Here is a 72,089-nt window from a genome sequence, read left to right on the forward strand (position 1 = left end):
TCGTTGTAAGATCAAAGTAAGATTATTCAAGCATGAATCAAATAAGTCACCAAAAACACTAAAGTCATCCATAAACACTTCAATGATCTTTTCCACAAATTCTGAGAAAATACTTACCATACACCTTTGGAATGTGGCTGGTGCGTTGCATAACCCAAATGGCATGCGTCGATAAGCAAAGGTACCAAAGGGACATGTGAAGGTAGTCTTTTCTTGGTCATCGGGAGCTATCACAATCTGATTATAACCTGAATAGCCATCAAGAAAACAATAATACGAATGACCGGCTAACCTTTCCAGCATTTGATCAATAAAGGGCAGGGGGAAGTGATATTTTCTTGTCGTAGTGTTGAGCTTCCGAGAGTCAATACAAACTCTCCATTCGGTTTGGATTCCGGTGGGCACAAGCTCATTATCTTCATTTTTTACCACAGTGACTCCGGACTTCTTAGGAACAACTTGGATCGGCAAGACCCAATGGCTATCAGAAATTGGGTAAATCACTCCACAATATAGTAGCTTGATGATTTCCTTCTTCACAACGTCCATCATGGGTGGATTGAGTCGGCGTTGTGCTTCTCTAGATGGTTTGGCTCCTTCTTCCAAGAGTATTCGTTGCATGCAAGTGGTAGGGCTAATTCCCTTGATATCAGCCAATGTCCACCCAATGATAGTTTTGTATTCCCGAAGCACCCTCACCAACTTGTCATCCTCTTGTGTAGTGAGTGAAGAAGAGATGATGACGGGCAGCATCTCTTGTTCTCCCAAAAACACATATTTCAAATGGCTAGGCAATGGTTTAAGCTCTAGAGAATGTGGCTAGATTACAGAAGGAAACAACTTGTTAGTCGAAGTGGGAATTGAAATTAGGTTAGGAGACTTACCAATATGCCTTGGATTTGACTCTAGGGCAGCAACCATCTCCACCAATTCTTCTTGAATAAGCATGGTAAGATGTTCCTTGTTGTTGTCATGTGTATGCCTAAGTGCTAACCCTTCGTTTTTTAGTCCAATGCTTTGCGTGAGAGTCTTTTCAAGTGCATCCTCACTCAAATCACCAAGGAATTCCTGCGCCAAAGAGTCAATCACATCAATAGAGAAACAAGAGTGACCATCATAAGGATATCTCATATCATCAGAAATATTGAAATAAATAACTTCCCCATCAAATTCCATGGTCAATGTTCCCTTGAATACATCTATCTTTGTACTGGCAGTCTTCATGAATGGTCAGCCAAGTAGGATTGATAATTGAGGGGAATGGTTCGAGTCTTCCATTTCAAGCACATAGAAGTCTGCCGGAATGACTAGGTGATTCACCTGCACTTAAACATTCTTCAAAACACCTTTTGGATACGCATTAGATCTATCAGCCAGTTGAATGATCACTCCATCATTTTTAATTCTCCCAAGTTCATAGATGCATATATTGAATAAGGCATGACATTTATTGATGCACCTAGATCTAACATGGTAGATTCAAAGCAAGTATTTCCTATAACACAAGGAATTGTGAAACTTCCAGGATCTTTGCACTTAGGAGGTAATTTTCGTTGCAACACGGCTGAGACATTCTCACTTACCCTTACCACCTCTTTGTTCGAAGCCCTCTTCTTTGTAGTGCACAGCTCCTTCAGGAACTTAGCATACTTGGGGACTTGTTTAATTGCATCTAGAAGTGGAATGTTGACTTGCACCTTTCTAAATGTGTCAAGGATGTCTTTGTCACTCTCATCCTTCATTGATTGCATAAACCTGTGAGGAAAGGGTGCATTGGGTGGAATGGAATTAGAAGTCATGGAATTTGAACCCAACTTACCTTTGGTGGTTGAATTAGGGTGCGTAGGTGGCTGCGGCAAAGATTGCTCAATCCTTGGCGAGGGCAGACCTTGTTCCTTCTCCTCAGATCGCATCTTTTCAACCTCCTTTTGATTGGATTTAGATAGGTTGGGATCAGATCTAACTTGTTTTCCACTTCACAAGGTGATGGCTTTAGCAAATTCGAAGCCTCCCTTTGGATTCACATCTGCCAAACTAGGTAACTTACCTTGTTCTCTACTAAATTGCCCCATGAATTCAGCCATTTGTCCCATTTGTCTTTTTAATTCAGTCACCTCTTGAGCTTGATTTTGCACTTCCTTGGCGTAATTGTGCATATCTTTGGCTTGATTTTCCTGACCTTTCGCCAACGTAGTTAGTAACTGAATAACTTAAGCATTATTAAAAGATGAACCTGAGTTATTTTAGACAGGTTGTGTTTGGGGTTGTGTGGGTGCATACGGCCTTTGGTAGAATCCCGGAGGTTGCTGTCTGAATGCACTTTGTTGTTGGGTTTGTTGGGGCTCCCTCCATTTGAAATTTGGATGATCTTTCCAACCTGGATTGTATGTATTCGAGAATGGATCATTCCTTGGTTGGTTTTGACTCCCAAAACCCACGGCGTTGGCAGATTCCCACCCTCCGTTTTCAATCAATTGAGGGCACTTATCCGTGAGTTGTCCATTCATTGAGCACACGCCACAAGCAACTACACTTTGTTCTTTTGGTTTTTCAACCACCTGTGAAAGAAAAGTAGTAAGATTAGCCATTTGATTTTGAAGTTCAGAAATAACACTTACCTCATTAACTTGTTGTTGCCATGGGTTGTCTCTTTGACCAATGCCTTCATATTGTTGAGCATTCAATGCTCGATTAGTAATTAAGGTCTTGGCAGCCATGGGTGTTTTGTCCACCAAAGCTCCTCCCGCTAAGGAATCTAACATTTGGAGTTCAATTGGTAGAAGCCTTTTGTAGAAATACTGAAGAAGAAGTTCCTTCTTCATTTGGTGCTATGGACATGAAGCAACAAGGGTTTTAAAATGCTCATAATAAGTGGGAAAGGATTCACCTTGGTTTTGCTGAATGCCACTAATCCATTTGCATAGTAGAATGACTCGAGAAGTTGGGAAAAACTTCTCCAAAAATGCCCGTTTTATACTCTCCCATGATGTGACAGTTCCGGGGGCTAGTTCATACAACCAATCTTTAGCCTTTTCCAAGAGAGAAAAGGGAAAAGCCTTCATTTTCATAATGCTCCCATCAACATTCACAGGGGTCATGCTCAAACAAACAACCTCAAACTCCTTCAAATGTTTATTAGGATCTTCCATGGACAACCCATGGAACTTAGGAATATGGTGCAATAAACTGGACTTTAATTCGAACTCGTCAGTCTTGTTTTGGGCCGCCCTTGGATATTGAATGCATAAAGGCAGAGCATTGTCCAATCCCGAAGCGGAAAGCTCCTTGATTGTTCGATTGTCTACTGCCATATCTTGGACCTGTTCAAAAGTCCTTGCCGTGGCTTCCTCTAACTCTTCTACTTTGTCTTCTTCAGGATTTGGTGTAGGTTGAGATGGTTGGGGTTCTTGTTGATTCCTTGCTCGTCTTAAAGTTCGTTCAAAATCGTCGTCAAAGTCAAGGATGTGCTTATGAACAGGTTGAGAACTTCGAGTCATAAACCACCTAAAACAAGAAAACAAGTAAAGTTAGCAACTAGGAACAAAAACACATGAAAATAAACAAAAAGAAATAGCAAAGGATTAGCAAAATTGCTAATCCCTGGCAACTGCGTCAAAAACTTGATGCGAAAATTCTCTTAATACACAAATTTAACCCTCTTTTGACAATTGTAGTATAAGAATAAGTAAGGATCATTCTGGACCGGAGATTAGGAGGGCTTGCTAATAACCTCTAAACTGACTCAAAAACATAAAACTAAACTTAAAAACACTTAACAAGACTCACAAGACTCAAAGCAAACTTAAAATACTCAAAACAGCTTAAAACAACTAAATAAACTTAACCTAGACACTAGGAATGACTTTGGACGAAAATTGACTTTTACTTGAATCAAAATACTTAAAAACACAAACTAAAACAGATTTGAAACACTTTGAAACAAGAAACTAAAAGGGGGGTTTTGATTTGGATGAAGTTGAAACAAGCAAACAAGTATGAAAAACTAGATAGATTGTAAAATGAATTTGAGAAATAAGATGATGGATGGGATAGCTAGAGGCTTTTTCTCCACACATGACATGTATGCTAATAACTCAATTTCCAGTTACTACTTCATTGAATTATGAACGACAATGCCCCAAATTAACTGTGACATCACTAGTTAACCCTCAGATTTTCCTTGTTTTATTGGATTGGATGACATCATTCGACAACCCAAAACATTCTTCAAAAGTTCCCTACATGACACCATAATAAAGATACAATCAAAGATCATTACGTTTAATGAAAATCATAAGCATTGACAAAGCACTTGCAACTATGACATCATGTCACTCATGCTAGAATTAAACTTAACGCGATTGTTTATAAGCGACCTCCACTACTTATGAATATAAGTTTGTAACGATTATGTGAAACTTTCTTATATTCTAGCATCGGATTTATGCATGGCAATTAAGTGTCGACCCTTAATCAACAAATACAAATAAGTTATCAATCAAATAGTTAAGCCAATTGCATTCACGATTCAAGAGTTCATAACTGGAATTTATCAAATCATATTACACACATAGTCATGGCTTTGAAATCACCCCTAGCTAAGAGGGGTTTAGCCACTCATGTTAACAACAAAATGAAAGATAATGAATTTAAACATAGTAAACAAAAGAAAGAAAACACCTAAACGCTCCAACGATCCAAGTTGGACAGCAAGCATGTCAAGCACTTTCATTCCCTTCTTTTGCTACGGCACAAGGTGTTGGTGAGTGTTTGAAGGTTTGTTTGTATGGAGGAATGGATGTGAAGATGAATGGATGTGTTTGGATGAAGGTTGTGTTGAAATGGTGGTGAATGCTCTAACAAAAACTAAACTCTATGGCTGCCACACACACTTCCTTTTATAGAGGAAGTGCACGGCAAAGAGGGGAAATTGGTGGTGTGTGCAATGATTCAAGGGTAAAAATGAAGTAATGATGCAAAGCATGGGGGTAAAATGGAGTGGTGTGTCATCAATGAGTGCATGGAGTGGTGTTGAAATGATTTAAAGGTGAAAGTGAAGTGATGATGCAAAGCATGAGGGATAAAATGGAGTGGTGTTGCAGCTATGAATGCAAGTAGGGAACATGAATGATTGTGAACATGGTAGAGAAAGGAAAGGGAGGTGGAATGGTGCAGAAATGAGTCAAAGGTGCAGTAAGAGTCATGCACGGCATAGGAGTCCAAATGTGGTGGATGGTGCATCAATGAATGCATGTAGTGGAGGTAAAAGTTGTATGAATCTGATGGGTGAAGGGGACAAGGAGTGTGCAGCAATTGAGTGCAATGATTCAATGTATTGGTACATGAAATCAGAAATAATGAAGGAGAGAAGGGTGGTGCACGGCAAGGAGGGTAATGAGTGTAATGGTGCATGAAATGAGTGCAAGAAATCTGGTGCATGAAGGGGACATGGGTGATTATGCATGGCATGGGTGGAAAGGTGAGCAAGTGGTGAATCAATGAGTGCAAGGAGTCGAGGTTAAAGTGATGAATTGATGCATGAAATCTAAAATGATGGAGGGAACAAGGAATGGTGTAGCAATTGAGCGCAAGGAGTGGACAAGAATATTGTGCACATGGTAGACAAAGGAAAGGTGAAAGGTTGCTGCAACAATGGATGGAGTGCACGGCAAATGAGCTGTCCATGTGCCTTCAAACTTGATTTTCTGCACTCTTTGCCTTGTGTTCCAGCTCACTTCCACATGTACTAATTGTTAGACAACTTTCACACACATGTTTTTCATCATTTCATCTTGCAAACACCAACTTTTGGCCACTTTACACCTCTTCACACATGCACCTGCTGCTAGACACTTTCACACACATGCTATGCATCATTTTAGCTTGCAATTTTGTTTGTAGTTGCTGGAAATGTGAATACAACTTGTAAAACAATCCAACAAATGGCATCTTTCACTTCTTTTCCTTTCAAATTGTTCCCTAAGTGTAAGTATCTGCACACTTCCACACTTCAACTTCATTATTCAGATTTTTGCATATGTTGAAACCCTTTTTAAAACACCAAAAAGGTCCATCCAACTTGCTCCATATGCATGCAATCCATTGCAGCCTAAAATTGCTCAAAAATGCACCAAAATGCACTTTCTTGCCAACTTTATTATTACGACCTACAAACACACGAAAATAACTTAAAATACATAATTAACTAAGAAATAACAACATAAATGCACAAGAACAAGCTAACTAAGTCGCATAAATATGCTCCTATCATTTACGTGATTGTAGTACTAGAGCGTACATCTTTGTTACACCCAATCATGTTCATGTCAGAATATCTCTACATGATGAGCACTTAATATGATATGTTTGCTTACGCGAGATTATGTGATTATGGACGTCATGTGCTTACTTACAAAATATTGTGCCATATTGAATTCTTGAGGTTTTGCAGGCTACAATATGTATTTTCTTACTATACGTAGCATGTATATTTTGGAAACTATACCTGTTTTATGGCGAGGGGTTATAATGCTTTCAAAAAGATTTTTGTAAAACTTTATTTTTAGGCCCACTCACCCTTGTTTTTTGCCCCTCTAGGTTTTAATAGCTAAGCTTTTGTGTCAGCGAGGATTATTGTCATATCTTGGTATAAGTGGTTACCTTCGACGGTATAATTCTCATCCTACTTTATTGTGCTTTACTTATGCTCTGTCATCACGTGTGAAATTGGTTCATTCCCGCTCATAACCGTACTCTTATATTTAGGTACTTTTAGGTTGAAATTGATTCACATTTTCCACATCACTACACTTTATGGCTTCGTCACCCTTAAGGTGTTGGCCAACACAGCTCGATTCGAAGTCCAGGTGGACATTTTGGGTCAGGGTGTGTCACAATGACAGTGATCTGATGAGCCAATACCTCCACCTTGATCAACTTTATCTCTTCTTTCGAGGGTAGCCCACTTTTCTCCTGACGAAGAGGACTAAGCAACCAACGCCATTCACAGTACTCATCTGGGATACCTAAAGTAATGTACACTTTCTTCATATCTAGGGAAGTCTTGGGAGTCGAGCCAAATTCTGAATCCACATAAACAAAGGTGGATATGTAGTAAATCAGAGAACAACTCACCAAAACCACAAAGCAGTCTACTTACTAGTGATGAAAATCGTCAGAACATGTAACTCAAAGGAAGAATCAGACTCCCACTCTCCACTTATCTCCAAAGTCTCCTTAGCTCAGTCATAATATCCCTTACTCAAATGATTGAATAGACTATGGTGGGATCAAAGTTACCCAACCTCATGATCTCTCTATCTCATCTCTCGCACGGGCCAAGCCCAATGGCCTACGAGCCCAGCCAAGGAAAGAGGCCCGAGCCTCCTTTCCTCTCCCCTACATGTGGCCGAGCCCAGTGACCCAAGTTCAGCACCCCAACGCTCCAACCAACTTGGCTTAAGTCGAGCCGCACTTGGCCTAGCTAGTTGCCTCTGCATCAAGCCAACAGCAGCAACCCCACGACTTCAATACTGCCGTGACTTTCCCAGCCACTTTTTGCCACATCCTTGACCTATGTCGAGCCAAATTTCAAGCCCTAAGGCTCCCAAAACTTAAGAAGACAAGGAAAGTTAATTTTTTCATACCTTGGTGCAGCGTGAAGATAAGGAAAGCAACGAAATATGATCCTTTATACGAGCAAGTGAAGAAGATTGCTAGGGGAAGGGGAAAAATTATCCCTTATAAATGGCTAGAATTAAGGCACAAACTAATTTGGATAAGATAAGATAGGATAAGGCTAGATTAGGAAAGGATAAGATAAGATAAAGTTAGTTTGGATAAGATAAGGTTGGATAAGGTTTTGGATAATGTTCCTTCTTTTGAGCTGATTTCTTATCTTCTTTGTCTTGGATTTATTTCTTCAACTCTTTAGCACATTCCTTGACATCTTTGGTCTTCAAATTCGTCCATCCATCTGAAGGAAATTTTGTGAAAAACATGTTCATTTAAGCAACATCTATTGCATGCAATTAACATTTAAAGGCGAAATCATGGTTGTATGCAATCAAAAACAAAGCATTAGCCATGAAATTCAAAGCCTAGTAGAAAGGTGAACCAAGACTCAACTCAAGAACAAAGTGAGTTGAGATATTTTATACCTTTGTTGATTCCTCTTTGAATAAGCAAAGGCTAATCACCCAAGGAGAGGGCCTTCATTCCTTGCTTCTTAGTTCCATCGATTTCTTGGAAGAGAATGGTAGAAAGGATTCTCCAAGTTCCCAAAATTGTGAACCTCTAATTTTTCCACACCAAGGAGGGACTTGAAGAAGAGATGAGTGACCTTGGAGGATGAGAGATTGCTAGCTAATCTCCTCCAAGGGGGCCGGCCTCTTAAAGAGAAAGGGAGAGACATTGTATTCTCATCTTTTCTCTAAAAGAAAACCCTCAGGATGAAATGGCTATAAAGTTGCCTTTATACCACCTCACAATGGAGTGGCAAACTTGCAATTAAAGCAAGTTCACTACCCTCCTCTATTTGGCCGGTCTTAAGGGTTTATTGGGCTTTCAAGCCCTTTGTTTATTCAAGTTGTCATACAAGTTGAGTTAATGGGCTTGACATTCAAATCCCATTGGGCCTTACGGCCCAAAACTAACCCGAGGTCTTTAACGAACTTTATTCGTTTGATTAATTAACATATTAATTAATCCTTGCCATAAATAATTAAACCATTTAATTATCCTTACTCATCTCCGTTGTTTCTTCAATCTCTACCTTACACGGTGAACGATCCATTAGGTTCCTTTTAGAGAGGCAATGGGCGATTAGAACTCTTTCAAATCGATTGTGAATTGAAACTTACTTTCAATTCTCCCTTTAGTGATTATACACATTTAGGGCTTCCACAAACCATGAGTGACACCTAGCAGTATGTCATGGTTACCCAAGCTAATCAGAAGAGGTGAAGAACCTATTCAGTTTAGGATTACAATGCAATACGGTCTTTCTCTAATACAATACTCTTGACCACATTGTTTGGTTTGATAGTTTAATCATGTCTACTATCCAATGTGATTCATTTACTTATATGATTACCTTGAATGTGATTTGGAACGATTTCCTAAATCTCATTCATACTCTGGCCAGAGATTCTTAATCATATCATATAGTATTCTCCCTCAAACGGTTTGAAGGTTAGAGATCCCTTGTTGCGCATTCACTTGCCTCCATGGCTAAGTGACTTAACCCCAACTATGCCCTGGACACCCTCTGACAGAGTGACTTTGACATAGTCAAAGATCAAGGACCTAACCACAAGACAACTATGATGCCTCAGGTCAAATGACTACTTTGCATTATCCCAACCATGAGTTCTCATATGACATGAGTATGAGAACTCCTCGTTGATCGTGTTTAGTGGACTCATTCTCTATTAAGCACCTACATGCTTGTCTTGGTGTCAATCACACCAATGACTCGACACCAATCACTCTCCCTGAGAGAAGACACAGCACGTACTGATCCTAACGGACTGTCAATGCCCAATTGGCAATCCTATGATCAGGAACGTTTAGGATATGTATAAGAAAGAGAATGGTCTCATGAATCTAACTTCTTTAAATTACATTCTCCTAATTACATATTCCTTGGACTTATCATTTAAGCATATAACATTTATATGAGACGGCTTAAAACAATAATATTTGCCCTTGATATTAAACTAGATTAGTTTAACATGTGAAATGTCCGTAAAGTATCATCATATGATTGGTTTTAGGGCACATTTCCAACACCATCTCGCTCCACTCATAAGATATCCATTTGATGCCCAAAATTGCTTCAAAATGCTCCAAATTGCACTTTCTTGCCAACTTTGTCATTTGGACCTACAAACACACAAAAATAGCTTAAAACACTATAATAAGTATAAACTAACTATGAAAATGCAAGAAAACAAGCTAACTAAGTCATATAAATATGCTCTTATCACTCCCTTCAACGAACGATCCCTTTCGAATATCTAGAAGTCCCTAGTATCCGTGAAATAGAGCCTGAGGTGGTCACTGTCATCGACTACATACAGGATGAAAAACTACTAGAGGACCGTAACCTGACCAAAAAGTTAATCCAAAAGGCATTAAGATATACAATCATCAATGGAAAACTCTATAGACGCTCATATTCCGGACCTCTTACCTTGCGCGTCACGCCAGAGGTCGGCCTACAAATTTTAAATGATATTCACTCCAATGTTTGTGGTAATCATGTCGAAGGAAGGTCGTTCACCTAGAAAGGGATAACTGCAGGCTACATGTGCAATAAATGTCAAAAGTACGCTTCTATAAACCATCAAAACGCAAAAGAACTCAACAATCCTACAAGTTCATTACTTTTTAGGCAATGGGGTATTCATTCAGTAGGACCCCTTAAGAAAGCCCCATGGAACAAGCAGTATTTGATAGTGGCGATAAATTACTTCTCAAAATGGATACAAGAAAAGCCCTTAACTCTTCAAGTTTCATTTAGAAGAAACATCAGCTACTGATTTGGAATTCCCCACATGATATTGATACACAGCGGTCTACAGTTCACCAGCTCTGAAGTCACAGACTGGTACAAAGAGCTCGGGATCCATCACCTCACTTTCATTCCGACATACCCACAAGGTAATAGACAAGCAGAAGTCTCGAACAAAACCATTTTGCAATGTTTGCAGAAGATACTAGAAGAATAGAAAAGCAAGTGGCCAAAAGAACTACCTAGAGTCCTATAGGCGTATCGCACGACAATCCAGAGAGCCATCGGGGAAATGCCATCCTCCATTGCCAACGGAATAGGCACCGTCATCCCAGGCCAAGTCACGACTATGCCGAATTTCGATACTGAATAACGGACAACCCTAGAAAATGCGGGGATCCTGAAAACTAATCTCGACTTTGCGAAGAGCGTCGAGAATGCGCTTAAGTCCAACTAGAGGCCTATCAACATCAAATTCGATCATGTTACAACAAAGGCGTCAGGCCTAAAAGTCTGCAAGATAGGGATTTAGTCCTTGGAGAAGTTTTCAATAATACCAAGATCTTAGGAGAAGGCAAATTGGGGGAAAACTGGGAAGGACTGTACAAGATTACTAAAGTAGGATGCAACGGAACCCATCACTTAGAGCACATGGATGCAACCCCGATCACCAAGAAATGGAACATCGCCAAGCTCATAAAATATTTTCCATAAACGCTTCATTCAAACTATATGCGGTTTGATTCCCTTCCCAGGATATGTAGGCAGTCCGCTCTAGACACAATCACAACGCCGCCGTCTGCGTAAACCAAGTAAAAGGAGAACTCATCTCCTTACACCCTACCATAGGCTTATTGTCAAAAGTGATCCCTAGTGTAATTCTTACTTCATATCATCTTTTTGCTTAGAACTACACAAGTTTCTCCATCTCGGAGATACGTAGGCAATCCTTTTTGAAGCCATTTGTAGTTCACATTAGTACTTCAAAGCATTCACAGTAGTTATATGCAATAATCAATTTATAAATGTTTATGGAATTTTCAATCATATATATATATATATATATATAATATACAATAGAAAGGAAAATACTTATTCACCTGGAGTTTACGCTACAACTCCCTAGCACACACATAGAGGCGTCACGAATGATCGGCGCCTAGAACAATTATCAAATCACATCTTAGAATTCTTATCGATAAAATACATAATTTACATAAAACACATCCTTAGTTGACTCACTCCGGAAGATCTGCATTCCGAATTTCCGATCCATTACTTCCCAAGATTCACATTATCTTCCTAGAACTACATCCTAATGTTTCATTATGATCCAACGGTCGGATCTCCGCCAATTGCCAAAACCAAGTGGCGGTCAACATTTTATTTTACAAACTTACAAATCCAATTCGGGGAGATCCGTATGTCGGATTCCCGATCCATAAGTTTCTATGGTCCTCAAATATTATGTACTATAACGTATTAAAATTTGGTGATGATCCAACGGTCGGATCATCAATTCACATAATGTTCAAGTAGCAGTCTTTATCAAAATTATGTTCAAACAATGAGATTTCATCAATCGAACTTTACCAATGGAATTGGGGTGTCAAAATGAGCTTAGAAAGGTCAGGGGTGACTCGGCTCACGCGCCGCCGCATGCGACGGTCAGCCGTCCTGATTCGCCGAAAAATTCAACTATCTCCAAAAATTCTCAAATTTCACAGAAATGAAGATCTCAATGAGAGGAACAACTTTCATACCTGCCACGAAGTCCAAAAGTGGCGGGTACCTAAAGCTTCCCGGTGTTGATTCGTCGTCTACGGTGGTCTAACGGGGTCAAGGTTGGTTGGGTTTTGCTCCTGGGATGATGAGCTACAAAGCCCAAGTGGTGGCATCGGCCATCGCTTTGCCAATTTGTCAGAAAATTGAAAAAGGTAGTCGGAGTACTATTGATTTTCGTCGATATTCGTAACTATACCGTTATAATCCGTACTCATAAATGACTTTCACCTATGTGCTCGTACCAACGAGTACTACTTAAATACGCCAAAAGAATAAGTCATACACTCCTCTAGACGATGGTCAATAGAAATAAAAATCCTTGCCTCTAGGCATTTTCGTCAATTCCCTTGATTAAAATAAATAAAAATGAAATTTTAGGGACGGGTTGTCACATAAATAATGTCGCATAAATGCTAAAAACATCGTATAAAGCTTTTGGTGACGGTAATGAAAACATGGCGCCATATTTGCCACCAAATACAAATTATTCTATTTAATTTTATAAACTAGAAATTGTTGCGGTCATTTAATATAGTAATGTGATTGTGTAAATTCTAAAGTATTTGGGATATCTTTAGTAGATTCTACCATATCTCTAGGGTTAGATATTATCCTATTAGAGTTGTAATCCTATTAGGGTAAGGAATTAACATTTCCTACTATTAGAAATAAAGGCACAATGGGGTGGAATAACACACCTTACTACTAAATCTCTCTTATCTCTCTGTGCCGCTAGCCCCCTCTCCCTATTCCTTATATAATTGTTCAAGAAAATTGGTCACATGTCTACTTACTCTCCACATGCAACGCTGTGTTGGAGATATGCCCTGGAAGTCATGTTGGAAGTATGCCCACAAAGCCACTCATTTGATGTAATAGCTTTTGGAATACTTATTGTATTAAACTTTTATATGTTTAATGAAGGGCAAAGCTTATTGTTAATCACTATTTATTGTATCTTGTGTTTAAGCAATAAGGGAATCCAAGGAATGTATTTGATCTAAGAGATAAGTGATTTAAGTAAGTTAGATTAACGAGACATTTCTCTTATGTTCATTCCTAAAACGTTCCTAGCCATAGGATTGCCAATTGGGTATTGACAATCCGCTAAGGTTAGTATGTGTTATGTCGACTCAAGCGCGAGTATGACAAGTCTCAAGTCATTTAGTGTTGGACACTAAGGCAAACACATAGGTGCTCGAAAGAGTGATCGAGTACACTGAACAACGATCAAAAGAGAGTTCGAACATACATGTCATGTAAGAACTCGAGAGTTGCAATATGCAAAATAGTCCTTTGACCTGAGGCATCATAGATGTCTAATGGTTAGGTCCTTGATCTTTGATCATGTTAAAGGCTTTCCATTGGAATGTCCACGACATTGTTGGGTTCAAGCTATCTAGTCGTGTAGGCATATGAATGCACAACAAGGGATCTTTAACCTTCCATGGTGGAAAGAGAATACTCTAAGATATGATTCGAAAGTCTTTGGCCAAAGCGTATGAATATGACTTAGGAAGTTTGTTCCAAATCATATTCAATTGAATCATATAGATAAGTATCACATTGGATAGTAGACATGAAACAAACTATCACTTAAACAATGTGATTAAGAGTATTGTATTAGAGAAGGACCGTATTGCATTGTAGTTGTAATTGGATAGGTTCTCCAACCACTTCTACTTAGCTAGGGTAACCATGATATGCTGCTAGGTGTCACTCATGGTTTGTGGAAGCCCTAAAGATTAGCAAACACTAATTTTAAGGGAGAATTGAAATGTGGTTTCAATTCGCAATCGATCGTTAAGAGTAACAATCGCCCACTACCTTGCTAAATGGAACCTAATGGATCGTACACCGAATAAGGATGTTGGTGAAGAAATTAAATGAAATGGATAAGCAATTAAATGGTTTAATTGAAGAATAAAGTAATTTTGATGATTTTAGTTTTTTAAACTACTAAAAAAAAGTTATTTTGATGGTTTTAGTTTTTTAAACTACTAAAAAAAAACTTACTATAAAATACAATTGTCGTACTGTATATTAAATATGTATTATCGTATTATTATTATTATATATAAACTTAAAAAATTAATTTTTATTTATTTTTTTATTTTTTTAGTATACTATAGGCAAATAGTGAGATTAAAAAATTATATAACACATTAAAAATAAAAGTATCAAGTAACTTAAAAACCAAACACATTAAAAAATTATAATTAATTTACAAGTGCAAAAAATGTGAAATAATATGCAAAGGTTCATGATTGCATCCTCTATCCTTTGAGATGGGTAAATCGTCATTTGAATTTTTTAAACCATACAAACCCTCATGAATAGTATTTTAAAGGAGTTCAAAAAAAAAAATATTCATAATCATTAGTGTACAAGGCTAAAACATGTAAAAGCATATATAAACGCACAAGGTTCCTCAACCTTGAAACGCAACCCGCTTCATTTTGCATATCGTTGAACATTTGGTACTTTATAGTTAATATTTTTTTCATTGGGCTCTTATTTGGAGTATGTGATACTTGGAAGACAAATATTTTTTATATGTTTTGAAGTAACATTTATCCGACAATGTGGTATGCATATACTAATTTAGTGCTATGTTTTCTATTATTTTTTTTAGGTCAAATTATGTTTTTCATTTTCATAATAAGTCGAGTCATACTACCTGATAATATTAACAGGTCAATTTCGAGTCAGGTCATATTATCCGGTTACTCTAACGAGTGTTACACAATACGACCCGTTAAGATATCGAGTATGTCACGTAAATGACACGAATGCAAGTTCTACCCATAACGAACGTCATAACATTCTGCTGCCTTATCAGTTTGGTAATTTCCGAAAACTGAATATACAACTTATGGACGTGATATCTCTATGGGGATCTAAATAAGGAAATCTACCTGAAAGTTCCCGAATGACTTCCATTGATTGGTTCAAATAGTTCTAGACCTCAGAGCACTCTCTCAATTAGATTGAGGAGATCACTCTACGAATTGAAACAATTTGAACAAATGTGGTATAACCGTCTAAGTGAATATTGACAAGTCAAGGTTACGTAAACAATGATTCAGGCCCATGCGTGTTCATCAAGAAGTCACATTTCGAATTTGAGATCGTTGCAGTTTATGTCGATGACATGAACCTCATTGAAACTCCTGAAGAACTTGAGGAAACTATCACTCACTTGAAGTCGGAATTTCAGATGAAGGATCTTGGAAGTACTCGATATTGCCTTGTCTTGGAGAACAAGTACTGCTCGGATAGAATCCTAGTATATCAATTGAACTACACCCAGAAGGTGCTACGATGTTTTAATGAGGATAAAGTAAAGCCTTCGAGTAGTCCTATGATCGTTCGAGGTCTAGATGCTAAACGAGATCCATTCCATCCCAAGGAAGACAAGAAAGAGATTTTGGAGCTTGAAGTTTCATACCTATGTGCAATTGGTGCTTTATTATACTTGGCTCAATGCATTAGACCCAACGTCTCCTTCCTTGGGAATCTTTTGGCAAGATACAGTAATGCCCCTACACGCAGACACTGAAATGGTGTTAAAGATATTTTCCGCTACCTTAAGGGTACAACTGATTTAGGCTTGTTCTACACCCACAAATCCTCCAGAGGAGCCGCAGCTGCCCTGGGTCCTCGGGTTGATTCTCACCTTATTGGTTAGTCATATATAGGTTATCTGTCTGACCCACAGGGCACATTCTCAAACAGGTTATGTCTTTACCGTTGGAGACACCACAATTTCTTGAAGGTCTACCAAGCAATCACTTGTTGAGAGCAATTGTGGAACATATTCGAAGCACTAGTCGTCTTTCTCCTTAGTATATAGGTTTTTTACCTACCTTAAGTTTTACCATAGTGAGGCTTTGTGAGTTTTGCTACCAGTGCATACTTTATTTAATATGAGACTCGCATTCGCCTGTTGTGCCAACGATTTCATCAAGTAATCTACTTCATCCACTGAAGACCTAATGTGATGTTTTTACTTGAGTATTTACACACTCAAGGGGGAGTGTTGCAGTCGTATTTAATATAGGAATGTGATTGTGTAAATCCTAATGGATTTGGAATATCTGTAGTAGATTATATCATAGCTCTACGGTTAAATATTATCCCATTAGAGTTGTAATCATATTAGGATAAGGAATTAACCTTTCCTACTACTATAAATAAAGGCACAATAGGGTAGAATAGCACACCTCACAATTAAATCTCTCCACTCTGTGTCGCCGGCCCTCTCCATATTCCCTTGATAATTGTTAAGTAAAATAGGCCTATAACATAAACAACTTATTATTAAAAATGATTAATCAATAAATTATGTAAATATATCATATACAAGTAACAACAACAGTACAAAACTATGAAAGCAACACTACACTTTTACTTGACGTTAGCTGAATGGTCGTACACATTATACACCAACGGCATCATATAGTCTTTATCCATTCATGATGCCTTAATGTTTATGCTAGGAAGTTGTAGCGCAGACTCCAGGTGAGTGGGCTTTTGGTTTTCTATATATACGTATATATGCTTTACATTTTCCCAGAAACTGCTTTAAACAAGCATGTTCTTTTAAATGCCATGTCATGCTTGCATTTCGTTTTATTATATGTATTGGTATGTATATGCATACTATTGTATGACGCTATGGAGGCCAGGTAAGTTTCAAGTGAGTATTGTATGATGTTATTGGTTGCATTGGTTATGGTTATATGTAGAGGCATGCAGAGCGCATTATCCTACACCCCATTGTTAGTGCTCCTGCCCATGGCCAGGGCACAGTCCTTCACGTGATGTTCACCTCTTGCATTGCATGCTCACCTTGGATCCAAGTTTGGTGCACAGCCCTGTCGTACAAACCACATTAGGTGGTTCCAACTCGTAGGTGACCCACGATTATTCACACGGCCTTCACATTGAGCATACTTATTTACACCCAGCCCTGTCGCACAGACCACAATAGGTGGTTCCGACTCGTGTGCAGGAATTGGTTAGTGAGTTATAGGTTCAACCGTACAGGTCACGTTAGGTGACTCTGGCTGGCATATCATTTTACATTGATTTATTTCACCTGGCTTACTTATTTCATTGTTGAGATACTTGACATGGCATATACTTGGTTTTCTATATACATATGTATTATTATTTTCTATGAAATTATACGGGTTTTACGGCGAGGGGTTATAACGTTTTCAAAACATTTTTATTAAAAACTTTATTTTCAAGCCCACTCACCCTTATTTTTGCCCCCTTCCAGGTTTTAGCTGTTGAAAGTTCGTATCGACGAGAATTGTTGGCAAATCTCAGTAAATGTGGCTACCTTGGGGGGTATGATCCTTATCCACACTACTGTACTTTACTTATGCTCTGATGTCGCATGTGAAATGGGTTCATCCCCGCTCACAACGCACTCTTGTCTTTAGGTACTTTTAGGTTTAAAGTTATTCACATTTTCCACATCATTGTACTCTATGGCTTCATCACCTTCCAGGTGTCGGCCAACACATCTCAATTCGGAGTCCTAGTGGACCTTCTGGGTCGGGGTGTGTCAGCATATGTGTCTGCTAGACCGCTACCATACTTTTTCATGGGAATCTTTCTATAGGCTTAGTGGAATTGAGAATCATTTGAAATTTGGAATTTTGGATTACCATCCATGTTGTTTCAAGCTTCAAACAACGTGTAGATGTTTGTTTGGTCAGTTAGGCTCATGGCTCGGCCCCTTTGCATTATAGTTCGAATCTCCCTCCCATAAATTATAGTAATTTAGAATATCGCTTTGTTAGTTAAAAAAAATAGTTTCCAGAATGTTTTCAATCCAATTACTACCTTAATAACATGGCCCATATCTAAGTTGATTTGCTTTAAATTTGCATATTTTACTATAAACTTTATATAGCTTTCTAATTTTTTAGTGTCAGTGGATTAATGTGAGATACGATTTTGTTTTAGCTTCATGGAGTGCAGCATGGAGCACTAATGGTAGTGGATTCCACAAAGCAGGCAAAGGAAAGAACTACCGGTGACCAAAAGGTTCGAATATTTGGATTATTGATAAAAGTGATTCTATTAGAAAGTAATTTTGGATCTTAAATGCTAATCCGATTAAGTTTGTGACTGAAACCGTTGCTTTCATTGCCATCTTCTCCAGGTACCTAACTTCACAATTTAAAAAACTAGGGTTCATTTTTGGGTTTTTTTTTCTATCGTTAATTTAAGAATGGTGACCATCTTACGCAATGGGTGAGATTGTGTGTTAATAGAGATTGGGTATCTACAGAGCCATGAAAAATCCCCAAGTCCAGTTCTGATTTTTTGCTCTTTTCATTTTCTTTGTTCCTTGCAGATTATTAAAAATTAAATTTTATTGCATAAACCTGATTGTTGGTTGCGTTACTTAGGAGGGATTGCTTCTCGGAGTTTTTTTCTGATACAATACAATGCTTCCAGGGGCAAAAATACAATGCAATCACCATTTATAGGTAATCTCGGCCTACTTTTTAAAAAATTTAATTCTTTGAGTTTAAAATGCTTCAGTTTGCTATCATCATTTTGTTGGAATTAGGGTTAAATTAAAAAAAAAATTATTTTTTGGGTTAATTTTCACCCAGTTTCTCTGTAGCCATATGGACCATTCTCTCTCTCTGCGTTTTTTTTTTTCTTCTCTAGGTTCCATTAATAAATGGGTGATTCAATCACCATTTTAAAATATACATTTCCTATCACAGTTCATACCATTACCCCATACCAATAAGAGATAAAGCCAATTGGAGGAGTTAAGGCGTCTTAATTTAGATGATTTTATTCAATCAAAAGCCAAGGTAAAGAATTTAAGAATGATAAATTTGTTATCTTTACTTTTTGCAGTACACATACCCCCAATGCAACTCACACTACTATTCGCAGCACTGCTACAAGGTACGTATGCAAATTTGTACAGATTTATTTTATTTTATTTATTTTTGTTGTGATTTTTGTGTTTGATTGTTTTGTGATTTCATTTGATACAGCAGTCTCTGGTGTACCAATGTTTATGCGCAAGAATGTGGTGGGGAGTTGAGGCAATTGGGGCCCCATGATGAAACGTAACAGAAAATGCTCGACATTCTGAAACGATTTCACTCTAAAGAAGAAGAAATTGATGGCATGGATGATGATGATGCAGGTATATTTTAATTTTACTGTTTTTTTTTTTTTTTTCCGATGAAGTTTATGTATTTGAAGTTTAATGATGCTTTTGGTGAGTTTTCAGGAGCTGGGATTTTGTATGTGCATTGTGAGATATGTGAGAAGTTTGTTATCGATGGATTCTAGAGCTATATATGAGAAGTTTATTGTTGTAAAGTGAAATAAAAAGGAACGAAGTTACCCGAAAAATGTAGAAGCCTTGAGTGGTGAATGATTCTTGGGATGAGTCGCGGACTAAGTCACTCTCTTTAAGACGTTTCGCGGCTCTGTCCAAAGTGTGCAAGCAGTTCACAAACACCACGTCGTCCCCAGGATAAAACAGCCCAAAACCTTCTTCTAATAAGATTCTTCCTTGCACACCGGAAGAACCTTCGAACTCACACCCTCTCAATATGTTGCTTACCAAAACTATGATTCAGAAAATATATATATTTTTCGTGTGTCTCCAATGATTCCAGGAACTACTATATATACTGTTTGCACTCAAAATATACCCATTTTTACTTATTTGGGCAATTTGGGTAAAATATGGCATTTGGAGGATTAATATGCAAGAAAGCTAACTTGGAAGGATATTTAGATGCAAGTGGAAGGGTTGGACATTATAATATTGTTTCTCCAATTCGTTTGGGTGGTGGAGATGTGTATGCCTTCAAGTAGATTGGAAAAGCATTCAGACATTCTTGCAGGAGGCATGTGAAGAAGACAGCTTGCTTCTTTTTATTATTAATTTATTACAAGTGGTGGAGATATGTGGTGGAGATTCAAACTTGCTTATTCTAAACATTTCACAATACAAGCTGCCCAAGCTTCTTTCGGGCAAGTACAAAACCTCAGCAGGAGGGTTTCCTCCAGACCTCTATAAAAAGGAGCAGATGCACAAGGATTATGGACACTCAAACAAACAAACAAAAGCACAAACTCTGCTCAAACCAGATTTGCCAAAAGCCTTCTTTTATCTAGCTTATTAACTCTGCTGCTCACTTGCGGTATCGATCTCATTTGTAGCTTTTTTGTACTCATTTCCAGCCATATAAATTACAAGCAATCTGCAATTTTAGTCACTTTCCTCTGTCATTTATATTTCCAAGCAACCTTGTCATTTACATATTGTTCTATCTCTCCATATAAGTAAAGTCCTTATTTTTAAGGCAAACAAAGAACCTTAATTTGAGCAACTCCCACTCAAATGGCACAATCTCTTGATTTGAAGTCAAAAGGCGCAACCTCAATCATTCAAATCCCGTCTACTAGCGGCATCTAGTAGTGGCACGCCCGCACCCACCAATCTCGTATGTGAAGTAAATCCCCGGCTTGCCCACAAGGCGCCATGGCGGATTTAGGGAGCGAACATATACATTTAGAATAAAGAGACGTTGAAGGTTTGAGAGAATTGAAAGCAGGACAAAATCAAAACGTAAGTCAAATAAAAACGGTTTTATTGTGTATCATGTCAGAATTTTCATCTCTATTCAGAGAAGTAATGGCACCTTTCAAACTTAAAAAGCTGTAACTCCTTATCTCATTGAAAAGCCAAAATCAATTGGCTGTTATGCATAGAATAATGATAATAATACAAAACGTTATGTATATAATATTTAAAGAAAAACATATTTACTTCAACAATCCCCCACTTGTTTTTGTTTAAAACTATATATCAAGCAACATATCATAAAGCTATGCATAAGTAAAGGTGTTTCTCAACTTGAACCTATACATAGTGTTAGTGATTCAGATTATACTAGAGTAACTTATATTTTTGAACTCTATCTCTGACAACACCACACACATAACTTTATTAAGGTGAAGTTCAAAAAGCCAGCACATTACGGCCATGTGCTTGTATCCCAGTATAGTGAACGCTCTAGAAACTTGCCCAAGATTTCATAGGAAGCGGCCTCACTTCCACATTCACATAGGTAAGACTATCAAGGATATTCCTGTAGCTAGATATCCCACTTAACATAGAGTATAGACCTTACTAAGAGAAAAAATCTCAACCTAAAAACGCTTCAGGATGCCATGCTTCTTAGGGATGGACTTGGAATATTATTCAAAATTAAAATTAGCAAGACTTCACTCATATCACTTGTGACTTGTTATTACCCTTTGAACCTATTTCTTGGGATCTCCAGTCTATAGGTTGGGTTGCTATCACAAATGACTTAATTTTTTGAGGGCTTTAGTCCCATCCCTTTCGAGGTTTTCCAAACCTTTTCTCGCACTAGTCCTTTCGTCAAAGGATCAGCTAAGTTTTCTTCAGACCGTATATGATCCACTCTTACAGCTCCTTTAGAGAGGTAATCTCTTACAGTGTTATGCTTACGACGTATTTGTCGCCTTTTCCCATTATAATAACGGTTTTGCACTTTAGCTATTACCGCTGTGCTATCACAATGGATCAAAACTGCTGGAATTGGTTTCTCCCATAAAGGGGTATCTGACAGTAGATTTCTCAACCATCCTGCTTCTTCGCTTGTCGTAGCTAACGCTATTAATTCTGACTCCATCGTAGACTGAGCCAAGATAGTCTGTTTCTTTGACTTCCATGACACAGCCCCGCCACCAATATTAAAAATATATCCACTAGTGGCTTTAGAGTCATCTGAAAGGGTATTCCAATCAGCGTCGCTGTAACCTTCTAGGACAGCGGGAAACTTCTCATAATGTAATCTGAAATTCATCGTCCTTTTAAGGTATCTCATAAGCCTCTCTATAGCATGCCAATGCTCCAAACTGGGTTTACTAGTAAACCTGCATAAAACTCCTACGGCATAAGATATATCAGGCCTAGTGCAATCAGTAGCATAACGAAGGCTACCAATAATACTCGCATATTCAGATTGTTTAACACTGTCACCAGTGTTCTTGAACAATTTTACACTAGGATCATAAGGAGTACATGCTGGTTTACAATCAAAATAGTTATACTTTCTTAAAAGTTTTTCTATGTAGTGAGATTGATCTAAAGAAAACCCATGTTCGGACCTAGTTATTTTCAAACCAAGTATTACACTAGCTTCACCCAAATCTTTCATATCAAAATTAGCACATAACAAAGTTTTGACATTATTCACAACATGAAAATTCGAACCAAAAATAAGCAAATCATCCACATATAGGCATATAATAGTGCATATATTATTTTCAGACTTATAATAGATGCATTTATCACTTTCATTTATTTTAAAACCATTTGAAGTAACCAAACTATCAAATTTCGCATGCCATTGTTTAGGAGCCTGTTTCAATCCATAAAGTTACTTATCTAACTTGCAAACTTTATTTTCTTGTCCTGGAATAATAAAACCCTCTGGTTGATCCATATATATTTCTTCCTCTAATTCACCATTTAAGAAAGCTGTTTTAACATCCATTTGGTGCACAACAAGATCATGAATAGAAGCTAAAGCAAACAATACACGAATAGAAGTTATTCTAGTCACAGGTGAATAGGTATCAAAGAAATCAATATTTTCTCTTTGTCTATAGCCTTTGGCAACAAGTCGGGCTTTAAATTTTTCAACTGAACCGTCAGGTTTTAATTTTCTTTTAAGAATCCATTTGCAACCTATTGTTTTGCAACCAGGTGGAAGATCCACCAAATGCCAAGTTTGATTTGACTCCAAGGAGTCCATTTCATCATTTATAGCTTCTTGCCACATATCTACATCTAAAGAAGTTAAAGCTTCTTGAATTGTATTAGGATCTTCTTGTAAGTTATATACATGAAAATCAGGCCCAAAATCTTTAGCTATTCGAGCTCTTTTACTTTTCCTAGGTTCTAATGCAGATTGACTATGTTCTACAATAGTAGGTTCATAAGTTTTAGAAGAATTGGAACCCCCACTATTTCGAAGATTAAAAGGAAATTTATTCTCATAAAAATCAGCATCCAGTGACTCAATTATGACATGGTTTTTCAAATCATAAAATCTATATGCTTTGCTATTACATGCATAACCAATAAAAACACATTCAAATGCTCTACTAGCCAATTTTGATCTTTTTGTATCAGGTTTACGAACATAAGCTAAACAACCCCAAGTTCTGAAATACAACACATTTGGTTTCTTATTTTTCCAAATTTCATAAGGAGAAATATTTGTTTTTGAGTTAGGGATTCTATTTAACACATAACATACAGTCAACACAATTTCACCCCACCAATAAGAAGCAGCTCCAGAACTAAGCAAAGTAGCAACAGTCAATTCACAAAGAGTTCGATTTTTTCTTTCAGCTTTACCATTCATTTCAGGAGAATAAGGAGCAGTAGTTTCATGAATAATTCCATAAGACTTAAACAAATTAACAAATTCAGTAGATTCATATTCTTGTCCTCTATCGCTACGAAATCTTTTAATCTTACGATTAAATTGATTTTCAACTTCAGTCAAGAAAGTTTTGAACATGTCAATAGCTTCACTTTTATTTTTCATAAGATAAACAAAACAGTAATTGGAGCAATCATCAATAAAGGTAATAAAATAACGTTTTCCATTTCTAGTTAGCACTCTATCAAATTCGCATATATCAGAATGAATTAAATCAAGTGGTTCAGATTCTCTATTGACAGATTTATGTGAAGTTCTAGTGATTTTAGATTGACTACAATATTCACATTTTTCAAAATCATTCAATGATAAGTTAGGTAAAAAACCTAAGTTACTCATGTTCTTAACCAAGCGTTTGTTAACATGACAAAGTCTAGCATGCCAAGTATTAAAGGAAGACAACATATAAGTAGAAGTAGATATTTCATCAACATTTAATTTAAACATCCCATCAGTAGCATATCCCTTTCCCACAAAAACCCCATTTTTAGTGAGAGTATACGTATCTGCTCCAATGGTTTGAGTGAATCCTGCCTTGTTGAGAAGAAAGCCTGAGACCAGATTCTTCCTTATCGCTGGAGTGTGCATCACATCTTTTAGTACCATGGTTTTTCCAGAGGTGAATCTTAACTCCACCTCTCCAGTACCAGCAACTGATGTGAAAATTATGTTGACACACAAATTAACCCTCTTTTTATCAATTGTAGCAAAGTATGTAAGTAGGGATCGTTCTAAACCGGGGATTAGGAGGGATTGCAAAATCACTTGAAAACTGACTCAAATACGTAAAAACAAGTTTAAAACACTAAACTAGACTCAAAGAATGCAAAACTAAACTTTAAAACACCAAAACAAACCAAAAGACTCAAAACAGCCCAAAAATACTCAAAACTGCCTTAAAACCACAATCTGGGCAGTTTTGAACACTAGACACAAACTTGGACGAAAATTGGTTTTAACTTGACCTAAGACACTTAAAAATACAAACTAAAGTGATTTCTAACTACTATGACTCAACTAAGTAAAGGGGGATTGATTTTGGACGAATTTAACTTTGAAAACAGAAACTTTGAAAACAAACTTTGACAAAAACGTTTTGATGAAAACTAAGATGGTGAAAGGCTAGTTAGAAGGTTCCTTCTCCACACATGAAACATATGCATACGACTCGATTTCCAATTACTCTTTCAATAAACCTTGAATGACAATGCCCCAAATTAACTAGATTGACCAATTAATTCTCAGATTTCCCTAGATTCATTGAATTGAATGGGATACGCATTACAACCAAATTATTCTTATCAAGGACCCTAACTATGGAATACGCATGATAGAGACACATATCAAAGATCATTAAGTTCAATGGAAATCATAAGCATTGACGAGGCATTCATAACTATGGGATACGCATGTTACTCTTGCCTAGGATTTACTTAACACAATCGTGACTAGCGACTTTTACTACTTATGAATATAAGTTAATAACGATTAGGTGAAATTCCCTTATACTCTAGCATCAAATTCATGCATGCAAACTAAGTGTCGACCCTCAATCAACATACATAAACATGTTATCAATCAAATAGATAAGTAAACCACATTCACGATTCATGAAATCATAATTGGAAGAAATCAAGTCATATAAAACATATGATCATGGCTTTGAATTCCCCTCTAACTATAAAGAAATTAGTTCCTCATGTTCGCAAACAAACAAAGATAAATAAATTTAAACATTGAAACAAAGATAGAAAACACCTAGAAACGCTCCGACAATCCAACGTCTTGAATGGCATGCACGGCTCCAAGTTGTCTTCCTTCTTCTCCTTGCAAACTCACGGCACAATGAGGGATGATTGGTGAATGGTGTAGTGAAAATCTGGTAGAGGGTGGTGAGTGAAAGGGTGCGGCAATGGGTTGTATATATAGGCTGAAAATCCCATCTCCTAGGTAGCAAAGGACAATGTTTTAAAGGCCTAAATTGCATAGGATAATAACATCCAATCCTATAAGGAAAACAAGTCAAAAACCCAAAGGGATTGGGAGATAAGGTGCAGCACAAAGAGTGTGAAATGATAAGGCTTCTAGAAACCAAAATCCTAAAGGAAATAGGGTAGAAAATTCGGCACAAAGTGTGGTTTCTAGAAGGATAATGCAAGGCAGATTTTTAGGCTTCTAGAAAGGTTCTTAGGTGTCATCTTGGTAGGATAAGATAAGGTCTTCTAGAAATCCCATTTTAAGCATCCTAATCTAATTAGAAACCCTCCTAAGTGGCTGGAATGTGGATAGTTTAGGATAAGGATAAGATAGGATAGGATAAGGTTTGATTGGATAAGATAAGCTAAGATAAGGTTATGGATGAGGGTTTGGATAATACTCCTTATCTTGAGCTGATTCTTTGGCTTTAATTCTTCTTCTTCATGTAGGAAACCTTGCTTGAGTAGGAAACTTCATATATCTAGGAATCCATCTTCAATTAGGACTCCTTTAGTGATTAGGAATCCCAATTCATTTAGGAATCCTTCATTCAAGTCATTTCCTTCTTCAACTAGGAAACTTTGTATCTTCAATTCTTCAACTTTGAAACGCCTTCCTAGCTTCACCAATTCCTCAAATTCGTCCATCCCTTGTGCTTCATGTGCATGAACTCCATTTTAGCCCAATTTTGCTCCAAAATGCTCCAAATTGCATCCTTTTGCTCACTTTGTCTCTAAAACCTGAAAACACATGAAAATAGCTTAAAAGACTAACTTAACTAAGAAAACACAACATAAATGCATAAGAACTAACTAACTAAGGCGCATAAATATGCTCCTATCAGCAACATCAGTTGAGTGTGAATCACCCAACAACATCTTCTTTCCCTCAGCCACATAATAGGTCTTGAAAAGGGAACGATCAAAGAAAACATGGCGAGAAGCGCCAATGTCCACCCACCATCCCTCGGATCCATCAACTACGTTGATTTCTGATATCATTGCAATCAGTTGTTTTTCAACAAGATTTGCCTGAAAAATGGAGTTTGCCTTATAATGCATAGCAGATTGAACACGTCTTAAAATTTTTGTAAAGTGAAATAAAAAGGAACGAAGTTACCGGAAAAATGTAGAAGCCTTGAGTGGTGAATGATTCTTGGGATGAGTCGCGAACTAAGTCGCTCTCTTTAAGACGTTTCGCGGCTCTGCCCAAAGTGTGCAAGCAGTTCACAAACACCACGTCGTCCCCAGGATAAAACAGCCCAGAACCTTCTTCTAATAAGATTCTTCCTTGCACACCGGAAGAACCTTCAAACTCACACCCTCTCAATATGTTGCTTACCAAAACTATGATTCAGAAAATATATATATTTTTCGTGTGTCTCCAATGATTCCAGGAACTACTATATATGCATTTAGAATAAAGAGACGTTGAAGGTTTGAGAGAATTGAAAGCAGGACAAAATCAAAACGTAAGTCAAATAAAAACGGTTTTATTGTGTATCATGTCAGAATTTTCATCTCTATTCAGAGAAGTAATGGCACCTTTCAAACTTAAAAAGCTGTAACTCCTTATCTCATTGAAAAGCCAAAATCAATTGGCTGTTATGCATAGAATAATGATAATAATACAAAACGTTATGTATATAATATTTAAATAAAAACATATTTACTTCAACAAGTTTGTTATTGATGAATTCCTAGAGCTTTAGACTAGGAATTAGATTTACCTGTAGAGAAAGCAATAGGTGTTCACTGCAGTTTTTCTAACAAAAGAAACCAATGGAGCGTTGTTCAGCTCATTCGTTGGGGCATGTTGGCAATTAAGACAATCAAAGCCAAATTTATTTTGGTAGGTTGTGGGTTAGTTAAGAGTGTATGGAAAAGAGGAATATGTAAAATTGGACTATCACATATTCCTGTTGTAACATCTCACATCGTCCAGGGGAGTGGATCCTGTAAGCCTTATATGTATATTCTCATCTCTACCTAGCACGAGGCTTTTTGGGAGCTCCTTGGCTTTGGGTTCCATCGGAACTCCAAAGTTAAGCAAGTTCGCGCAAGAGCAATCCCAAGATGGGTGACCCACTAGAAAGTTCTACTCGTGTGAGTTCCTAGAAACAAAATCGTGAGGGTGTGGTCAGGGCCCAAAGCAGACAATATTGATCTACGGCGGAGTTGAGCCTGGGATGTGGTGGGGACCTGGGCCGGGATGTGACACATGTACTCCACAGGTTATTTCTGAACTACAATATATGAGTTATTACATATTGATTGCATACCTCACTAGATTACATTATATTTTGTATTAAATTTGTGGAGTTCATATCGTTTAATGGTGTTTGTTTGTAAACCCTGTGGAAGAAATCCCTTCATTTGAATTGACTTGCATTTTTTTCCTAACATTTAGTTTCTTTTTTTGTTTTTCTCAATACCAGACTTTTGATGAAACTTACAGTTTCTTTAATTGATTGTAGAATGTTAATTATGTTGTTTTCTTAATTTCTCACTTATAGACTTTGGTAATCTCATTGCATTTAGGTGTTGAAATTTTCAAAAAATATAAAACAAATGGATGATGAATTATGAGGCTATCGAAGAAAATGACTGTAGTTTTGAAGCAACACTATAAAACAAATGGTTAGAGTTGTTTGTTTTTATTTGATTTTTTACGGTGTTGCTAGCCATTTTAATCAAATTTAAAACGTTTTTGCTTTGGTTAGAGTATTAGTGTTAGGTGTTTTTTAAATGATTCCATTTACTTCTCTTTACATTAATTGTTTTGGATTTCTACCTTAATTGTATTACTGAAAGTTTATTACTAAATTACTTTGCAGATCGAGATTTCACAAAAACCAAGAGGATACGAAGGAGCAAAGACTTACAACATGCATAATGGCTTAAAACAGTCTAACTATTATTCTCTTTTGTTTCTCTTCCATGTTTTGTTGCATGTATTCAACCATTCTTTTGTGTTACTAATTTGTCTAGATGCACGTAAATGTCGGTACTAAGAGAACATAATGTAAAATCAAAGAGTGCTTGAAAGGATTGTGTGATTACTAATTTACTATTGCATTGGTTTATACCAACGGCTGAATAGGTCAAGACACTAACCCCTCTGCATGAATCACGTGCATGCGACATACCTTTTTTTCAATTACGGGGCTCTACATGCCGCTAAAGATGTCATACGTTAGTTGTTTTTCATTGTAATTGTCAAAATAGCTCATTGAACAAATTGAGAACAACTAATGCAAAACAACTTCAGGAACGCGTAGCACCTGTGATAAAAACAATGCCTCTCGCACGCACGTGAGTATAGAGGCCAGTACTTATAATAGAAGCACTTTTGTATTTCTCATCAAAATTGCTGATTTATCCTTACAAACAGCCCATCTAAAGATTGATAAAAAAAAACAATCGACCCATCTAAAGGGCCCATACGTACTCGTCCATCAAACCGCACGTCTTCCTTCCACTTGCTTGCCCTGCAAAACACATTGAGAGCTAGAAAATGTCGACGAGGTCAAATTTCTACAAGAACCCTTCTATTTCTTACAAGAAGGACCTCAGTCTCTCCTCCGTTCTTCAAAAACTCCATGGTAACTTCATAATATTGTTACCATTTCGTCCCAATCACATTTCGCTTTCTTTCCAATGCTGCGTTTTGTTCCCTCTAACTCAATTCTCTCTACTTCCAGCTTACAAAATGGGTGTAGCGGAGATGAGGATGTTTCGTTGGATGTGTGGGCACACGAGAAAGGATAAGATTAGGAATGAGGATATCCGAGGTAAAGTAGGAGTAGCCGAAATTGTAGGAAAGCTGAGAGAAAATCGGTTACAGTGGTTTGGACATGTGCAAAGAAGGCCTACTAACGCTCTGGTTAGAAGATGCGACTACGGGACAGAGGTTCAGGGCCGAAGGGGTAGAGGAAGACCTAGGAAAACTTTGGAAGAGACTCTAAGAAAAGACTTAGAGTACTTGGATCTAACGGAGGACATGACACAGGAACGAGCACAATGGCGTTCTAAGATTCATATAGCCGACCCCACTCAGTGACTTGGAGTTTTCAAGTCTCCAACCGAGAAGTTTTCCTCACTCGGGAAATTAAGGGAACACTACCTCAACCTACATGCTCCACTCACAAAGCTTCAACATACAAGCTTCAACAAAAGAAAAATTCAAAGAACTTAGTGAAGAAGGCTTTGGTGTATTTAAAACAATACGTTGAAATGAAGCAAAGCTTATTTATTGATATCTCAAATAAGTTACAAATGAGTCAAAATAAACAAACAAGAAGGAGCCTTCACAAAGGTTGCTTAGGAGAAGTCTCAGCAGTCGGTAGAGCCCCAGAAAGAGAAGGCACCGAAGGGTGATCATTCGGAGCCTCAGCACTGGACAGAATCCTAGAAGGGGGAAGCATCGGAGGTTGATCATTTGGAGCTTCATTACACGGTACAGCCCCCGATGACGAAGGCAATAAATGTCTTTGGAACGAACCCACAAACCTCTGATGATTAAGTAAAATCTGACCATCAGATTCCTTCATCTGGTCAAGCTTCCTCTTCATGTTTGTAGCATAGTCATGTGCGAGCCGATGCAACTGTTTATTCTCATGCTTAAGCCCTCTAATCTCCTGTCTGAGACTTATAACTTCAGCCGCCAATGATTCAACTTGGCACAGGTTCGAGCAAATAGGTGTTGGGCCATATTAGACACAGAACCTGCACACTGAACACTGAGAGCTAAATAATCCTTAACAGCCAACTCATCAGACCATTTGGAAAGTAGTCTGTTATCTTTGGGAGTGAGAAGGTTCCTGGCCACCACCACAGCGGTCATATCATTCTTCATCACGGAATCCCCAACGGTAAGAGAACCAGTAGGGGATAAGAAGGATGGGCGCCATATGTAGTATGGAAAAAGCGTGGCTGCCTCTTCAACAAGGTTCAAGTCAAAACGACGGTCAGAGGGGCCAGACATTTTCAAAGGTGTTGAAGAGAGAAGAGGTCGGACAAATCAAGATCTTAGAAGTGCAAGAAGGGAGCTTCTACTGGTGGAGATTCAAGTGTGCTTTGGAACTTAATGCCAGCCTCTATAAAAATCTGCACTCGACGAAGCTTCAGAAATCGAAGAGGCGCCTGCTCAGAAATCGAAGAGGTGTTTGCTTTCTCAAAAGCCGGGCTACTCAAAGACCACGAGGGCCGATCTCATAAATCGAAGAGGCGTTTACTTTCTCAAAAGCTGGGCTGCTTAAAGACCACGAAGGCCGATCTCAGAAATCGAAGAAGCGTTTGCTTTCTCAAAAACTGGGCTGCTCAGAGACCACGAGGGCCGATCTCAAAAATCGAAGAGGCACCTACTTTTTCAGCCTTGTCAGCACCTGTCACATGCACACTCAGCTTTAAGGAAATTACGGGCATTATGTAGAAGATTTCTGGTGAAGTATAAAGCACGGGAATCTTACTGTTCAATCATCCACTTTCCACATGCAACATCAGCTCATGGGTACCACAGATAACTTTGCCAAAGATCACTGACAAACTTTAGACATGTGAAGCTTGCAGCTCCCACTACATCGCTATGACCAAGAAGGGTAAAAGAATAGCAAAGAAACAGCACTAACAAAGTTTAAACACATAAATTTTGAAGGTCTAGCTACCATATTATTACCCACAATGGTAAAGGAACAGCACCACTGCTGGATAATTGGAAAGTCCTTGTGTGTCAACCTCTGTGCTCCGTGGCAAGGTAGACTAGCAAACATGCCCAACCTTTACTCACATTCGAGAAAACACTCCCAACAAGATTTCTTGCTCCAAAATCGAAGAGGCACCGCCCTCCGATTCTCGAGAGCTAGACTCCCAACATGATTACTTTCTTAAAAATCGAAGAGACACCGCTCTCTGAATCTCGAGACCCAGACTCCCAGCAGGATTTCTTTCTCAAAAACCGAAGAGGCACCATTATCCAAATCTCGAGAGCCAGATCCCCGACAGGATTGCTTGTTCGAAAACCGAATAGGCACCGCTTTCTCAACTTCGAGAGCCAGATCTCTTTGGATAAAGCTTGTCTGTAATCTCCACACGCAACATCAGCTTCCAGATACCACAGACCACTTTTTCAAAATGCTCTGACAGAGTTAAAACACATGAAGCTGGCAGCTCCCACTACAGTGCTATGACCAAGCAGGGTAAAGGAATAGCAATACTACTTGTTGTTAGGGAGACTTCTATATATGTCGACCTTCATCCTCAACAGACAGGTAAACCTGCAAAAATGCTCAACCCTTCCTCATATCTGAAAGGGCACTCCCAACGAAGCCTCTCGAAATACTCAGCTTTCTTTCCCCCCGATAATACCTCTACAAACAAGCTACACCAGAGCAAGAATATCTCATATCATCAGGGTTAAAAGCAAGAGTATCCCATATCATGCTTTTTCCCTGTCTTTTCCTTTGGCCTTGTTCTTACCTACAAGATAAGGAGAAAGAGAGCAATCAGTCAGCACTTGGAATCAAGCTTCCAATCAGGAACTGACTACCTGGAACCCTTTACCTGATTACCTACCTGGCATTGCTCTCGAGCACTCATCTTCAACATCTTATGCTTCTAGAGAAGATACCACATCTGTCTGAAGAACAGATAGGGCAAGTGAGAAGGATACAAGGAAGCATGTGGAGACAAGCGTAACAGAACACGTGCCGATACATCCACTACTTTGTCAACAGCAAAAGTATCCCATATCAGCAGAGTCGAACATACTCTAGATTTGATGGCCTTGTTTTGACCCTTAAATTCTTCAGTCGGCCTTATACTCTAGAGGAAACCAGAAAACCCTCCAGCCTAGTTTAAGAATAAGCATGTGGAAAGTTACTTCTCCAAAAGTAAAAGTATCTCATATCAGCTCTTCTCTTTTTCTTCTATTTATCCTTCATGCTGCCTGCAAGATAGGGAGAATGAGAACAATCAGCCGGAACTCGAAATCAAACTTCTGATCTGGGACTGATTGCTTGGAGCTCTGATTGCTTACCTTGTCTACCACCTCTTTCAGCAGATCCCCTAACTCGGTGACTTGGGGGACTCCTACTATATGGTTTGTATCGCGCTTGACCAAGCCTGAAACTACAAGTAAGCTTCAAGTGAAATTGATACATTACCTTGTGCATCTTCACTAATTAAAGATACCACCCCTGGATGGAAGAAGAGTACTTTCAGAGAAGATGCCACATCTACCTATGAGACAGATAAGGCAAGTGAAGACAATACCACACTTCGATACTTAGAAGTTTCGTGATTACTTAACGGCTTGGATCTTGTAAGTCCCCAACCGAGGAGCTTCCTTCACTTGGGAACTTAGGGGAGCACTGTTTGTACCATACTTGACCAATACCGAAACTACCGAGCACCGGTCAACGTTACACCATCAAAGACCTAGAAAAGTTTCCCTCCAACCAGGAGGCCAATCACAGAGCGACACGTGTTGACATCAGAAACCAATCATAGCGCGACACGTGCCAACATCGGAAGCCAATCACAACACGATACGTGTCAATGTCAGAACAAGGCTAGAGACTCTCTTCTATAAAAGGAGATCATTCTCTCACAATATTTCCTAATGTCATTTATACTAAATCATTCACTTGTAATCACTAAAGGAGAGCTTGAACCTATGTACTTGTGTAAACCCTTCACAATTAATGAGAACTCCTCTACTCCGTGGACGTAGCCAATCTGGGTGAACCACGTACATCTTGTGTTTGCTTTCCTGTCTCTATCCATTTACATACTTATCCACACTAATGACCAGAGCAATCTAGCAAAGATCACAAACTTAATACTTTCTGTTGTACCAAAGTCCTCACTGATTTTGTGCATCAACAATCCTTAAGTCCTTACCTTTTTGCATTGGTAATGGATGAGTTAACAGGACATATTCAAGATGATATTCCTTGGTGTATGCTTTTCGCAAACGATATAGTGTTGATAGATGAAACTCAGGAAGGGGTAAATGCGAAGCTTAACCTTGGACAGAAGTGTTGGAATCTAAAGGTATTCGCCTAAGCCGATCAAAGACAGAATATATGGAGTGCAAGTTCAGTGCAAATGGAGGCCAAAATGAGTTAGGGGTGAGGATCGGAGATCAGGAAATACCAAAGAGCGACTGTTTTCGCTACCTAGGATCTACCTTGCAAAAGAACGGAGAATTAGATGGAGACCTCAATCATAGAATACAAGCTGGATGGATGAAGTGGAAGAGTGCATCCGGCGTGTTGTGTGACCGTCGTATGCCACTGAAGCTCAAGGGAAAATTTTATAGGACGGCAATAAGGCCGGCGATGCTGTATGGCACAGTATGTTGGGCGGTGAAGCATCAACATGTACACAAAATGGGTGTAGCGGAGATGAGGATGCTTCGTTGGATGTGTGGGCACACGAGATAGGATAAGATTAAGAATGAAGATATCCGAGATAAAGTAGGAGTAGCCGAAATTGAAGGAAAGATGAGAAAAAATCGGTTACGGTGGTTTGGACATGTGCAAAGAAGGCCTACTGACGCTCCGGTTCGAAGATGTGACTACGGAACAGAGGTTCAGGGCCGAAGGGGAAGAGAAAGACCTAGGAAAACTTTGGAAGAGACCCTAAGAAAAGGCTTAGAGTACTTGGATCTAACGGAGGACATGACACAAAACCGAGTGCAATGGCGTTCTAGGATTCATATAGCCGACCCCATTTAGTGGGAAAAGGCTTTGTTGTTGTTGTTGTTGTTGATATTTATGAACAGAACAGAAGTTTGTACTTCGCAGGATTACGAGGAATTAACTTGTGATGTTTTGGTAATTGAAATTGTTGCTGTTAATTTATAGAGGTTTGGTTTGGTTTCTTGTTGTGGCAGGGAAAGCCGGGAACTTCGAATTCGTGTTTAGGTTTGGTGCAGTATGAAAGTAACTGAGCTTTTCTCTTGGGTTTGTGCTGTTTTCTAGACGTTAGCGGTGTCGGAATTTGATTAATATGCAACACTCACTTGAAATTTAAATGTTTGCTAAGTAAATTATTGTAAAGTGCTATTTTGGACCTGAAATTTTGTTTAGAGTTCAGTTTTGGTTTACTAGTTCAAGGGAGGGTAATTTCCTAACTTGTTGGAACCAAAATAACAAAAAAGGGTTAATAGGTGATCGCTGGTCAGTATTCTCCATAGGGTTGGATGTTATTGATTAAAGGTGTTCTTCATTTAAGTTGATCGGCAAAGGTTAATGGATTAAAAAGTAGATGCATATAAAAATTTTGAAACGTCGTGTTTTGACTGGTAAATTGTACTGGTTAGTTCACCGTTTGACCAATAACACACCCCGATAACATGTCTCACTTTATAGATTTTAGATACTGTTTACTGCTGAAACAACTTAACTGCTGAGGGTACTTATGTGGCGACCATGAAGCTTTGGCAACTTTTCTGTTTTCTGCTTGTCAATCCTCATTTTCTGATTGTAGTCAATGGCTTTGCTTGCTACTAGTAGGAGTTTATCAGTTTCTATGATTTTAATATTTTTCAGCCAATACATGGTAATTTGAAAACTATAGGTGATGAAAGTACGTCTTCAGAATGTGAAGAAAAGCAGGATCTTCCAAATTCTGGTCAGTTATTCTGTACAAAGAAATACGCATTTAATTCTTTCCTTGTAACTTAAGGTGGCTAACTACCAGGCATTAAATCATTTGTCCTTGTTAATGATGTTTTCTCTTGCTATGCTACCACCGGGTCACTTAAATGAGTCTGATCATGTAAAGAGCAGAATTGAACAGTGTTTCCCTCATCCAGGAGAACCTGTTTGTGTAATGTGTGGTAAATATGGAGAATATATATGCGATGAGCTATGTTTTGATGTTATGTAAGCTGCATTATCAAAAATTTTAACTTCCACTCACTTAAGTCTCCATTTCACCCCTCCATATCTCTAGACTCTGACTAGTGTTTTTTTTGCTTTGATAGACCGATGATGACATATGCAGCATCGAGTGCAAAGCTGATCTATTGCATGCTTTTAATGTTGTTAAGGTATTTAGCGTTACCAGTGTTTTGTGGTGTTTAATTAAATTATTGCTTTGATTTGTCTGAAGTAATCCCGCATATAATTTTCTTAGGAGCCATTGAGCAATCAAAGGCCAGATGTCTCATCTGGACCCATATGTACCTTGCCGATGCATGATTTTGGGGAGGACACTTGGGATTACGAACACCATCGCTGTTCCAAAAAGAGTTCCATTTTTTCTACTTATGAGTGGTATATATTTTGTCAAACATATTTTTTCCGTCTAAGTTTCTCTAGTGTAAAAAGTGACAGTAAAGTTGAGGCCATGCACCAGAGAGAGGCAACCACTGATATATTTTTCTTTGCAATTCATTTCTCTTCATAAGTGCTCTTACTCCAATATAATACAATACATTCTGATCGTATTAGCTCTTTATTCATAAGTGATTATGAACTTGTTTGTGTAGTTGGAAATGTGGAAGGCCTGGACATCTTGCGGAAGATTGTTTGGTGATGACAAGTAATGAGGTTCGCTTCTATTCTTTTTTATTATATTTAATTTTAAAGACCCTCCTTTTTGTTTCCTTAATTAGCCTTTGTAATGTAGGAAAAAGATGGGGAACATAGATGGTACAACTCGTCAAAATTTATTTATTTTTCCAGGTGACATTGGGCCACAGCAAAGCGAATTCAATACCCCCAGACCTTGCATTGTACAAAAGGTTTGGAATTTCTTTTTAAATAATTGAATCGTCCATTCAAATTAGATCTTAGGATCGGACAAATTATTCATTAACCAAAAAAAAACAAAAAAATTGCAAGATTGGCCACATGCCTTCATTGTATCATTACCCTCTGTGACAAGTAAGCATTGTAATTCCACTTTATGGAATGACATTGAGTTGACTTATGGAATGATATAAGGTCGTGTCATGGTTGAATAATTTCTACATTTCTTAACAGCTAGCATTTTCCTTTGTGAAATTTTGACTTCTTGCTTTTGAGTTAACCAGAATGTTACAGCTGCAATTTTCTAATTAGTCACTAATAAATATTAGTACATTATTTTGATTAACCTATTTTCCTGGAAAATGGCTTTTGTGAATTGTGGTTGGAGATGGTATTTGAATTTTTTTTTCTGTCGAAATTTGCAGGGCACAGTTAATAATTTCTCTACCACTATTTGGTTTGAAAAATTAGCTTCTCTACTATTCATTGGTTTCTATTTTGTTATGTTTTCCAATACAAGTTTGATGAGGCTTAGTTGAAGTCAGAAGATGAGTTATCATGCTTGGAAAAAAGAACATCTCATTATAGTTAAAAAAATAGTAAACAGTGCATCAATACTGTTGTTCATGGATGGCCTGCTGATTAATCTTGATATGTTATCAGTGAGCATATTAATTCTAGTTTAAATTTCATATGCCAGCTCCCAGATCATTGGGACTGATAGTCCGAATTTACAGTGCAAGTCATTTGAATGATCATATACACTTACATTCATCCCATCGACAATATTATTCTCATAAACTCTCTCGTCTGGTGGGTACTTACTCTGCCTCACTGTTTTCCTAAGATTTATAGAAATAAAGAGACGTTGTACCAGTATGAACCTGTGGTATAGTTCAGGTTGACAGGGTTCAAGTTTTTCTAACATCTCTTTGTTTCAGTTTATCTTAGTGCAGAAATGGACTCAGCTTTGGTTACTAAAGTCAGTAGATGCTAAATATTTAGAATCTAGCAATTCTAATAAAGCTTTTCCTTCGGCTATTTTTTAGAGTACTGCTATTCACACACCTCTTTGTACCTCCCACACACACCCCGTTACTTTGTCATTTGACCTTCTTCTATTCATTTGATCCAACGGACAAAAATTGAAAGAGGTACGTGAAAGGTAAAAATAAGTGTGTGGATCGCACAACCCTTTTTTAACCGTCTGGTCTCTCTCATGATTCATAGTTATCACAAACACTAATACAAGTGTAGGGCTCAAATGTGGAAATAACATCCTTCACTGCTCACAAAAGTAGCATTGGATATCATTTATTTACTTATTGAATTTTTCTTCCTTGTTGGGTGTGAAAAGGTAGAGCCACAATGCAACTCAAGATTGAAATCATGATTCATGATATATATATATATATTAAATGGAGACCATAAATCTTGTCACATGAAAGAACCTTTGGCTCCTATCGTTTAGTGGGTATTTCCAAGGATGCTTAATAGCTTTGATTTGATTTGTGTAGGTGAAATGCTGTAAATCGACATGCAAGGTGACTGATGTCAAGGATCCTTTGACATGCCAGTACTGTTTCGATAAAGCTTTTGATAAATTCTACGATATGTATACTGCAACTTGGTATGTAAATATATAGTATGAATAAAATTGTTACTTATTCATCTCAGAATTATGGACGACTTCTGTTCCTTTTGCTTTGTTTGAACTTGTCAATTTTTAAGTGGTGGCTGTGGGGGTTAAATCTCATATGATCTTTGAGTTGACATCTTAACCCACTCAAATCTAGTGAATGAGTTTCTATGTCAAGAAAATTAAGAGATGAAACAAAACGATCCTAGAAGATTGTGATGCGTATATTTCTTTTGTATTGTTCTGTAATAAAATTATCGACCAGTGTATGTGCACGTGTATTGCAGGAAAGGCACTGGGCTTTCGATCATATGGGGATCTATTTGCTGCGAAGATCACTTTGCTTGGTAAGCATATCAGTAGTGTTACCTTCAGCCCTGCCTCTCGGTATCAGGTTTTGTAATGGCTTTGTTAATTCTACAGGCATAGGATGAACTGCATGAATGCTAATGTGGAAGAGAGTGCATATATAATCAGTAAAAATTCCCAGAAAGGATAATGTATTCAGCTTAGCGACTTCATTTTCTGAAGGGCTACTACTTCTAAAACTTGGGCGGCAGTAATGAGAGAGTCGACATTCTAATTGGGGCGAGATTCTTCCCCACACCCATTCAGTAGTCTACTTCGGTCACAACACTATTTTCCCGCATGCCAGTATTATCTACAATAGAGAACCTTGCACTTACTGCAAGGTAAACGTCTCAACTTCAACGAGTAGCACAACTTCTTACATGCAGAACCCTACTGATATGGATGGTTGTGAGTTTTGCAATGTAAGCGCATTGTACCGGTTCTAACTGAGCAGAGACGCTGGCTGGGCATTGCAAGCATATAATGTGGTTCGTACGTTCATGTAACCATCTGATTCTTGTTTAACCTGTAAGGTATATTGTGTTATAGATTCACATTTTATTGTGCGTCACTATAAACGAAATCATCAATTACTGAATTCGTGAAGGTTCATGTTGATTCTTGATATGGTTATCTTGTCAAAGTAATTGAATGTTTTGTACCACTTTAAAGGTTGGAGTGAGGAATGGGATGTTCTCCTGTGTTTTAAGAAGAGTTTTTATCACAAATGGTCATTGAGATTGATCAAACTCATCATTTTGGTCTCTCACTTTCAAAATTAATGTTGACATTTATTATCACACATCAATTTGGTCATTCTGTTAAAATTTTGTCTACTATTCTATTAGTTTGTATGTGGGACCCACAAATCCAATGAAATGGTGACGCGTGACTTACACAAAATAAGGGTTTTTATAGCAAATGGTCATTGACATTGATCCAACTCCTCATTTTAGTCCTTGAGTTTCAAAAATCGATAAATTTGGTCCCTCCCTTTTAATACCGCATGTCAATTTAATCCTTTCATTAAAGTTTCGTTAATATTTTTTGTTCCACTAATCCAATATTATGGTGACATGTAGATAAACTATAAGAAACTATTTTTTTAAGATTTAAAACTAAAAGTAAAATAAGAAACTAAAAACCAAAAACTAAGGCACCATGACACCACTAAAGTATTTGGCCTCCTGAACTCGCTCCTCATTCTCTCTAGTTGGTTATAATTGTATTAAATTTGTATTGTATTTGTATTCGATTTTATCAAATTTAGATTGAATTTTTTCCAATTGGGGTTTTCGGATGTGAGAAAAATGTCAGCGCAGAATACTCGCCTGTTGGTTCACTCTTAAACGAAATAGTTCTTATATGGTTAATCCAATGGAGCCATATGATTGGGTTAGTGGGACCACATCACAAACAAAAAATATTGATGAATTTTTAACGGAATAACTAAATTGATGTGCAGTAGTGAAAGTCAGGGACCAAATTTATCTATTTTTGAAACTAATGGATCAAAATGAGGAGTTTGATCAATATCAAGGAACATTTGCAATAAAAGCCCTTACTTTGGGTAATCCACGTGTCACCATTTCATTCGATGTGTGGGTCCCACATAAAAACTAACAGAATAGTTGACGGAATCTTAACGGAATGACCAAATTGAAGTGGGGTAGTGAATGTCAGGGATGACATTGATTGATTTTGAAGGTAAGGGACCAAAATGATGAGTTTGATCAATCTCAGGGACCATTTGTGATAAAAACCCTTTTAAGAATAATTAGTTGTGAAATAAAGCAAATAAGCATTTGGTAAACTGTACTTTTAGAAGTGTTTGAGTATAAAAAGCAGTATAAAGGTGTTCAATAAATTTTAATGTAAAAAGTGGTGGTAATGGTAGCGGTAATGGTGTTGGTATGGTGGTGGTAGCAATAGTGGGGTGTGGTGGTTGGGGTGCAAAGGTAACAATAGTAGCTGTGGCGGATCCATGAAATATTATTCAGGGGATAGCACGCAAAACTTTTTTAACAGAATAGCATGCATATTGTCATTTCATTGAGTCTTAGTAGGTCAAAAGTCATTTGCACAGACATACTACACACTTGTTCATGCCTCATTTGCGTGAGAAACTAACATATTTCAAGGCTGCTCCCATATGAATGCTTAACAAAGGAACACACTTATCTTGAACACACTAACAAATTGATTGATATCATTGCATCTCATTCATATGTTTGTCCAAGAATGATGATGTTTTATTCTTTCTCTCAGCTTACCATTTCATTGACTTTTTGCAATTTGGATAGTTTTTTACTTGGTTCTTTTTTTATCTTCCTACAACTGTAATCACAACCAACAAACAAGCCAGGGGTAAATAATATCAGGACTAGACTATAAAAGGGCAACACCTCTCCAACGCATTTTATCAACTAGTTGGAGGGCATATATGAAGGGCAATTCAAACTTTCAAAGGGGCAACACCCAAGTCATCCATGAAGATTGACAAGAGTTCGAAGGGTCAGCTGACCCCCTTTGCCCCTATAAGTCAGTCCGCCCTTGATGTGAAAATTAACTTAACATACAAATTAAACCCTATTAAACATGTAATTGTAGTATTAAGCAAGTAGGGATCGTTCTAGACCAGGGATTAACTAGGGATACTAATCAACACAAATAAGAATCAAAAACACTAAATTAGACTCTATAGACTTAAAACTGACTTAAAACACTCAAAACAGCAAAACTAAGTTAAAAAGACTCTCTAGGGAGCTATTTGGACGAATTTAAGACTAGTAAGACTCAAAACACTAAATTGGACAAATTTAAACACTTTTCTAACTAATCTAAGACACTTAATTAAAAGGGGAATTAATTTGGACGAAATTTAACTAAACTAAACAGATTGCAAAACTAAAGCAAACTAGGTACAAAATCAGGTGAATTGAATGGTGAAATAGGTTAGTTAGAGGATCCTTCTTCACACATGACATGCAAACAAACCAATTTCCAGTTATTATTCCTTTAAACCATGAATGACAACATCCCAAGTTAGCCGTGATAGCACAAATTAACCATCAGATTTTCCTTATTTCATTGAATTGGACGGGATACGCATCACAACCAAATTATCCTTCTCAAGTCGCCTAACTATGAAAAGCATGATAGAAAACATATCAAAGGTCATTAAGCTCTTTGAAAACCATAAGCATTGGCGAGGCATTCGTAACTATGAAAAGCATGATACTCCTACCAAGGATTTACTTAACACAATCATGACTAGTGACTTCCACTACTTGTGAATATAAGTTCATAACGATTAGGTGAAACTCCCTTATACTCTAGCATCAAGTTCATGCATGCAAACTAAGTATGCATCCTCAACCAACATACATAAACAAGTTTTAATAACTCAGATAAGCAAATCACATTCAAGACTCAAGAAACAATAACTGGATGTAATCAATTCTTATAAAGCATATAATCATGGCTTCGAATTCACCTCTAACTAAAAAGAAATTAGTTCCACATGTCTTTAGAACCAAGGACGTCCTAGCAACTCCAATAGAAAATTCGAACCCTCCTTAGATTGCAAGCCACGGCACAAAGCTCTTTCTTCCTTCCTTGTTGCGTTACTTGATGAATCTCTGGGAAATTGGCGTGAATTGTGGTGTAGAATGAATATAGGGGTGGTGGTCTGATTTCTACAACATAATGATGCATTTATAGTCTACAACGCACGGCACAAAGGTAGCATAGGAGAAGGATTTTAGCACTTCAAATCCATAAAGAAAAAGGTTAGGGTTTGGCATAAACCAAGGGGAAAAATGATTACACATAAAAAACCATCAGGAATAAGGATATAAGGTGCAGCACCAAAATAGGGTTCTAGAAGGAACATGTTGTGGCAGGTTTCTAGAAAGAACACAAGGTCTTCTAGAAAGGAATGAGGCACCACCTTTGTAGGATAGGGACAAGACTTCTAGAAATTAGGTATTTAGGTCCCCTTGCAGCTGGATTTAAGGTATTATAAGATTAGGATAGGATAAGATAAGATAAGGTTAATTTGGATAAGATAAGGTTGGATAAGGTTTTGGATAATGTTTCCTTCTTTTGAGCTGATTCCTTATCTTCTTTGCCTTGAATTTATTTTCTTCATCTTTTTAGCACATTCCTAGTCTCTTGAACTTCAAAAACATCCATCCACCTTGCTCCATGCATGTTCTATCCATTCTTGGCCCAAAACTGCTCTAAAATGCTCCAAAATCCACTTTCTTGCCAACTTCGTCATTTGGATCTACAAACACACGAAAATAGCTTAAAACACTATAATAAGCACAAACTAGATATGAAAATGCAAGAAAACAAGCTAACTAAGTCGCATAAATATGCTCCTATCAGTCTTTGAATAGTAGTAGGAGCGGTGGTGATGGTTACAGTTGTAGTGGTGATTGTGGTGTTAGGAATGGCAATGGTAGATGATGGCGGATATTTTGTTTTTCAAAGAAAAAATGTTCGTAAAAGATAAATAATGTCATTTAAACAAAAAACTAAGGGGGGTATTACAAGAATTGAAAACATTTATCTCGAGGCTAATGGGAAGTGTGACCCCAAGGAGGCTTTACTTATCTCTTCCTCTATTAAATGGCATCCTCTTGACCAGCACAATGTGAAGATGGGGGAAGAAAGGGATGAGTTGCAGGGAAGGGGGGGTTAGGGAAGATGAAGATAGGTTTTGTGGTTTTTTTTTTTTTCTTTTTTCTGGGTTGCAGCAGATGGGGGGAAGAAGAGGAAATAAGATGAAGATGGGGGAGAAGAGAGTGGGCGTGCCGGAGGGGGGGAAGGGACAATTTTTTTTTTCTTTTCTTTTTTCTGGGTTGCAGCAGGTAGGAAGAAGAGGAATGGGGATGAAGATGGGGGAGAAGAGAGTGGGCGCGGGGGGAAGTTTTGTTTGGTTTTTTATTTTTTTTATTTTTTACTTTTTATTTTTAAATAACCTTCTTTATTATTTTAATATTTAAAAAAATATTAAATGATTTTTTTAGTTTTTAATAATATTTTATTAAATTTTTAATAGAAAATGGGTCCAGAATCAAACCACGTCAACATTTAACTGAGAAATTAATAGAAAAACTAACGGAGGTTTGACATTAGCATAAATTCGTAAGATGAGGTATGACATTGTCAATTTTAAAAGACGAGGTATGAGAGTGTCGTGACACCAATAGTTGGGGTAGTTTTTTGTACTTTACCCTTTTTTCTACCTCTTCCTTCTCTGTGTGCACTTGCTCATGACATCAGCTGTGAAGATGAAACCATATCCATACAGAAAGCTTGAAGTCAAATATTTTCTTTTATTTAAAACCTCTAGGATCCTAAAAGCACATCATATGAACTCAAACAAAAAATAAAAAAGAAATAAAATGACGAGTACAAAAGATTACTATGTAGAAAGATCTCATGAAGCAAACATACTAAAACTCAACTATTTTCTGTACAGATGTTCAAACATATATACGAACAAAATAAAATAAGCAATATACTGCTTAAATCACCAATTGAATGACTTTTATACAAATAGACATAGTTCTGTGTCAATTAATGACCCAGTTGGACTAACACCAACAAAACTTATGTTTTCGTTTGAACTGGAAAAACAAAATAAGCAAATACAATTTTTATTCGAGTTATGATAAGAAAATTACAGCAAGGACCGAAAAGAAGGCACAATCAAGTTTAATAACACAAAATTCATCAACCCTGAACCCTAATTCCGAGAAAATACCCATAATACCTCGAAAGACACTTAATTAGCATGATTCACAACAAAAAGGGTATAAATACACCAATTTTCGCTCTTATATTCAAAAGAGGACAAAATTAGAATTGGAGTTTCACGGTTCTTACCCAAATTTGGCCACATTCAAGCTTACTCACAGCCATTGAAGTTCGTACATCCTCAAATGATCATCATCCAGACCAACGTTAAACATGCAACACGAAAATGAATCAAATCCCTAAAATTTCAAAAGTGGGGATATTCCGAATAGGGACAAAAAACTAAACTAGCTTACCTTCTTGCGTATAGCTTGTCATTGAATTGAAGGCTGAAAACAGAATGAAGTTCAAAGTATGATGAAGAAGTAGAAGAATTAAGGAGCTGCGACTATGAAAAAAAAAATGAGAGAGCAAGTACCAGAACAATCTACGACGAAACAGAATTTGAGGTGAATGAGTGGGTAAATTGCTTCCATAAAAAGCTCATTTCAGATCGATGATCCCTTTTTCACCCTAATAATATTTAACAATTGCAATCAGTAAAATTTTCTGAATAAGTGGAAAGTTAGAAGCGCAAGTAATTAGCATTAGAAATGGAAACCTTATATAGTGATTAAGGCCCTTGAATTAACTTGCGAAGCTTGAATAGTCAGTCTCTTCACGCGGCTGCAAGAACCAGCCGTTAATTTGGAAATTATTCAATATGTGTTAAAACATGAATCAGAAGCAAATTGATGAAAAAAAAATAGAAGGGAAAATGTAACACGACTTGGTAATTTTATATGTTACGAAAGAGCAATGCTCTTATACCTTCAATCTACGAACCTCATGATCATTAAAAGCAAGAAAAAATTGGAAGAAAAAAGTTCCCTATAATCTGTTTGTTTGGTGAAAAACTGCAGAAAGAGAAACAAATGTAAAGAGGTCACAATATATTTTTACATAGACAACCGTACAAAGATGAATAAGTCATACATATTTTGGTGGTGCACATTGCAAAAGAAAACCTAATTTTCCTCTACGCTGTGATATTTTCTCCAACAGAAAACATCTCCTGTTTCAGTACCTTAAGCCAAAATGAGGAATACCTCCGCATGAAAAAATTTGCACTCTCCTACATGTTCAACTCAAATCACCCAAAATTTTAGCTCCAAAAGTTAACCATTTGAATTCTCAAATTACACGAAATTAGTGAAGAAACAAACCCCAAAATTTCTTCAATTCATGAGCGAGGACGGCCTAGTCTTAAAATATCTTTGAATGACGCTAATACAGTGTCTCAAATACGAAAACCGATGTTTGCATGGAGAATCAATTATAGATTAAAGCAAAAATTGAAACCGTAATCAAAACTGATGCTTGTACGGATAATTAATTGCAGATTAAACCAAAATTTCAACCGTAACCTATCCCAAACATGCTGTCGGAATCAGAATGGAAAGGAAACATGAAATTAGATGTTTTTAAAGAATTAAGCTAGGGATTGAACTCATCTTAAATAGGAAGAACTGAGCAGCTCTGCAATTCACTGGACCCCCCACCCCCGGCTGCGCGAAACCCCTACACCCTATGTGCCCTCCTCATGATCTGCATACTTTTTCCAATAACCATAACGTAACGGAAACTCTGCTAAAAAGCATCATAAATTTTCCGAATTTTAAGTATGTTATTCTGCATATAAACGTAGAGCAATTGTTAGTTAAAAAAGAACTGCCAAGTAAATGTATGAAGCATATTCAAATGGTTAGTTGATTCTGACAGCAAGAGTTGGGGCAAACACCATTTTGATTGCAAACACCAAGTAAAAATTTCACTTATAAGAACAACAATATCATTGAGTAACCACAAAATTTATCGCATATTACCATTTCCATAATATAGAGAGGCAGACTGAGTTACCAGTTTGGAAATCCTCCTTTCCTCACTGTCTCACTACTATTATTGACTAAAGGTTAGATATCATCTGTCATGCCACATAAAATTACAAAAAGTAAGATCTAAGATTATACAGATAAACTACACCTATTTCAAACACATCTATTTTCATATTACCAACTAATACGAAACCATGGGCAGACTATGGTATGGTTTCTGCTGAAGTGAAAAGTAAGAACAAATAACTAATAAACATCATCCACATCTAGCGAATTAAATTATAAATAGAGAAACCAGAAAGATTGAAAGATGAGATCATCATCCATCTTGCAAAGGAATACATATAGGGTGGAGTGCCTTCATCGAGGACAAATTTATCCTGCAACCTAATCCATTGTCCTAACAACCATAATGTAGAGAAATTTGTGGTGCTCCATTGCACATATGCAGTAGGCTGTTAAGCATATCAATATTTGCATAAGATGAACCAACATTTGAAAAGTATAAGCAGATGGACCAACACAGAGAGAAAACACCTAAATTTACAGCAAGATGAAAGCTTAACAAAAAAAAAAAAAGGGTAAAAAATAAGGAAAACTAATGAAAATAGCTTGAAAACTTTGAGTTTTAATGATAAGGACAAAATAAAGGGTAAAGTGAATAGTACCAGGATTGACTTTTTAGTGTAAAAATATGGTTTTTTGTTAAAATGAACAGTACCGGGAGCTTTTCGTTAAAGTTTCCTAAAAAATACGTAAATTTACAGAGATAGGCGAAAATAGGGTGCAAACATAATGTGCCTCTTTTTTAATGTGGGTCAGTGAGGGTAAGAGACTGTGCCCTTGGTGTTCTCACTCTCAGCGTGACCTTGCTAGACAGAGATATGACCTTACTACCAAAATGGAAAACAGCATTGGTACTTACATTGGATATATGCAACCTGCTCTGGGACCCATGTATCCAAAGTGGCAGATCTCACCTACAAAAACATCCAAATCATCAGAATAATGCAGGAAAAAATAGAACCGAAGCTCATTAGCATAACGCATAAAATATGGAATTGAGTACCATACAAATAATAAAACGAATTTGAAGTTTTTGCATAACCGAAAATTATACGTTGATATATGTACCCCAATACTCCTGTGGATCCCTGAACATTGCATGCATATGAAGATACCAGGATTCACGATAGCCAATTGTGGAGCTCTGCACCAAAAAATGGAAACACTACAACAATTTAGATAAAAAAATGTTTGACATATCTGTTTGAGGTTACCAACATGACATGCAGTATGAAAATATATAGGATGTTGTTTAAATTGAAAATATATCTGGTATTGCTGCAATGACACATCTGCAAATCAAAGTAATATTACAAAAATAAAAAGAAAAATTATATTTCACCCATCTTACATAAAAATAAAACTCTGTAAAAAAGTTTTAATTTATAAAAAAAATGAAAGCTAAAATTATATTTAAGACCTAATATCAATTGGCAACTGTTAATTGACTACTCGCTTTGATGACATGCTTCAACTGAAACAAAGGTTCTAGGCAATTACATCTTTCATATGCATGCCTCTGTTTCTCCAAAGACCAGTGACAAAAAGCTTTCATCATCATTTGTATATCTGTAACAGAAACAAACAATGAGAAACATGTCATTCAATTCTTGATTGTTACTGAGACAATTAATGAGAATGGAATTAGAAGTATGTCATTGCATTTCACAATTATCATTCCAATGTGGATGTTAATTGGACTCTATTAATATTGAACCTTGATAGGAGCATATTTATGCGACTGAGTTAGCTTGTTCTCATGCATTTATGTTGTTATTTCTTAGTTACTTATGTATTTTAAGCTATTTTCGTGTGTTTATAGGTCCATAGGCCTTATAAAGCAATAAGATGCATTTTGGTGCATTTTGGAGCAGTTTTGGGCTTGGAATGAATAGCACATGCATGAAGCAAGGTGGATGGACGAAATTGAAGACTAAAGAGGCTAGGAATGTGTTAAAGAGAAAGAAGAATTAATGTAAAAAAGACAAAGAGCTCAGCCACACAAGGGTGTCACTCCACCATTCACCATTCCATCATTGTCGTGCACCACCATTGCACTCCCTTTGGATTCCTATGTTGTGCATCATCATCCATGTTCCCTCCATTGACTCATTTGTTGCATCATTCCACTTTCTTTCCTTTGTCTACCATGTGCACAATATCCTTTCACCTCCTTGCACTCATTGATTCACCACTTACTCACCTTTCCACCCATGCCATGCATAATCACCCTTGTCCCCTCCATCATTTCAGATTTCATGCATCATTACATTGAATCATTGCACTCAATTGCTACACCATTCCTTGTTCCCTCAATCATTTCAGATTTCATACATCATTACATTGAATCATTGCACTCAATTGCTACACCATTCCTTGTTCCCTCCATCATTTCAGATTTCATGCATCATTACATTGCATCATTGCACTCAATTGCTACACCACTCCATGTTCCCCTCCATTGCCATGCACTTCCTCTATAAAAGGAAGTGTGTGTAACATAAATTTAGTTCATACTTGGTTAGATCATTCACTCCCATTTCAACACAACCTTCATCCAAACACATCCATTCCTCCATACAAACAAACCTTCAAACACTCACCAACACCTTGTGCCGTAACAAAGGAAGGGAAGAAAAGTGCTTGGACGTGCTTGCTGTCCAACTTGGATCGTTAGAGCGTTTAGGTGTTTTCTTTCTTTTGTTTGTAATGTTTAAATTCATTTCCTTTCGTTTTGTTGTAAATATGAGTGGCTAAACCCCTCTTGGCTAAGGGTGATTTCAAAGCCATGATTATGTGTGCAATATAATTTGATAAATTCCAGTTATGAACTCTTGAATCGTGAATGCAATTGGCTTAACTATTTGATTGATAACTTATTTGTATTTGTTAATTAAGGGTCGACACTTAATTGGCATGCATAAATCCGTTGCTAGAATATAAGGAAGTTTCACATAATCGTTACAAACTTATATTCACATGTAGTGAAGGTCGCTTATAAACGATCGCGTTAAGTTCAATTCCTAGCATGAGTGACATGATGTCATAGTTGCAAGTGTTTTGTCAATGCTTATGATTTTCATTAAACGTAATGATTTTTTATTGTATCTCTATTATGATGTCATGTAAGGAACTTTAGAAGAATGTTTTGGGTTGTCGAATGATGTCATCCAATCCAATAAAACAAGGAAAATCTGACAGTTAACTAGTGATGTCACGGTTAATTTGGAGCATTGTCGTTCATAATTCAATGAAGTAGTAACTGGAAATCGAGTTATTTGCATACATGTCATGTGTGGAGAAAAAGCCTCTAGCTATCTCATCCATCATCTTATTTCTCACATTCGTTTTACAATCCGTCTAGTTTTTCATACTTGTTTGTTTGTTTCAACTTCATCCAAATCGAAACCCCCCTTTTAGTTTCTTGTGTTCAAAGTGTTTCAAATTTGTTTTAGTTTGTGTTTTTAAGTGTTTTGATTTAAGTAAAAGTCAATTTTCGTCCAAAGTCATTCCAAGTGTCTAGTTTAAGTTTATTTGGTTGTTTTAAATTGTTTTGAGTATTTTAAGTTGGCTTTGAGTCTTGTGAGTCTTGTTAAGTGTTTTTAAGTTTAGTTTTATGTTTTTGAGTCAGTTTAGAGGTTATTAGCAAGCCTTCCTAATCCCTGGTCCAGAACGATCCCTACTTATACTTGTACTACAATTGTCAAAAGAGGGTTAAATTTGTGTGTTAAGATAATTTTCGCATCAAACCTATCAGATGAGAAATTAAACAGAAGAAAAATCAAAAGTTTCTTAACTGAACATGATCATGAATGGGTAATAGGTTGCTGATACAAAGAAAAAAAGATAGATTTTATCTGCACATCACCATAAGAAAGAAAACGATCACAAAATACATTTTTTCTTGGCAACTTTGTGGAATAGAAAGAAGCAGGATACATAAGGGGCAAAACAATCTTCTTACTACTACATCAAAGCAAAAGAACAACCATTATATTAGTATGCCATTATCATCTGGGGAACAAATCCAATTGGCAGCTTTTACGTACCTACAATTATAAGCAAAGTTTGGAATTCACAGAAAATACTGGGCAAATACTAAGGCTACCATTTGAAAAAGCTAAACAACAATAAACTTTGACAAATTAACTACAATTAAATTAAGATGACAATCAATATATGAAGACAGTCTGAGAAATCAAAGGCTCTCAAATCAATACCATATTTCATGTGCCTTTTACTGATAGTGAACCCAGCAGCCGAACCAGGAAAAAAATTTGATTTAGAACCTTGCTATCTTTGTCCTTGTAAATATGATATTTTGGCATCAGCAATATATCACAATATATATATATATATATATGTATATATATATATGTATATATATATATATATTTATCTGAACTCAAAGAAAATATAGAACGAACATAAAAAAGGCATATTATGCACGTTTAGAAGCAAATTTCATTAGCAATTAAAGCAACCAAGCTCTCTCAACATCACGATTTAGAACCCCCCAAGAACCCAGAAATTTAATGAAAATTTTTCTAATCATTCAATTGGATTAGACAAAACCATGAATTTTTTTTCTTTCTAAAGCCCAATTATATTAAATCACAAATTTGAAGCAGATTTTGACATGCAATAAGTCATTAAGATAGGAATCGCTTCAGACTAACCTCGATGGCAGGGCCTCCGGAATTGCCCGATCCAAACCAAGCTCCTAGGTTATAGGGAGATGCCGTTGATGTGAAATTCAACACGCAAACCTTTGACACAGCTGTGGTGCCTGGTGGTGGCAGGGGTTCCACACTCCTTCCTCCTCCCTTCCCATCCCTGCCAATCCACGCCCATCTCCCTTGTTGTAGCTCTGCAACCCACATTTTTTGGCAGACCTCCCTCTCCCTTCCTCTCGTTGACATTCCACACCCTCCTCCCCTTCTCTGTCTGTAACTAATCCAGCACCATTCCAAAAACCCAGCCCAAGCCTTACACCCACTCCGGCCCCCTCACTTTCTCGAAACCAACTCTCAAACCCTAGAACGCAACCATGCTTTTTTCTCCTCTCTCTGTCTCTCTCTCCTTGTCCATCTCTCTCTAAAATCGGAGAAAATCCCATATAGGTCCTGATAGCTAAATCCCACTCTCACTCAATCCAAACCCGTACCTCCCATCTCTCTCCAATCCGTCAGTCCCTTTGTCCCCCTCCTTTCCTCCTCCCCCAACAACCCTCTGACCGATGCATCAGCCACAGGACACCCACTCGCATGTCCCTCCTGAAAATCCTCTCCCCGAAATCCCTGCGAACCTCTCCCTCTCAACCCTTTTGTTGCCCTTCCCTCTCTCCCCGGGTCAAAAAGCCCAGACCCAGATCTAGCCCAGATCCAGCCCAGTGGCAATCTTGTAAAATAAGCAAATAAAGTAAGCGAAATTTGGGTTGAAATCAGCCCGGTGGCAAACTCGTTAATAAAATGAAATTGAGGCAAAATTGCACAGTCCCCCCCCCCAAAAAAAAAAAAAAAAAAAAAAACCCACGTTAGACTTAAAGTAATTCCAACAAAAGTATAAATAACGCACAACCGAACCTCGCTGGAGGCGCTCCTGAGAACATTAGCGCTTCTGGGATTTTCCCGGTTGAAGTAGAAACTGTAAGTTATTATCGTCTCTGGTTTTGCTTCGATTTATACATGTTAAGTTTTCTTATCGTATTCCTATTTCTTCGATTTGCACAATTCAGCAGTTGTATTTTGTTGCAGCAAAACCCTAATTTCTATTTAATTTGGATTTTCCAATTTTGTCTTAAATTCACCAGTTCTAATAAATTCAGTAATTTACGTTGAAATCGTCTTTCTTTTGCATACCTATGATTAATTTGGAAGACCCCAATTGCATAGAGGCCTCTGAAACCCTAAAATTTAACCCCTTCTTTTGTGAAAGGCCGAATGATGGTTTTACATATTCTATGCAGGTGAGTGTACAATTTGAGTTTAAAATTTGTGATGGGAGGTCATGGAGGTTTGAATATTCTGCCTCAGAAGCGGTGGAATGTGTACAACTTCGATAACAGAGAGAAGGTACGGCAGGACGAAGAGGCTGCCGCTAAAGAGGAGCAGCTCAAGCGTGAACAGTCACGAAAGCGGGATGCTGAGTTTCGTCTTGAACAGCTCCGAACTGCTCGTGGCCTGGCTCCGGTGAGCCAAGGGAAGGAGCCTGCTGCAATGGAATCAAACCCTGCTGCAGTGGGATCGAAGTCTGCTGCAGTGGGGTCGAAGTCTGCTGCAGTGAAATCAAAGCCTGGTCATATTAATCTCTTCGAAGGGATTAAGATTTTTTATCCTATTAAGGGGTTGGAGAATGAGGGAGGTGAGGGTAAAGATGAATTTAAGAAAAATAAGAAGATGAAGAAAGAGGAGGCGAAGCCGAGGGTTGTGACAGCAGAAGATGAAAAGTATAGGTTGGGTTATGGAGTTGCTGGCAAAGGAGTTAAGTTGCCTTGGTACCTTGACAGGCTGAGTGCGGATGCAAATGAAGAGAGTGCCAAAGTTGATGAATTGTCAGGAGCAGATAAAGAGAAGAAGAACAAGAGTGGGAAGAAGACATTGGAGGAATTGAGAGAAGAACGGTTGGAAAGGGAGAAGCGAGAGAAGGAAAGGGAACGGACTCTGATACTGAACAAGAGCCGAAAAGATGGAGCTGCTTTTAAGGATAGAGGGTTTTATAGGAGGTGAGTTTACAGTCGTGCAGTTAATAGACATGATGTTTGATTTTTTTATTTCTACTGTATTTTGTACTCTGTATAATGAAATTGTTTGGTAAGTAATGTTATCTATTGCGATTACAGTTTGAATTGGTAAGATGATGTTATTGCTGTGTATATGATGTACTATGATGTTGCAATATACAGTGGAATGATATCCTGCAAATGACAGTATGTTAAGATCTCACATCTCCTGGTTGAAAAAGTTATTTGTAGTTGAGAAAAACCCAAGAATCTTCTGAGAATGGTTTTTGCTCTCTTCCGGTTGCACCTTGTTATATAAGGGTGCGCAGTGAAATTTTATGATTCATACAGCCAGCCGACACAACTTAATGTTAATGTTGAAAAGGCTTGGTTGTGGTTGTTGTCGTGATTTTTAGCCTTGTCTTCTCCTTCTACGTTCCTCATTTTGTTTTTGTTTCTTGGTTCCCCTTGATTTATTTAATCCTAAGGCTACATGAAATGAGGAGTGTAGGGGGAGAAGGAGGGATGGTAAATCACTTACCTTTAAAGTAAATGAGTTAAGCAAGTGCAATTCTGTTGTTGTCAAAGCATATTGCGAGTTGCAATTGTGCTTGTATTTGGTTCATAAGGAAGCCTATTGATCCGAACTACTTGTGGTGCATGAGAAATCAAAAACTCGTATATACAGGGATGACGAACAATCACTGTATAAAAAGACCGGGAAATTTGGAAAAATAACCAAAATTTGGACATCGTATAGAATTATGGCTATCCTTTTAAGTTTAAGATAATTATAACCAATAGTTGATATAAAAGTACTAATATACCCTTAAAATGAGGTCTACTTTTATTTGCCAAAAAGCGAGACGCCATTGCAGGTGAAGAAATTGATCCAACCGCCAGCCGTCGTCGCCACCATCTCTAGTAAGTAGCATGTCCGCAGAACTCTCGATTTTTCATTTTCATTTCGTATTTATGTCTATCTGTACACTTCTCTTTCAGAAAAAATCCGTTTACTTTGTTGATTTCGCTGAGGTTTTTGTGAAATTTGTTGATAGTGGCAGTGAAGCTACAATGTTTCATGTCTCCTCCGTTCGATTAAGGTATTCCTGATTAAGCATTCCATCATTAGTAGATTTCAAAGCTTTTAGATTTGTGAGTTTCTGGCTCTTAAGATCACACGTCTCACATTTACTCTTACATGTGGCGTCAAATACTCCACATGGTGACGAACTTGGAAATCCAATTTGCTTGCATTGAGGTTCTCTTTTCATCGCTGTACCATCTGAAAGCAGCAGTTCTTCCTTAATCGACTGATCTTCTTGAAGTCTCATTAAAAGCACTTAGAAAAGGTCGGAGAAGGTATTGGACACAATTGTAATTTAATAGTTACTCTCTTTATGCCTTAGCATTAATGATCAAATGCTGAACGACGACCTATGTTGTTCTTCAGAAAAAATGGCACGTGCAGTTTTTTTAACGGTTAAGAGTGAGGAAGTTTATAGTGATTAAGGGCATATAAGTACTTTCATATCATTTTGTTTTGTTATAATTATCATTTTCTGGTTATAATTATCATAAACTTTAAAGAGTGGCTATAATTCTATATGAGATCCAAATTTTGATTACGTTTTCAAATTTCCCATAAAGACCGACACAAAACGTAGTCCCAGTAACGTAATCAAATACATCCAACAGATAAAGACATACACAAAACGTAGTTCTAGTGACGTAATCCGTGTAATAGATGTTTACCATATGTTTAAAAAGTGAACCACCTGTTCAATAAATGTTTTGACACAGGATGAATTGGTGAGAAAATAGTCTATTGTAGGATTGGGCCCTGAAAGAAACCTTACCCGACCACAGTGGCGGATCTAGGATTCTTACATTGGGTGGTTCTAACCACCCAATGTAAAACGTCCAAAAAAAGAAATAAATGATAAACTTACAAAAACTAAATAATAATATTTTTTCATTCATAAATCATGGTAAAAACAAAGCTAGGTCATCATGAATAAAATCCCTTCTTCTAATTTGTAAATACTTGTCACTTAGTACTACGGTCTAGTGGTATTCTTCTTCACTTGTAAGTGAGAGGTTTTAGGTTTAATTCTCGCCAAAGGCGAATTTGAACCATATTATTGCTATCTCATTATGAGGCTAAACCCACACCTTCCCTCCTAGTGTAGATAATATCAATTGTTCAAAAAAAAAAAAATTGTAAATACTTTGATAACTTTTCACAATTTTACGGAAAAAGAAAAAAAAAGTTTTTCTTTTGTTAAATAGAAATAAAGGTAATGGTTCCTATTAAGATCATGTAGTATTATTGTATTAGTAGAGATAGAGTATACAATTCAAGTAAATCTTATTTCTATGAAAAAAATGATTTAGATGTAATTTACAAAATACGGGATTCTTGGCACATAAAATAGGATTCACAACAAAAAACCGCGCCTTTAACCATTTCATCCAATAAAGATTTAACCAAAAAAAAATAAACACATAGAGATTATAAAAATTAAAAATAAAATAATAAGAAATAGAATAGTAGATGAGAAAGTGCTTTTTAAAGGTCATATTTTAGTAGCAATGGTAAGCCTATGTAGCAGATAAAAGAAGAAAAAAAAAGGAGTTTCAACCTTCTTCCTTGCGGGAAAGCTGCAACTCCTCTACCTCCTCCATGGATGCAGTGCACCAGAATTTTGATTGTACCACGGTCCATCCATAACTATGTCATTTAACAAAATAAATTCCCTAGGCGTAGCCCATATAGTCCTAAGCATGAATCTGTCCTCCCTATTGTAATATTTGGAGGGTCCCCGAAGGATCTTCATAGGCGTTTTTTTGGCATCCGGGTGGTCCTAGGACCACCTTTGTCCCTATATGGATCCACCACTGCCCGACCACACGGGGAGAAACATGGTTGAAGGATAAAGAGGTCTCCACAACCAAATACATAGACATCAAGGATAAGACAACTGAACATCAAGAGATGGCTTCTCCGGCAGAAGCATTATCCCGGACACAACTCATAAGCCACGGTGACTCTTCTTGGATCCAAAATGATAAGGCCCTCTCACGAAGAATATCTAACAATCCAGTGTGCAACTCCATTGCTTTGAGAGGAACGAAATGGATAGGGAGAGCTAAGGGAAAGCCACGGGGTTATGAGACGGGCCACGAGGCTATGAGACGGACCACGAGGTTATTTGACATGCAACTGTCTCTACTCTCTACCTGGTTAGAGCACTTCCACTCCTAAAAAGTCCCATAGGCTATAGACAATTCAATCCCTCCAACAATAAATGCTTTTAGTGAATACTAACTGTCCAAGTGCATCTCCACCCCTGAACTGAATAGCGCAGATTATTAGTATTAAAATATTTTTTTATATATATAAAATAGTAAAAGATAATTTTATTTTTAACTTTTAGATAATAATAAAAGATCGGTTTGAAACCATTTGAAAATATTGAAATGTGGTGTAAGGTGGAAGAACATGGTTACATATTTATAATGTCCATCAAACTTTAGAATTGCAGGTTGCACATAACTGTTTTTAGCTGCCATGTCATTGCTGCTGCACGCTGAACTAGCTACTGTGTTTCAAGCTTTGATCCACCCCTTGATGGTTCATTGATACCAAATGTTAGAAACAAGAGATGTTTGATAAGAACGTAAAAGGGTGTTTGATATTGCACTAAAAACTGGGAGAATTTCTCTTATTGAATTCAAGAATATTAACAGCATTAAGGGCTAGTTTGGAATTGCTGTGAGAATAAATCGTTGTAAAATAAAGTTGTTAAGTGTTTGGTAAACATTTTCTTTTTGTAAAAGTGCTTTAATAAAAAAAAAGTAGTGTTTGAGTGTTTGGTAAATTTTTATATAAATTACTTTGAATATGTTAAATAACTAAAAAGAATATAGTATTTAATGTTATATATAATTGTTAAATACAATAATTTAAGGGCAAATATTGTAATTTTGTAAAACATGTGGGGGTGTACCTGTCATTTGAAAAGTTTATTAAATGAGCATTGATTACAATGCTTTGAAAAGAAAAAACAACATTTTTTTAGAAGGATGGTAGACTCTACTTTTGCTTTTCCATGTTTTTCTATTTTCATTAGCAACAATTTTTTAAAAGACACTTTTTTTTGTTTTACCTGTGACGACCCGTCCTTAATTTTCCATGTAATTTCCTTCCCGGTTGTGTAAAATGGCGATTATGCCTTTGTTTGGCATAGTGAAACCTGATGTGTACATTGTTATTTCACCTTTTAAATAGTACTCGTTATTACAGACGCGTGAGCGTGAACTGGACCCGAATCAGATTTGTAACGAAGAAATTACGCTTAGTTAAAGTGCGCTAGCAACGGGTAAAATTGTACACATGTGTGATAATTATTTAGTGTTGGGAACACTGTTTTTTGATAAAGTGAGATAGATTTTGTGTACTTTAAAATTGTGCAAAATATGATTCCCTCTCTTTAAAAACTGGTGATAACTCATATATTTCATGCATTTATATCATCCATTTTCTAGCCTCTTTGTGATGTTTTTGAGTTAAACTGGTTGCATGCTACCTTATTTTGTGTTAGTGTGCAGTTACATATACTTTAGGATCAATTTGAAGGCAAAAGAAGTGAAAACATACCATTTTTGGGGTTGACCCTTATTCAAACGTGAAAAGAAGTTTACTGGCCTGTTTTGAAGCCCAAATAAAGAATCCAAGACGAATCTGGCTTGTTAGAAGACCAGGAGAAGAATGGGAAAGGAATTGGAATATCTAACCTGATTTGGAGGAGCCAAATAAGGAAAAACGTTCAAAACTTTGGCTTAATGGTTGGGATCACCTTGCAATCAGCTACAGCCCCATTTAGCCTATAAATACTAGGGTTTCAGATCACTTTTTCAGAAGCCCCCTTGGGGGTCGCCCAGAGCTCTCTCTTTTCTCTTTCTTTGGCCTTTCTTCCAGAAACAAAATCCTATTTCCCTTTGCCATCAGCTGCCACCGAGGAAACCATGCAGCCGCGCTGTTCTTGAAGGATTTCCACTTTATAATTGCTTCAAGGGGGTTTCTTCTATGAATTTAATTTCACTCATGTTGTTCTTGATATTTATATATTCTATAATCATGTTGTGTAATTAAGTTCATAGCTGGGGATTTCGATGTAGCCTTGCAAAACTATTCTATGTTATTAAGTTAAAGTATTCAAATTACCAATCTGTTTTCTTGTTTCATTCACTGATTTTGTAGTTTAATTTGTTTGTTTATCTTAATGTTTGATCACCATTAGGGTTGCTTATGAATTATTTAATCAAGGTTATAGTACACATCATGCTTAATCTTGGTAGACATGTGAATGAATGAAGAAACTGCTATGCATACATCCAGCCATGTGATTTCTTTGGTTCTTTGAAGTTTTCTTGTTCTTAATGGATTCTTATTTGGTAATATAAGTTGAACATCACAACTAGGTTGCAGATTAGGAGTACTTGATCACAACCACATATCAAATGGATGATCATAAATGAGTAAAACGAACCCTAGTTGCAGATTGGAGAGTTGAATGCGTTTTGACTTAATTTTTATGGAATTGGCTTGTAATGGTGAAATCAGTATCCCTGGTTCCATTCCCATCGTTTCTGAATCATTCTATTATTCATATTTACATTCTCTTACATTTTAAGTTACTTTACTTCTCAAATCAAAATCAAAACTCAATTCATTAGTTTCATTGTTTAGTTAGGATTCACATAAAGCTAGTAATTTGTAGAGGTCTAATCAGTCCATGTGGTTCGACACCTTTACTTATGCCACTATATTATCCTTATTTTTGCACTTGAAAGGAACACAACAACTGGTCCCGTGACCTTAACACACCCACCAATCAACTTTTCCCCTTACTTTTCTCACCCAATCAGAAACCTTTTCTCTTGTCAGAGTCTCTCTCTTCTCTCTGCAACAATAAAGAACCATTATCAAACCTCACGGATCGAACCTCAAATCACCACCATCATACTCCTTTCATCCCCACGAGCCCATTCATTCGAGTCGATTAAAAAATGATTGAGTTTTGAGCTTTCAACTTGGAGCTCCGACTCGAGTGTAGGTTCTCCAGCAACTTTCCGTTCGAGTTGCAAGGTCTTGGAAGGTTTAGAAGCAACTACACAACTCCCTGAGGTCCCTAGCCTAAGTTTGAAGTCAAGCCTGAAGGAAAAAATTTTGTCCTAGCTAAGAACAAGTAAGAACATTTGAATACACATGCAAACTATTAACACTTTAAAGTAGGCATGCATTAAAAAACAATTCATAAAACCCATGACTTTCAAAGCCTAGTATATGGTGAACCAAAAGACTCTTTAACAACATTAAAGAGAAGTAAAGATTTAGAGTTTCTTTACCCTTGAAGCTCATCCTTGTTTACACAAGGGATTCACCCAAGTGGAGGGCCTTCAAGTCACCTCCTAGCTCCTTGGATATTGCTTGTGATTTCCTTCTCCTTTTGTGCTCCTTTGGACTTTGTGGATGTAAGGAAAGGATCTCCAAAACACCAAAAGTTTGGTGTCTCTAAGTCTCCACACCAAGGGTTAAGTGTAAAGATGAAAATGGATGACTTAGGGAAGAAGAGATTGCTAGATTAATCTCCCTAAGTGGCCGGCCTCTTTGTAGAGAGAAAGAGAGAAAATGTTTCACCTCTTTGCCTCAAAGAAAACCCTAATGAGAAAATAGCTATAAAGTTGCTTTTATAACACTTTTCTTTGGTGAGTGGCAAACTTGCAATTAAGCAAACTTTCACCATCTCCTCACCATGGCCGGCCTATATGTTGTGATTGGGCTTATTGCCCATTTTGTTTTAGTTGTCATACAACTTGAACATAGTGGGCCTTATGGACCAAAACACTTTTGGGCCCCGAAACCCAAAACCAACTTAAAAGCCCAATACGAACCTTTCGTATAATTAATTAACTAATTAATTAATCTTGACAATTCTTCAATTAAACCATTTAATTGCATATCCATTTCATTTAATTTCTTCACTATCGCCCTTACTCGGTGTACGATCCATTAGGTTCCAATTAGCGAGGTAGTGGGCGATTGTTACTCTTAACGATCGATTGTGAATTGAAACCACATTTCAATTCTCCCTTTATGATTAGTGTTTGCTAGTCATTAGGGCTTCCATAAACCATGAGTGACACCTAGCAGTATGTCATGGTTACCCAAGCTAAGTAGAATTGGTTGGAGAACCTATCCAGTTACAACTACAATGCAATACGGTCCTTCTCTAATACAATACTCTTAATCACATTGTTTAAGTGATAGTTTGTTTCATGTCTACTATCCAATGTGATACTTTTCTATATGATTCCTTTGAATATGAATTGGAACAAACTTCCTAAGTCATATTCATTTGCTTTGGCCAAAGACTTACGAATCATATCTTAGAGTATTCTCCTTCCACCATGGAAGGTTAGAGATCCCTTGTTGTGCATTCATATGCCTACATGACTAGATAGCTTGACCCCAACAATGCCGTGGACACTCCGATGGAATGCCGTTGACATGATCAAAGATCAAGGACCTAACCATTAGACATCTATGATGCCTCAGGTCAAAGGACTACTTTGCATATTGCAACTTTCGAGTTCTTACATGACATGTATGTTCGAACTCTCTTTCGATCGTTGTTCAGTGTACTCGATTACTCTTTCGAGCACCTATTTGTTTGTCTTAGTGTCCAACACCAAATGACTTGAGACTAGTCATACTCAAGCTTGAGTCGACATAACACATACTAACCTTAGCGGATTGTCAATACCCAATTGGCAATCCTATGGCTAGGAACATTTTAGGAATGAACATAAGAGAATGGTCTCGATAATCTAACTCACTTAGATCACTTGTCTCTTAGATCAAATACATCCCTTGGATTCCCTTATTACTTAAACACATGATACAATAAATAGTGATCAACAATAAGCTTTGCCCTTCATTAAACATATAAAAGTTTAATACATTAAGTATTCCAAAAAGCTATTACATCAAATGAGTGGCTTTGTGGGCATACTTCCAACAAAGCCAATGTGTAAACACACGACTTTGGGACGTTTGATATAGGGTGGAGATCTTCAAGGCATTTATAGTCCATTTCCGTCCACTTTTTTGGACTTTTAAACAGTACAATCTTGTTCTTCTCTTCTTGAGCTTCATTTCCATATAAAGTACGTAGAAAATGGTTGTGAACTGAGAAAGATATGATGTTTTAACGTTTTTACAAAATCCGGTCAAAATTTTCTAGATTTTGGCAAACCAGACGGCGGTAGACGGAGGCGATGGCGGTGGAAGTCTACTGGAGAATGAGGAATTTTCCGTTGAAGTTAACGGAATCACCCTGGACCAGGGCTAGGCTTCACATGTATGTTCACATCACACCGCATGCTCACCTTGGATCATTGTAGGTGCCAGTCTTGTCCTAGGTTGCAATAGGCAACTAGGACTCATATGTGATGTGCCTAGCGCCAGTCTTTACATGATTGTAGTACTAGAGCGTATATTATGATTACATCCAGTCCTATTGATAGGAGCATATTTATGCAACTTAGTTAGCTTGTTCTTGTGCATTTATGTTGTTTTCCTTAGTTATTTTAGTGTTTAAAGTCATTTTTGTGCAATTTCAGGTTTTAAGGACAAAGTATGCAAAAAGATGCATTTTGGAGCCTTTTGGAGCAGTTTTGGACATCAAATGGATTGCACATGCTTGGAGCTAAGAAGATGGACGAAATTGAAGATCAAATGAGCGTAGGATTGAATGAAGATGTGAAGAATTGGATTCAAGACAAATAAAGAATGAAGAGTTCAAAATTGGAAGCCAAAGTTTCTAAAGTTGGAAGTTTCTATTCTTGGAGGTTTCCATTCTTGATGGTTTCCATCTTTGGCTCTAAACTTTCCTAATCCTAATTCACCTATGTTCCAGCTGCAAGGAGGCTTCCTAAATATTTTAGGACACTAAATAAATGCTTCTAGAAGTCCTAGAACTTACCCTAGATATTGCCGCACCATCCCTTTAATTTCTAGTTCTTTGTTGCACAAGACACAACCTTTCTTTCCTATTTTCTACACCTAAACCACATTCCTGTTTTGTTCCATCCCTTGCTGCACAAGGGAGAGATTCTCCTTCCTATTTTATGTCCTAAAACGTATTTCCTTTTCCCTAAAACCCTATGCCGCACCCTACATCTATTCTTACCTATTTTGTGCCTCAAAACACATTCCTAAATTTGTCCTACAAATTCTGCCGAATTTCCCTTTCCTTTTCTCTTTAATTCCTGCACCTTTCTTGCCTATTTTCTGACCCAAAATCACATTCCTTTTCCTACATAAATCCTTCCCTAAAACCACTTCAAATTCGTAGCCCTTCCTTCCCCTATAAATAAAGGCCCTTGCTGACCATTCTAAGCATTCCATCCTTCACCATAACCTACCTACATCCATCCACCACCATAAAACATTCACCATTCACGCCAGAAACACCATCCCACTCTCTGCCGCACCTTTCCTTCACCATTCACCATATTTTCTGACCCAAAACCACCCTAGCCGTCCCATACACCTATCCCAACCATAAACCCATCCTTTTACACCATCCATAACCCCCAAAACTCACCCATTCGTGTGTCGTAGCAAGGAGAAAGAAGGAAGGACTCTTGGATGCTTAAGCTTCATCGTTGGTGCATTCTAGGTGTAATTCGTTTTATGATTTCAATGTTTAATTTCTTTTCCTTTCGTTTTGCTATGAACATGAGTGGCTAAACCCCTATTGGTTAGGGGTGATTTCGAAGCCATGACTATGTGTGCAATTTGATTTGATAAATTCCAGTTATGAGTTCTTGAATCGTGAATGCAATTGGCTTAACTGTGCGAGTAATAACTTATTTGTGTTTGTTAATTAGGGGTCGACACTTAATTGGCTTGCATGAATATGATGCTAGAATATAAGGTTGTTTCACATAATCGTCACACACTTATATTCATATGTAGTGAAGGTCGCTAGCCATGATCGCGTTAAGTCCAATTCCTAGCATGAGTGACATGATGTCATAGTTGCAAGTGCTTTGTCAATGCTTATAGTTTTCATTGAACGTAATGATCTTTGATTGTATCTTTATTATGATGTCATGTAGGGAACTTTTGAGGAATGCTTTGGGTTGTCGAATGATGTCATCCAATCCAATAACACAAGGAAAACTTGAGAATTAACTAGTGATGTCACGGTTAATTTGGGGCATTGTCATTCATAATTCAATGAAGGAATAACTAGAAATCGAGCGTTTGCATACTTGTCATGTGTGGAGAAGGAGCCTCTAACTAATCCATCATCCATTTAAAACCCCAAAATCGTTTTCAAATCTGTTTTTTCTTTGCAATCTGTTTTGTTAGTTTATTTTCGTCCAAATCAAATCCCCATTTATTTTGAAGTCCTAGATTAGTTAGAAAGTGCTTTGGTTTATGTTTTTAAGTGTTTTGGTACAAGTTAAAACCCAAATTCGTCCAATTTGGTGCTTTGTGCTCAAAACTGCCCAGAAAGTGTTTTTAAGGCAGTTTTGAGTCTTTTGGTTGCTGTTTTGAGTTTTTGGTTTGTTTTAGTGTTTTAAACTTTAGTTTTGCATTCTTTGAGTCTAATCTAGTGTTTTAAACTTTGTTTTTACGTTTCTAAGTTAGTTTTCAAGTGTTTAGCAATCCCTCCTAATCCCCGGTCTAGAACGATCCCTACTTATTCATACTACAATTGTCAACAAGAGGGTTAATTTGTGTGTTTAGTTATTTTACGCATCATCCTATTCATGTCAGAATCCCTCTACATGAACTCGTGTGTTAGCAAAGATTGATGAGCACTTGATTTGCTTATGCCACAGTTGAGATATTATGATTTGTGTATTTATTGAATTATTGTTGAATTATCTTTGATTTCATACTTATACGTAGTGTTGATGCATAAAATCAGTGAGGACTTTGGTACAACAGAAATTGTGACCTTTGCTAGATTGATTCGGTCACTAGTGTGGATAAGTATATAAATGGATAAGGACAAGGAAGCAAACACAAGATGTACGTGGTTCATCTAGATTGGCTACGTCCATGGAGTAGAGGAGTTCTCATTAGTTGTGAAGGGCTTACACAAGTACATAGGTTCAAGCTCTCATTTAGTGAGTACTAGTGAATGATTTAGTACAAATGACATTCAGAAATATTGTGAGAGAATGATCTCTATTTATAAAAGAGAGTTTCTAGTTTCATTCTGACATTGACACGTGTCGTGTTGTGATTGGCTTTTGATGTTGACACATGTCGCGCTATGATTGGCTTCTGACGTCGACACATGTCGCGCTATGATTGGCTTCCTGGTTGGAAGGAAACTCTTATGGGTCCTTGACAGTATAACGTTGACTAATGCTCAGTAGTTTCGGGATTGGTCAAGTATGGTATAAACAGTGCTCCCCTAAGTTCCCGAGTGAGGGAAGCTCATCGGTTGGGGACTTGCAAGATCCAAGCCATTGAGTAATCACGAAACTTCTAAGTACCAAAGTGTGGTATAATTTTCACTTGCCTTATCTGTCTCATACATGATGTGGCATCTTTTCTGGAAGTACTTTTCCTCCATCCAGGGGTGGTATCTTTAACCGATGAAGATGTACAAGGTAATGTATCAATTTCACTTGAAGCTTACATGTAGTTTCGGGCTTGGTCAAGTGCGATACAAACCCTATAGTAAGAGTTATCCAAGTCGCCGAGCTAGAAGATTTGCTGAATGAGGTAACAGACAAGGTAAGCAATCAGACTTCTAAGCAAGCAACCTGGATCGAAGGTTCGACTTCGGCTTCCGGCTGATTCTTCTCCTTCTCCTTGTGTCGTAAACAACAACAAGGATAAGGAGAAGCAAATGGAGAAGAGATGATATGAGATACTTTTGCTTTTGAAGAACTAACTTTCCACAGGCTTATTCTTGAACTAGGCTAGAGGGTTTTTTGGTTTCCTCCAGAGTATAAGGCCGACTCAAGAATTTGAGGGTCAAAACAAGTCCATCAAATCTAGAGTACGTTCGACCTTGATGATATGAGATACTTTTGTTGTTGACAAAGTAGTGGATGTATCGGCAGATGTTTTGTTACGCTTGTCTCCACATGCTTCCTTGTATCCTTCTCACTTGCCATATCTGTTCTTTAGGCAGATGTGGTATCTTCTCTAGAAGCATAAGATGTTGAAGATAAGTACTCGAGAGCAATGCCAGGTAAGTAATCAGGCAAGGGGTTCCAGGCAGTCAGTTCCTGACTGGAAGCTTGATTCCAAGTGCTGACTGATTGCTTTATTTCTCCTTGTCTTGCAGGCAAGAACAAGGCTAAAAGAAAATACAGGGAAAAAGCATGATATGGGATACTCTTGCTTTTAACCCTGATGATATGAGATACTCTTGCTCTGGTATGGCTTGTTTGTAGAGGTATTATCGAGGGGAAAAGAAGTTGAGTATTTCGAGAGACTCTGCTGAGAGTGCCCTCTCTGATGTGAAGAAAAGTTGAGCATTTTTTTTATTTGCAGGTTTGCCTGGCTGTGGAGGATGAAGGTCGACATATATAGGAATTGTCCCAACAACGAGTGGTAACGATGTTCCTTTACCCTTCTCGGTTATAGCAATATAGTGGGAGCTGCAAGATTCACGTGTTTTAACTTTGTCAGAGCACTTTGAAAAAGTGGTCTGTGGTATCTGGAAAGCTGATGTTGCGTGTGAAGATTACAGACAAGCTTTATCCAAGGAAATTTGGCTCTCGAAGTTCAGAAAGCAGTGCCATTTCGGTTTTCGAACAAGCAATCCTATTGGTGATATGGCTCTCGAGATTCGAAGAGCGTTGCCTCTTCGATTTTTGAACAAGCAATCCTATTGGGGATCTGGCTCTCGAGGTTTAGAGAGCAGTGCCTCTTCGATTTTTGAGAAAGCTATCCTGGAAGGAGTCTGGCTTTCGAGATTCGGATAGCAGTGCCTCATCAATTTTTGGAAAAGTAATCCTGGTGGGAGTTTGGCTCTCGAGATTCAGATAGCGGCACCTCTTCAATTTTTGAGAAAGTAATCCTGTTGGGAGTCTGGCTCTTAATATTCGGAGAGCGATGCCTCTTCAATTTTTGAGCAAGTAATCCTTTTGGGAGTCTGGCTCTCGAGATTCAGAGAGATGTGCCTCTTCAATTTTTGAGCAAGTAATCCTGTTGGGAGTCTGGCTCTCGAGATTCGGAGGGCGGTGCCTCTTCGATTTTTAAGCAAGTAATCCTGTTGGGAGTTTGGCTCTCGAGATTTGGAGAGCGGTGCCTCTTCGATTTTTGAGCAGGCAATCTTGTTGGGAATGTTTTCTCGAATGTGAGTAAAGGTTGGGCATTTTTGCCAATCTGCCTTGCCACGGAGCACGGAGGTTGACACACATAGGGACTTTCTAGCTATCAAGCAGTGGTGCTGTTCCTTTACCCTTGTGGGTAATAGTAAGGTAGCTAGACCTTCAAAATTTATGTGTCTAAACTTTGTCAGAGATCTTTGGCAAAGTTATTTGTGGTACCTGAGAAGCTGATGTTGCGTGTGGAAAGTGGTGCCTCTTCAAAATATGGAGAGTGGTGCCTCTTTGATTTTTGAACCAATGACCATGTTACCTTTTCTTTTATAAAGGCACCAATTGTGTGCAAAAAGTACATTTAGAGAGTTATTGCTTGTAGGAATTTTCCCTTTACTTCAGAGATTTATTGCACCTCATTTCTCCTTCATCATTTTTGAGAATGTCTGGCCCATCCGATCGTCGTTTTGACTTGAAATTTGGTGAAGAGGTAGCCATGCCTTCTCAAGACAACATATGGTGACCGTCCTTCTTATCGCCTACTGGTTTACCGTTAGGGACTCTGTGATGAAGAATGATATGACAGCTGCAGTGGTGGCCAGGAACCTTCTCACTTCCAAAGATAACAGACTACTTTCCAAACGGTCTGATGAGTTGGCTGTTAAGGATTCTCTGGCTCTCAGTGTTCAGTGTGCAGGTTCTGTGTCTAATATGGCCCAACGCCTATTTGCTTGAACCCGCCAAGTTGAATCATTGGCGGCTGAAGTGATAAGTCTCAAACAGGAGATCAGAGGGCTCAATCATGAGAAGAAACAGTTGCACAGGATCGCACATGACTGATAGGACCATATTTATGCGACTTAGTTAGCTTGTTTCTTGGCATTTATGTTGTTAGTTCGTAGTTAATTTAGTATTTTAAGCTATTTTCGTGTGTTTGTAGGTCCAAAGGGTTAATGTGGCAAATAAGTGCATTTTGGAGCATTTTGGAGCATTTTTAGGCATGGAATGAATGGCATATGCTTAGAGCAAAAGGAATGGACGAAATTTGAAGTTTGTGCATCATCCTCTCCCTATAAATAACCATTTTAGCACACTCATTTCACCCAACACACACATTCACCTACCACTACATCCACTCATTTCACCCAACACATTCACCTACGACTACATCCACTCATTTCACCCAACACATCCATTCTCCAAACATCCATCCACTACACCCATTACATCCACTCATTGCCAAACACTAATCCACTACACCTATTACATTCATTCATTACCAAACATCCACCCACTACACCCATTACATCCACTCATTACCAAACATTCATCCACTACACCCATTACATCCACTCATTACCACAACACTTACCCACTACACCCATTACATCCACTCATTACAACTCCATACACTCATCTCCCTAGCCTATAAATACGTCCACCCTTCACCGTAATTGGGGGGCCATCATCCAAAGACACCACATCATCTACACAACTCTCTACCCTTTACCATAACTCACCTATATCCATCCACCACCAGAAGAGACCATCCATTCACCACTCACACCTTGGTGCCGCATATTTGCAAGGAAGGAGGATTGCTTGGAGTTATGCTAGTCATTCAATTTGGATTGCTGGAGCATTCTAGGTGTATTCTACTTTGGTTTTCAATGTTTAATTTCAATTGTTTCTGTTTAATTGCAAGTATGAGGAACTAAACCTCTTTTGGCTAGAGGAGAATTCGAAACCATGAATATATTTGCAATATGAATTGATTTCTTCCAATTGTGATTTGATAAGTTGTGATTGCAATTCAATTATCTATTTTATTCATAACGGATTTGTGTATGTTTATTAAGGATGCATACTTAGTTTTCATGCATGAATTTGATGCTAGGATATAAATAAGTTTCACCTAATCGTTACAAGTTTATATTCATGAGTAGTGAAGGTTGCTTGTCACAATCGCGTTAATTGAATTATTGGCAAACGTATCATGCATTCATAGTTACAATTGCCTCGTCAACGCTTATGATTTTCATGGAACGTAATGATGTTTAATTGTATCTCTATTATGCATTCATATAGGGGACTTTTAGAGAATGATTTGGGTTGTCGCATGCATTCATCCAATTCAATGAGTAAAGGAAAATCTAAGGGTTAATTTGTGCATCACGGTTAATATGGGGTGTTGAGCATCATAGTTTATTGAAAAGCAATTGGAGATTGATTTGTATGCAAGTGTGTCATGTGTGGAGAAAGACCTTCTAGCTAGCCTATCATCCATCCAAAACAACCAATTTCGTGCAAATCTGTTTAGTTATAGTTTCTGTTTTGTTTTACTTTATTTTCGTCCAAAACCCAATCCCCCTTTACTTTAGTATGTCTAATTAGTTAGAATCTGTTTTAGTTTGTGTTTTTAAGTGTTTTGAGTCTATAGAGTCTAGTTAAGTGTTTTTAAGTTTCTTTTTATAAGTCAGTTTAGTTTAGATTAGCAATCCCTCCTAATCCCCGGTCCAGAACGATCCCTACTTATCCATAAACTACAATTGTCAAAAGAGGGTTTAATTTGAGTGCTTAACTTTCATTGCATCAATGACTAGGCTACAAACATGAAGAGGAAGCTCGACTAGCTGCAGGAATCGAATGGTCAGATTTTACTTGATCATCATAGGTTTGTGGGTTTGTTCCAAAGGCATTTATTGCCTTCGTCTTCTGGGGCTGTACCGTGTAATGAAGCTCTAAATGATCAACCTTCAGTGCCTTTTCCTTCTGGGGTTCTGCCTAGTACTGAGGCTCCGAATAATCACCCTTTGGTGCCTCCTCTTTCTGGGGCTCCGCTGACTGCTGAGACTTCTCCTGAGCAACCTTTGTGAAGGCTCCCTTTTGTTTGTTTATTTGATTCATGTATATGTACATATTTGTAACTTATCGGAGATATCAATAAACAAGTTTTACTTCATTTCAACGCATTGTGTTAAATACATGAAGGCATTCTTCACTAAGTTCTTGGAATTTTTCCTTTTGTTGAAGCTTGTATGTTGAAGTTTTGTGAGTGAAGCATGTAGGTTGAGGTAGTGCTCCCTTAATTTCCCAAGTGAGGAAAACTTCTTGGTTGGAGACTTGAAAAAATCCAAGTCACTGAGTGGTCATGAGACTTCCGAGTATCAAGGTGCAGTAGCATATGGTAGGAGTCCCCCAAGTCTCCGGTCGAGGGAGTTGACGAAGGAGGTGTCTTGCTAGTAGCCAAGTTTTCAAAGTAACAAAACTTCACCATTTTCTTTCTTCACCTGGTTGGTGGCATGAATGGCAAGTTACCAAATGATATTAGAGTATGGGTTATACATTTCATCACCTGGTTGGTGGCATGAAGGAGAGTACGGGTTGTACATTTCATCACTTGGTTGGTGGCATGAAGATGAGTTCCTTCTTCACATTTCATCACCTGGTTGGTAAGAATAAGGGCAAGGTGTCTAGGCACATTGTAGCAAGTGTCGAATGACACAAAGTATATTGAACCCTTTCAAAACATAGTTGGCTTATGTATGAATGTGTTGGAATGTATGATTGGACGAATATACTGTGAAGCTGTTCGTTTATTTGTATAGTCTTGTTGACATATACTTAGACTTTGTTTCATGTTAGAAGCATTCATGTTGAAGCTTTGAACCCAAGTGTTTCATTGCTAGGAATGTAAGAGGATTAGGACCGAGTTGTCTAAATCACCTCTTTATTGAATTCATGCCAAATAGTCTTCGTTACATAGGATGCCTAACAGCTGAAGCTTAACACTTGTACAATGTGAGTTTACTTGTAATAGTACTTTAAGTGATCAGCGTTCTATGGATGGCCAAGGGTCTTGCCATTGGAGCTTCTAAGCTTGTAGGAGCTAGGGCGATTGATGCCAACAACTTCAAACGGTCCATCCCAGTTTGGACTAAGTGTTCCTTCACTCGGGACTTTATCGCAGAGTAATCTTATCTTTAATACCCAGTCCCCCACTTTGAAAGAACGAGGTTTGACCCTTAAGTCATAGTAGTTGGAGATGCGCTGCTTGTAGGCGACATTCCTCAAATGAGCCTGGTTTTTGTGTTCCTCGACTAGATCTAAGTTGAGGGTAAATTGTTTGTCATTTTCGCTTTGCACGTAGTTCTGGACTCAGAATGTTGCTTGCTCAAGCTTAACTGGGACAACTTTCTCTGTACCAAAGGCAAGTGAGAATGGGGTTTCTCCTATTGATGTCTGATATAAAGTGCGGTATGACCAAAGAACTTAGGGTACAAATTCTGGCCAACAACCTTTAGGCTTGTCCAAGCTGGTTTTCAAAGTCCGCTTGATTATTTTGTTGATGGCTTCAACTTGTCCATTAGACTGGGGATGAGCTGGGGAGGCAAAACATAAGTTGATGTTGAACTTAGAGCATAACATCCTGAACTTATTGTTGTCGAACTGTCGGCCGTTGTCAGTACTATGGCATTGGGAATGCCGAATCTGCAAAGGATGTTCTTCCATACAAAGTCTTCTATTTTTGCCTCAATAATGGTTGCCAAGGGTTTTACTTCGGCCCACTTTGTGAAGTAGTCAACTGTAACGATTGCATAGCGAACCTTACCCTTCCCGGCAGGCATTGGGCGGATCAAATCAAGTCCCTATTGGGCGAAAGGACAAGGGCTGATCATATGAATGAGCGGCTCGGGAGGGGAGTGAGGAATAGTTGCGTAGCGTTGACACTTATCACATGAGCGGGATATTCTGATGGCATCTTGGTGGAGTGTTGTCCAGTAATATCCTTGGCAAAAAGCCTTGTGTGTTAGGGATCGAGATCCAGTATGATCTCCGCAGACTCCTTCATGTATTTCCCGAAGGACAATTTCCGCCTTTGCGGGCGTAAGGCATCTTAGGTATGGTAGGTTAAGCCCCGTTTGTAGAGTTGGTCATTAATGATCAAGTAATGGGTAGCCTTGTACCGAATCTGCTTAGCTTGGACTTCTTCATTTGGAAGGGTGCCATGAGCAAGGAATCTATAAATCGGGGCAATCCAACTATCCCCCTGTTGTAAGTTGCACACTTCCTCAACCATGGTGTTTGGTGCTACCAACAATTTGACCTGAATTTTTCTCCCAATCTTGTCTTCCACCGCTGAGGCGAGGCGAGCCAAAACATCTGCATGACTGTTTGTCGCTCGAGGAATTTGGGTGATCTGGTAGTGGAAGTGCTTAAGCAACAATTGTGTTTGTGCTAGATATGCTGCCATAGAGCTATCGTTAGCGTCAAAGTTGTTGGTGACCTGGTTAACCACCAATTGGGAGTCATTGAAGATATCAATTCCAAACGTAAGCCTGCTAAGATGGCTTCATATTCGGCGTCATTGTTCGACGCCTTGAATTTGAAATGAAGAGCATACTTTATCGCCACTTTGTCAGGGGTTGTAAGGACTAGTCCTACTCCACAACCCTGTTGGTTGGATGAGCCATCAACATATAGACTCCATGCTTGGGCCGTTGGTTCTATTTTCTGAGCTTCCGAGGATAATGAAACCACTTCTTTAGGCGTAGAAACAATGTCAACAGGATATGTGAAGTGGGCGATGAAGTTTGCCACTGCTTGGCCCTTCTCAGCTGGCTTTGGTTGGTAGGAGATGTCAAACTCACCTAATGTTATCGCCCATTTGATCATTTGCCCGAAAGTGTCAGG

General features: G+C 37.8%; 2 protein-coding genes and 1 long non-coding RNA gene across 3 annotated transcripts; 2 read left to right on the top strand and 1 right to left on the bottom strand.

The window, feature by feature from the left end:
• Nucleotides 1–34,612: 34,612 nt before the first annotated feature.
• LOC126618127 (uncharacterized) lies at nt 34,613–38,733 on the top strand. The gene is made up of 12 exons (XM_050286221.1): nt 34,613–34,672; nt 34,732–34,780; nt 35,418–35,465; nt 35,590–35,720; nt 35,827–35,892; nt 35,979–36,118; nt 36,334–36,394; nt 36,530–36,588; nt 37,333–37,408; nt 38,113–38,225; nt 38,522–38,581; nt 38,658–38,733. The coding sequence occupies exons 1-12, from the start codon at nt 34,613–34,615 to the stop codon at nt 38,731–38,733; spliced, it is 939 nt and encodes a 312-aa protein (XP_050142178.1).
• A 5,903-nt stretch (nt 38,734–44,636) lies between these two features.
• On the bottom strand, nt 44,637–45,863 carry LOC126617687 (uncharacterized). Its single transcript, XR_007621474.1, has 3 exons — nt 44,959–45,863; nt 44,776–44,870; nt 44,637–44,686 (listed from the first exon to the last, which is right to left on the bottom strand). It is a non-coding gene; the product is annotated as an uncharacterized LOC126617687 (long non-coding RNA).
• Nucleotides 45,864–51,795: 5,932 nt separating this feature from the next.
• Nucleotides 51,796–53,241, top strand: LOC126617683 (uncharacterized). The gene is made up of 2 exons (XM_050285731.1): nt 51,796–51,945; nt 52,266–53,241. Exon 2 carries the CDS (start codon nt 52,297–52,299, stop codon nt 53,023–53,025), a length of 729 nt encoding a protein of 242 aa, XP_050141688.1. The 5' UTR covers nt 51,796–51,945; nt 52,266–52,296; the 3' UTR covers nt 53,026–53,241.
• Nucleotides 53,242–72,089: the final 18,848 nt, after the last annotated feature.

This window comes from Malus sylvestris, chromosome 4, assembly GCF_916048215.2.
Source record: "Malus sylvestris chromosome 4, drMalSylv7.2, whole genome shotgun sequence".
Classification (NCBI taxonomy): Eukaryota; Viridiplantae; Streptophyta; class Magnoliopsida; order Rosales; family Rosaceae; genus Malus; species Malus sylvestris.

Coding starts and splice junctions, on each gene's coding strand:
- LOC126618127 (XM_050286221.1), top strand. CDS start 34,613: ATGAACAGAACAGAAGTTTGTACTTCGCAGGATTACGAGGAATTAACT. Junction 36,119..36,333: donor ATTTTTTCTACTTATGAGTG/GTATATATTTTG, acceptor TTGTTTGTGTAG/TTGGAAATGTGGAAGGCCTG. Junction 36,395..36,529: donor TGGTGATGACAAGTAATGAG/GTTCGCTTCTAT, acceptor TTATTTTTCCAG/GTGACATTGGGCCACAGCAA.
- LOC126617683 (XM_050285731.1), top strand. CDS start 52,297: ATGGGAGGTCATGGAGGTTTGAATATTCTGCCTCAGAAGCGGTGGAAT.